A 69,000-nucleotide genomic window follows, 5' to 3' on the forward strand; every position below is an offset into this window, starting at 1 on the left:
GGTTCCAGTCGTGATGCCAGGGTCATGGGATTGAGTGCTCTCTGCTGAGTGTGGAGCCTGTTTAAGATTCTGTCTCTTCTTCTGCCCCCTCCCCTGCTTGTGCACTCTCTCCCTCTCTCTAAAATAAAAAAATAAAATTAAAATAAAAACAGTATGTTAAGTACAGCAACTTTTTATACAGATTTGCATAAAAGTACTGAGTCATTTATATCAAACAAAAGTCATGTATAGGTAAAGGACTGATAAGAACGACAGTAAGATGCTAACACTGCTTGTCTCAGGATAGACCATAGCTCGTTGATTTTCCTCTAACCTTTTTTAATGTTTTCCAACTTGTTGGGGCGCTGCCTGGGTGGCTCAGTTGGTTACGCATCTGACTTCGGCTCAGGTCACGATCTCGCGGTTTGTGAGTTTGAGCCCCACGTCGGGCTCTGTGCTGACAGCTGGGAGTCTGCTTCGGATCCTGTGTCACCCTCTCTTTCTACCCCTCCCCTGCTCGCACTCTGACTCTCTCAAAAATAAATAAACATTAAAAAGTAAAGTATTTTCCAACTTGTCTATAATGAGAAATTTTTAATCTTTCAATGTTTCAAAACAGTGTGCATTATTTTTGTAATAGAAAATATAAACCTTTAAAAATATAGTTCTGTTTTTTAATGTTTGAGAGAGAGAAGGCAGGGGAAGGGCAGAGAGAGAGGGAGAAAGAGGATTTGAAGCTGACAGAGCCCCATAGGGGACTCGAACTCATGATCTGTGAGATCATGAACTGAGCCAAAGTTGGACGCTTAACCGACTGAGACACCCAGATGCCCCTAAATATATAGATTTTTTTTAATGTTATTGTTGAGAGAGAGAGGCAAGAGAGAGACAGAATCTGAAGCAGCCTCCATGCTGACAGCAGAGACCCTGACATGGTGCTCAAACTCACAAACTGTGAGATCGTGACCTGAGCCACCCAGGTACCCCTAAAAATACAGTTTTTGAATCGGTAAAATCCAAATAAAATTTGGAGCTTAATTAATAGTAACAGACCATTGCTAATTTCTCCCCGGTGACGAATGTGACCCTTGGTGTGTAAGATGTTAATGTTGAATGAGTCTGGGTATAGGTATGCAGAAAGTCTCTGTACTGTCTTTGCAGTCAAGGGAAGACTACAGTTCTTGGGAGGTGAACGTTTTAAAGACCCCGTGTCCCATCGAGTCTGCGAGGACCCCAGCTTGGAGTGTGGGGGAAGGAACGGCCGTATCTTGGGCTGTCTCCTGCTCTTCTGCCTTTGCTTTGGGGCTTACGTCCACGTTGACTCTCTTCCCTGCCACTCAGGAGATGCAAATAATGACCATGACATGCAGTCCCCCTCTGTTTTTCACAGTGGCCTCTTTACTAAAAGGAAGAAAAGGCATTTACACAGAGAACGAGAGACGGATGGGAGCCGTGATCAAGATCCGATTTTTCAAAATAATGCTGGTTTTAATTATTTGGTAACCTTTCTTCTATTTTTTATTTTTTAATTGCCGCTGGGAAGGGATACGTAAACAACTTGCCATTTTGCTTTTCTAAGTGTGACCCGAGAGTTGCAAAGTAGAGTCTTTGGAAAGGAGATCTTTGAAACTGCACTAGGTGCCCTTTAGGAAATACACGCGAGACAGGAAGGCAGGCCCACAATCTGTGAACTCCTGGAAAGATACTCACATCTCCTCAGATTATATATAAAGCCCTCAGAACAAACAACTCCCGAGTTTAGTTTCCAGATACCGTGAACGTGCATCTGGTGTTTTGGCCCACTGCCAGGGCTAACTCTGAAATAAAACGCTGGACCACACTTTTAAAATGTACCCGTTTGTATCATTCTTGACCCCAGGATTCCTGGATCTGAGAAGATATAGGACAAGGGCACATTTTTTGGTGGGATGATTCATGGTTCCATCAAGACATATAGAGAGAGCCATTTTTCTCTAAACCTCAGTTGGCCCCCCACTTGGCATTCTGCCCAGTTTCAGGTGCATGCTTTGAAAATAGATCTGTAACCCATGCAAAACAGATGGGAACCAGAAAACCTTTTGCTGGGGTGAATCAATACTTTGCAAAACAGGGCGTGCCTTCGTGGTGTTAATAATTGATGTGATAGGAGGAGGTTTGTTTGGACGTTGTCCTAGGCGAGATGGAAATGATCTCCCTCTCAAAATACACTCAGCTCCTCATTTTATTTTTTTTTAATTTTTTTTAACGTTTATTTACTTTTGACACAGAGAGAGACAGAGCATGAATGGGGGAGGATCAGAGAGAGGGAGACACAGAATCTGAAACAGGCTCCAGGCTCTGAGCTGTCAGCACAGAGCCCGATGCGGGGCTCGAACTCACAGACCGTGAGATCGTGACCTGAGCTGAAGCCGGTGCTCAACCGACTGAGCCACCCAGGCGCCCCAACAGCTCCTCATTTTAAATGTCGTAGGCCTACCAACAATAACATCAAACAGTTCACACGTGAAATAGCAAGATTTGTGCAGCTCTCCCTCAAAACGTTACATTACTCTTCAAGTGAAAATTGAATTTTGAGTTATTAGCTATAACGTTAGAGCCTTACACCCGATGTGGTGTTGCGTGTTACCCTTGGAAGAAGTCGCTGATCTCTGCTTTACGCTTGAGAGAAAGAGTTAGGTCTCTTAAATTAAATCCTGGATGTGCTGGTTCCTCCATGTGCCCAAGTGGATTCCCCTCCAGGACTTGGTGGCCTTGGAGGACAGGTTTCCTGACCGCCGGCATTTAAAGATGAGTTGGGTTACATGTTCTCTTTACCCAGGGTTCTTTTCTTTCTGACAGCTGGTTGCCAAACATCATCAACGAAAGCCTCTTATTCTATCTTGAAATGCAACCAGATATCAACGGGAGCTTTTTGAGACCTGTGAGAAATGCAGCCAAGACCACGTGGTTTATAATGGTAGGTCAACCTTGATTTAAAATTTTTTTCTTGAAAAGTAAAGTTCAGAGAGAAAAAAACCCACTCCAAAGTATGATGTGTTGTGGGTTAAATATGTAACGGTATGTACCTGTATCTGCCTTTGATGTACCAGCTAGCTAGTCTCATTCATTGTTGGGACCGTTATTAAATGGGGACAACTCTGGTAAATCAGTTTGGCCCAGTTTTTCAGACCTTTCCAGCAGACCCAAAATATCAGAGAATTTCACTTGAAGAAATATTTCAGACTATGAAAAAGCCATAGGGACGAAGGTGTTCCTTGTAACATCATCCACGATTATTAAACTGATACGAACAGATACCACACTTGATCTTAGCCAAAAGGCCAAGAAGCGATCCCATCATCCGTGATTATAAAGTGTTATAGGCAACCCAAATGAAACAAATACAAGGAAATGGCTAAGTAAATTACACTTTTTCATCCTGGTGGAGTGTTATGTAGATGTTAAACGTGACAATTATGAAATCTCTAGTATTTTGAGAATATATTTAAAAAATTCTTTAAATGTTTATTTTTGAAAGAGGTAGAGATAGAGTGCTAGCAGGGGAGGGGCAGAGGGAGAGGGAGATACAGAATCTGAAGCAGGCTCCAGGCTCTGAGCTGTCTGCATAATCCGACTCAGGACCTGAACTCAAAAACTTCGAGATCATGACCTGAGCTGAGTTTGGACGCTCAACGGACTGAGCCACCTGGGTGCCCCTGAAATCTGTAGTTTTAAGTGAAAAACGCAGGATATAAAAATTACACTAGTTACAACCACATAATAACACGTGTGAAAAAAATACCGTATAGAAATACACAGAACGGTGAAGCAGCTGGGTGGCTCAGTCAGTTGAGCGTCCGACTTTGGCTCAGGTCATGGTCTCAATGGTTCATGAGTTCGAGTCCCACATCCGGCTGTCCGCTGTCAGCGTGGGGCCCGCTTCAGATCCTCTGTCCACCTCTTTCTTTGCCCCTCCCCCACTTGCTCTGTTTCTCTCAAAAATAAACATTAAAAAAATACATAAAATCGGGGCGCCTGGGTGGCTCAGTCGGTTGGGCGTCCGACTTCGGCTCAGGTCATGATCTCGCGGTCCGTGGGTTCGGGCCCCGTGTCAGACTCTGTGCTGACAGCTCAGAGCCTGGAGCCTGCTTCGGATTCTGTGTCTCCCTCTCTCTCTGCTCCTCCCCTGTTCATGCTCTGTCTCTGTCTGTCTCAAACATAAATAAAAACATTAAAAAAAATACACAAAATGGAAATAAGGTGGAAACACCATGAGTAGATTCCTCCCAGTGTTTTCACTGTGTTGCATTTGTAATGAAAAAACAAAACTGTTAGCGGAGAGGTACACGTTGTCTTGTACGGAATTGATATTTCTGCTGCTTCCGAACTGGGGAGAATCTGACCCATGAGAACTTTATAATAAGCCAGCATTCACTGCCTCCACCTCTTTGCTTCGGTTTGGAGTTTCTCTCGGTTCCTTTGGTTCACTTCATGGGTACTTAGCACACGGAAATAGAGGAACGTCCCCTAGACTCGTTTTTAGCCTCAGGTACCTTTGTTAAATCACATTCTGACTCAGAAGCACAAGATGGAGAGCATCTCTGTGTAGGAGAGCCTAGCTGCCTGGCAGGGGTGAAAATAGGATCGTTCGATTGCCCTGTGTCGCATGCATCCCCTCCCCCCACCCCCTCCAGCTCTCCCCTCCCCGCCTCCTCGTGAAGGTACAGCACCTAAAGCCAATCTTGGTCTTGCCCTGAAGCGGCCAACCGGGTCGCTTCCAAGTGAGGCAGCCCAATGAGCTTCCGAGTGGAGTTAATGCTCAAATTCCCGGTACACAGACTGGCCGACTCGTGTCTTTTTGTCCTTCCTCCTAGGCGATACTGAACCCAGCCCAGGGATTTCTCTTGTCTTTGGCCTTCTACGGCTGGACAGGATGCAGCCTGGAGTTTCAGTCTCCCGGGAAGGAGATTCAGTGGGAATCCATGGCAACGTCTGCCGCGGAGCAGCCCTACCTGTCCCCAGATGGCTCCAGCGCACCCGGTGAGAGCCTCACTTCCAGGAAGGTGCTGCGACTCGGCGGGCACGCGTCTGACGAGGCCCTGAGCCTGTTGTCTGAAGGTGAGCCTTATCTGCCAATGTCGGTAAATTGCGGAGCTCCAGGTACGGTTCGGTGTGCCCAGCTCACGTGGGACGTTTCAGATGAAGACCCAGTCTGCCAGCGCTGGCTCTTCCCATCTGTCCTTTTCACTGAAAGACTTGAGTGCTGGGGTCTGCAGACCTCTCTGTGGTCATCAGACTGCGTTCTGTGGAATCCTAGTGTGGACGTTTAGGCGTCTAGGAAATGATTCACTTCCAGAATTTGCGTGAAATCCCGTGGGGAGAACTGCGCATACTGAAATGCGTTGGTAACCAAATACTAACCCATCCAGGCCCACAGCCCATTAATCTGTCCTCCCGGGTTAGCTCAGAGAAACATTTGCCCGCCCTCTTGGTTTCAGTGAAAACTGGCCTCACATGGGAAGAAGTGCTACCTGAAACCATCACGTTTTCGGCTCCGTCGCTGTGGGGAACTGAATTTCCAGGTTACGGTGCTATTTATTTATCAGATCAAAAAAAGAAAAAGTTAGGGGCGCCTGGATGGCGCAGTCGGTTAAGCGTCCGACTTCAGCCAGGTCACGATCTCGCGGTCCGTTAGTTCAAGCCCCGCGTCAGGCTCTGGGCTGATGGCTCGGAGCCTGGAGCCTGTTTCCGATTCTGTGTCTCCCTCTCTCTCTGCCCCTCCCCCGTTCATGCTCTGTCTCTCTCTGTCCCAAAAATAAATAAAAAACGTTGAAAAAAAAAAAAAAAAAAAAAGAAAAAGAAAAAGTTAGATGTTCGAGTGTGATGGAGACTGTCTTCGAGACGTCAGTTTTTCGTCTCAGAGTTTTTTATGTTGACTAAAGCGGCCTCATGGATCTAATTGATTATATCTGGTTTTTTGTTTTTTTTTTTTTTTTTACAATCCAGACTGTAACTTATGAAATAACTTCTTGCTAATAGACTACTCTCCTCCCTGTTGAGGTTCCTAATAAAGTTTTGTTTTAGCCAAAATGTTGGTGAGGAGAGGTTTGAAAATCCCCACTCTGACATCCCCAAAGTTGTAACTCGCCTGATGGTTTGTAATGTACAAGCCGATTGATCCTTTAGGTTTTTGGTAGCTATAATTTTATGGTTGCCCTTGGGTTGTCTAAAAAGGAGCGCGAGAGAGATGCCTGGGGTGGCTCAGTTGGTTGAGTGTCTGATTGTTGATTTCAACTCAGGTCACGATCCGGGGGTCATAGGACCGAGCCCCATGAGTGTAGAGGCACTGAGCGTAGAGCCTACCTAAGATTTTCTCTCTGTCCCTCAGCCTCTCTCCCCGGATCATGCTCTCTCTCTCTCTCTTTAAAATAACAAATACATATTTTATTTCATTTTATGTTTTTTAAAGTTTATTTTGAGAGACAGAGCGAGCGAGCGAGCGTGCACACAAGTCGGGGAGAGGCAGAGAATCCCAAGTAGGGTCCGCACTGTCAGCACAGAGCCTGATGCGGGGCCCGAACCCACAAACTGTGAGATCGTGGCCTAAGCCGAAGTCGGATGCCCAACCGATTGAGCAACCCAGGTGCCCCCAAGACACATATGTATTATAAAAAAACAGCAAGAGAGAAGCTAAGAGAGAATGTTTAAGAATGTTGGCTGAAGGGTGCCTGGGTGGCTCAGTCGGTTGAGCATGTGACTCTTGGTTTTGGCTCAGGTCATGATCTCAAGGTTGTGACACAGAGCCTGACTTGGGAGTCGGGCTCCATGCTGAGGATGCTTTCAGTGTGTCCCCCACGCATGCGCACGTGTGCTTTCCCTCCCTCCCTCCCTCCATAAAGAAAAAAAAATAAAAAGAAATTAAGGGCAACTGAGCATGCTCTGGGACGTGGGTTCTGCTTTGCGTTCCATCAGCAGGCACCGGGGCCGGCGGGGTGGGCCGCCGCCTCTGTTCAGCCCACGTCCCGTCTGTGTGTCTGTCTTCAGAGCAGCCTCCTCAGCACTGTTGGCATTTGGGGCTGGGGGATGCCTTGTTCCGAGGGCCGACTCGGACACCGTGGGATGTGGCACGTCTGTGCCCACTCCATGCCCCTCGCGCCCTCCTGATTGTGGCAACCGAGACCTCAACAACTACCCCTTGGGGGCACAGTGACCCCAGTTCAGAACCAACGTCTTAGGGTAATTAGGCTTTCAGAAAGCTTAGATCCATACATTTGCTTTCCCCAATGTGTTGTCTGAGTGAACTGCGCGTGCACACACACACACACACATACACACACACACACACGCATATGCATGCACACGCGTGTGTGAAAGCAAAGGCAAACACACCAACCAGATGGCTTTGTACAGAAATAATGTTGACATTTGAGAGTGAAGAAAATACGCAGAAGGTTGTTTGGAAGTGACTTTAGAGGGTTTGTTTTGTTTTGTTTTGCATTCCTGCAATTCAGATACATTGAAGGAGGGTTTGTTTTCAGGTGGTGAGCTTGGTTTGTTCTCAGGGCCAAAAAACATAGTGATAAATTGATAGATGGCTTCCCGGAGATGGGTATCATCTGGTTGTAATTGCAAACCTCGAAGGAAAATGGTAGTTCTGGCTAAAGCTGCAAGATAGAGGCTGTGTGTTCATCGACTTTTATTTAGTGTGAATGATTCATCAAGGCTTAAAGAACCACGGGGGGTGGGGGGGCGAGAGAAGGGAGGGGGAATTGCTCTTAGCATAGTCCCACCTGGGGAATGAGCCAGAAATTTTTATCTTGATGCATTCAGTTTTGTTTGATTTCCGTCCTGGTGTTTTAAGTTTGTTTATCTATTTTGAGGGAGAGAGAGCGAGCAAAAGAGCAAAAGGAGGGGCAGAGAGAGAGAGGGAGAGAGAGAGAGAATCCCAAGCAGGCTCCACACGCTCAGTGCAGACCCCGATGCAGGGGCTTGATCTCACAACCCGAGTCGAAATCAAGAGTCAGATGTTTAACTGACTGAGCCACGCAGGCACCCGCCCCCCCTCCCCCGCCTGATGTTTTAAAGTGGTTGAGCCCATCTCTGGAAGTCAAGTCAAACATTAGAAATAATAATAAAAATAGTCCCAGTCTGCCCGAGCCCCAGTCACCAGCAAGGAACAGGGCCAGTCAGTAATCTTGCTCTCATTCTCTCAGTGAGCTGTCGAGCGGGCCTGCCCCTCTGAGGTCGGGAATATGCACACAGAGCTTTTAGAGGAAGCAGACAGATCCAGTAGAGAGGTGAGCAAACGGGGCATCGATTCCTTGTGGACACTCTTAAGGCTTCCTTCCTTCCTTCCCTTCCCCCCTCCCTAGCCAAAGCCCTCAGCAAGGCTGACGTCATGGGGTGACTCACAGCCAGGAAGGAAGAAGAGTTTGTCTTTGAAATTTGAACTCCATTTGGGCGATCAGTTTATTTTTGGGAAAATAGTAGGATAAGGAAATGTCTTAAAAGTCTTTGCATTTGGGGGCACCTGGGTGGCTCCGTCGGTTGAGACGTCGGCTCAGTTCGTGATCTTGCGGTTTATGGGTTCCAGCCCCTCATCGGGCTCTCTGCTGTCAGCCTGTTGGCACACAGCCCTCTTTGGATCCTCTGTCCGCCCCCCCCCCCCCCGCCCCCGACCCCGCTTGTGCTCGTTCAAAAAAATAAACATTAAAAAGCACTTTGAATTTGGAGAGTTATACAAGCACCAAAGTTGCTGTTCCCTGGTGGGGTTGCCTCAAACCTGTAGCTGCAGAGAAGACTGGTCTCAGTCATATGTAGCTTTTGCCTCTGTCCTCTGCTTTTTTTTTTTTTTTAAATTGAGATAAAGGGGCACCTGGGCAGATCAGTCAGTTAAACATCCAGCTCTTGATTTCGGCTCAGGTCATGATCTCATGGTTCATGAGTTCAAGCCCCGAGTCGGGTTCAGCACTGAGAACACAGAACCTGCTTGGGATTCTCTCTCCCTCTCTCTCGCTGCCCCTTTCCCGCTTATGTGTGTGCTTGCTCTGTGTCACTCAAGATGTATAAACTTAAAAGAATTTGAGGTATAATTCACATACCATGAATTCATCTTTTTAACATTAAACTTCAGTCGGTTTTAGTATATTCACAAAGTTGTGCAACTATCTAATTCCGGAACATTTTCATCACTCCAAGAAGAAACCCTGTACCCATTTTCAACCCCTTCCCATTCTCCGCCCCCCCCCCCCCCCCGCCCCCGCCCCCCAACTGCTAATCTACTTTCTTTCTGTATGGATTTACCTCTTCTGGGCATTTCTTCTAAATGGGCACCTACTTGTCCTTTTCTGTGTGGCTTCTTTCGCTTAGCATCATGTTTTCAGGGTTTACCCACATTGTAGCTGCAGTCTGAACTTCGTTGTTTTTATGGCTAAATAATAAATACTCCACTGTGTGGATGGAGAGGCACTTGCTTCTGGTAGTGGTGACCCATGACTGCCCACATTGCCACCAAGCCCTGTCCTGGGAGCTTTGTGGGGTGTGGGGAACAGAGACTGCAATCCTGGCCCTCAAGGATCTCACAGTCTATGGTACACAATAAAAAAGCTGGGAATGGAATAAGCAATGGAAATGCCAGTTTGAGAAAAATTTGGAGGAAAAAGAACGCCTATAATGAATGCCTTTTGAGAAAAACAAGGAATGCATCAGTGGTGTTTTTGTTTCGTTTTGTTTTGTTTTGAGAGAAAAAATGACCAGGGGAGGGGCTGAGGGAGAGGGAGAGAGAGAATCCCAAGCCGGCTCCACACTTGAAGCAGGGCTGAGTCTTATGAGATTGTGACCTGAACCAAAATTAGGAGTTGGATAGTCAACCAACGGAACCATCCAGGCGCCCCTGTCGTCGGCGTTTTTGATTATGGAAAGAACATACAAAAAGAGCGGCTGTGAGTTCAGAACTATAGTGACATGTTGCTAATTAACGTCTGTTGAGTCAGGCTTTTCGAGGAATTTCTGAAGCACAGAGTTAAGTTTGTAAAGTCCACTGACATTTGCAAAAGTGTATGGTAGAGATATAACGGAAGTGGCAGTGAGGGTTTTTGGTTCGTATCTGGTCACCCTTGGATCTTCTAACATTGCTCCTGAGATCCAGCCTAGTATTTTGTATGGTCGTCCTGTGCAGGACTTTGCATACGTTACAGTAAAAACAACAGTTTCATTCAGAAATTAAATCATTTAAAGGTCTTGCTGCCTAGGATGCTTCAGCACATTCATGAAGAGGTCTACATCAGACTGTTGGCTGTCCTTACCATTGACCCCTGGGGACAAGTTCAGGATTCCCTCTAACTCTTCCCTGGTCAGTGTGCCTCTGGGGCCGCTTGGCTGCCACCAGAGAAGTCACTTCAGTTCTCCATCAGTGGTAGAGGAACCTCAAAGGCCATTCACGTATTCTTTCTAGAGGCTTCTCCAACGTGCAGTATGTGGGCACAGGCTAACAGGTGGAAAGCTGGCCGGCAGGATCCCAGGGATGATGTCCTCCTCACCTGTTGTCCCCTGTCCTACCCACCCCACCCCTCACTAAACACGGCTGTGTTTGAGTAAGTTACATGTGCACATGATACCAGCTCTGTGCATAAAGTCAGGGAAAAGCCTTTGCAAGAACTGTTTTCGTATTGATAGAGCTTGAGCATTGGGACCTGAGCAGGTGTAGAGAAAACTCGGTACACATACAAGAACAGGAACGGTGACTCTTTTTTTCTTTTTTAATTTTTTAATTTACATCCAAGTTAGCATATAGTACAACAGTGATATCAGGACTTGATTCCTTAATGCTCCCCTTACCCATTTAGCCCATGCCTCCTCCCACAGCCCCTCTAGCAACCCTTCTGTTCTCTGTATTTAAGATTCTCTTAATATATATATATATATATACACACACACACACATATATACATACATACGTGCCACATCTTCTTTTTATCCATTCATCCATCGATGGACATTTGGGCTCTTTCCATACTTTGGTTGTTGTCAATAGTGCTGCTCTAAACATTGCGGTGCATGTGCCCCTTCAAATCAGCATTTTTGTATCCTTTGGATAAATACCTAGTAGTACAATTGCTGGGTCATAGGGTAGTTCTATTTTTAGTTTTTTGAGGAACCTCCATACTGTTTTCAGAGTGGCTGTACCAGTTTGCATTCCCACCAACAGTGCAAAAGAGATCCTCTTTCTCCGCAGCCTTGCCAACATCGGCTGTTGCCTGAGTTGTTCATTTTAGCCCTTCTGACAGGTGTGAGGTGGTATCTTATTGTGGTTTTGATTTCCCTGATGATGAGTGATGTTCAGCAGTTTTTCATGTGTCGGCCATCTGGATGTCTTCTTTGGAAAAGTCTATGTAGGTCTTTTGCCCATTTCTTCACGGGATTATTTGTTTTTTGGGTATTAAATTTGAGAAGTTCTTTATAGATTCTGGATACTAACCCTTTATCTGCTATGTCGTTTGCAAATATCTTCTCCCATTCTATCGGTTGCCTTTTAGTTTTGCTGATTGTTTCCTTAGCTGGAAAGAAGCTTTTTATCTTGATGAGGTCCCATAGTTCATCTTTGCTTTTGTTTCCCTTGCCTCCAGAGACGGGTTGAGTAAGAAGTTGCTGTGGCTGAGGTCAGTGAGGTTTTTGGCTGCTTTCTCCTCAAGGGTTTTGATGGCTTTCTGTCTTACCTTTAGGTCTTTCATCCATTTTGAGTTTATTTTTGTGTATGGGGTAAGAAAGTGGTCCAGGTTCATTTTTCTACATGTCGCTGTCCAGTTTTCCCAGCACCGTTTGCTGAAGAGACTGTCTTTATTCCATTGGATATTCTTTCCTGCTTTGTCAAAGATGAGTTGGCCATACATTTGTGGGTCCTTTTCTGGGTTCTCTATTCTGTTCCACTGATCTGAGTGTCTGTTCTTGTGCCAGTACCATACTGTCTTGATGATTACAGCTTTGTAGTATAGCTTGAAGTCTGGAAGTGTGATGCCTCCTGCTTTGGGTTTCTTTTTCAAGATCGCTTTGTCTATTCGGGGTCTTTTGTGGTTCAATACAAATTTTAGGATTGTTTGTTCTAGCTCTGTGAAGAATGCTGGTGGTATTTTGATAGGGATTGCATTGACTGTGTAGATTGCTTCAGGTAGTATCAACGAGCATCTTTTCATGTGTTGGTTGGCCATCTGCACGTCTTCTTTGGAGAAATGTCTGTTTATGTCTTCTGCCTATTTTTTAAAAATGTTTATTCTTGACAGAGTGATGAGACAGAGCATGAGTGGGGCAGGTGCAGACAGAGAGGGGGACACAGAGTTCGAAGCAGGCTCTAGGCTCTGAGCTGTCAGCACAGAGCCTGACACGGGGCTCGAACCCACAAATTGTGAGATCATGACCTGAGCTGAAGTCAGACGCTCAACCAACTGGGCCACCCAGGCGCCCATCTTCTGCCCATTTTTTTAACTGGGTTATTTGCGTTTTTGGTGTTGTTGTATAAGTTCTTTATATATTTTGGAAACTAACCCCTTATTGGATATGTCATTTGCAAATATCTTCTCTCATTCAGTAGGTTGTCTTTCAGATGTGTTAATTATTTCCTTTGCAGTGCAGAAGAAGACTTTTATTTTGATGAGGTCCCAATAGTTTATTTTTGCATTTGTTTCCCTTTCTTCTGGAGACCTATCTAGGAAAATGTTGCTATTGACTATGTCAGAGAAATTAATTCCTGTGCTCTCTTTGAGGATTTTTATGGTTTCAGGTCTCACATTTAGGTCTTTAATCCATTTTGAGTTTATTTTTGTGTATGCTGTAAAAAAGTGATCAAGTTTCATTCTTCTGCATGTAGCTGTCCAAATTTCCCAGCACCACTTGTTGAAGAGACTGTCTCTTGCTCATTGTATATTCTTGCCTCCTTTGCTGGAGATTAATTGACCATATAGTCATGGGTTTCTTTCTGGGCTCTCAATTCTGTTCTATTGCTCTATGTGTCTGTTTTCGTCAGTACCACACTGTTTTGATTGTTACAGCTTTGTAATATATCTTGGCATCTGGGATTGTGAAACCTCCAGTTGTGTTCCTCTTTTTCAAGATTGCTTGACTATTTGGGGTCTTTTGTGGGTCCACACAAATTTTAGAATTAGTCTAGTTCTGTGAAAAAAGCTGTTGGTATTTTGATGGGGATTGCATTTAATCTATAGATTGTTTTGGGTAGAGTGGACATCTTAATATTCTCCCAATCCATGAAAATGGAATATCTTTCCATTTGTTTATGTCATCTTTAATTTCTTTCATCAGTGTTTTATAGTTTTCACGATACAGGTCTTTTACCTCTTTGGTATTTTATTATTTTGGGTGCAATTGTAAATGGGATAATTTTCTTTTTAATTTTTTTAAGTGTTTATTTTTGAGAGAAGAGAGCGCGAGTGGGGGAGGGGCAGAGAGAGAGAGACACACACACAGAATCCGAAGCAGGCTCCAGGCTCCTAGCTGTCAGCACAGAGCCTGATGTGGGGCTCGAACCCATGAACTACAAGATCATGACCTGAGGTGAAGTCGGATGCTCAACTGACTGAGTCACTCAGGCGCCCCAAATGGGATCATTTTCTTAATTTCTTTCTGCTGCTTCGTTATTAGTGTATAGAAATGCAGTGGATTTCTGTATATTGATATTGTAGCCGCATTCATTGATCAGTTCAAGTAGTTTTATGGTGGAGTCTTTAGGGTTTTCTGTATATAGTATGTCATCTGCAAATCGTGGTAATTTTACTTTTTCTTTGCCGATGTGGATGCCTTTCATTTCTTATCTGATTGCTATAGCTAAGATTTCCGGTACTATGTTGAATAAAATCGGTGAGAGTGGAAATCTTGTCTTGTTCTTGGTCTTAGGGAAAAAGCTCTCAATTTGTCACCATGGAATATGATGTTAGCTATGGGTTGTTTTTTTATTATGTTGAGGTATATTCCCTCTAAACTTACTTTGTTGAGAGCTTTTATCATGAATGAATGTTATAGGGGCACCTGGGTGGCTCAGTCAGTTAACTGGCTGACTTTGACTCAGGTCATGAGCTCACAGTTGGGGAATTCGAGCCCCGCGTCGGGCTCTGTGCTGATAGCTCGGAGCCTGGAGCCTGCTTCGGATTCTGTGTCTCCCTCTCTCCCTGTTCCTCCCTGCTCACACTCTGTCTCTCTCTCAAAAATTAACATTAAAAAAAAAATGGATGTTGTACTTTGTCAGATGGTTTTTCTGTATATATTAAGATGATCATATATGTTGATGTGTGATGTATCACATTGATTTGCAGATCCCGGACAACTCTTGTGTCTGAGAATAAATCCCACTTGGAGTAAATGATTTTTCTAATATATTGTTGGATTCTGTTTGCCAGTATTTTTTGAGGATTTTTGAATCTATGTTAACCAGAGATACTGGTTTCTCATTCTCTTTTTTTGTAGTATCTTTATCTGGTTTTGGTACCAGGGTAATGCTGGCCTCAGAATGAATTTGGAAGCTATCCTTTCTCTTCTACATTGTCTTTGAGAATAGGTTTTAACTCTTCTTTAAAGTTTTCATAGAATTTACTTGTGAAGCTATCTCATGTTGGATTTTTGCTTATTGGGAGTTTTAATGATTTTTTTTAAAGCATTGCTTTTTAAAATTTTTATTTAAGATTTTTTTTAAGTTTATTTACTTATTTTGAGAGAGAGTATGAGAGGGGTAGGGTCAGAGAGAGGGAGAGAGAATTCCAAGCAGATTCTGTGCTGTCAGTACAGAGCCCAATGTGCAGCTCGAACCAATGAAGCAAGAGATCATGACCTGAGCCAAAATAAAGAGTTGGACACTTAACATAATAAGCCACCTGGGTGCCCATGGGAGGTAATGTTTCTAAGAATTTGTCCATTGCTTTTAGGTTGTCCAGTTTGTTGGCATGTAGTTTTTTATAATATTCTCTTCTGTTTTGTACTCAGTGTTGTTATTTCACCTCTTTCATTTCTGATTTTGTTTGAGTCCTTTTTTTTGAATGAGTCAGGCTAAAGGTTTATCAATTTGTTGATCTTTTTGAAGGATCATCCCCTGGTTTCATTGATGTATTCTTTTTTTTTTTTTTTTTGTCGTTGTTTCTGTCCTAATATTTATTATTTCCTTCCTTCTACTGACCTTGGGCTTTGTTTGTTCTTTTTTTTTTTTTAGCTTCTCTAGCTTTAAGGTTAGGTTGTTTTGTTTTTTTTTTTGTCAGGGAGTTTTCTTTTTTTTTTTTTTAAATTTTTTTTTTTCAACGTTTTTTATTTATTTTTGGGACAGAGAGAGACAGAGCATGAACGGGGGAGGGGCAGAGAGAGAGGGAGACACAGAATCGGAAACAGGCTCCAGGCTCCGAGCCATCAGCCCAGAGCCTGACGCGGGGCTCGAACTCACGGGCCGCGAGATCGTGACCTGGCTGAAGTCGGACGCTCAACCGACTGCGCCACCCAGGTGCCCCTTCTTTTTTTTTTTTTTTTTTTTTGGGAGTTTTCTTCTTGAGGTAGGCATGTATTGCTATAAACTTGCCTCTTAGGATAACTTTTGCTGCATCCCAAAGATTTGGGACTGTGTTTTCATTTTCACATGTTTCCATGTATTTGTGATTTCCTCTATGATTTCTTAGTTGACCCATTCGTTATTTACCAGCAGATTATCCAACCTCCATGTATCTGGAAAGAGAAAACTCTTTCCAGGTGTTTTCTTGTGGTTGATTTCTAGTTTCCTTGTGTTGTGGTTGCAAAAGATGCATGGTATGACCTCATTGTTTTTAAATTTGTCGAGACTTGTTTTGTGGTCTGACGTGATCTCTTCTGGAGAATGTCCCATGTGCGCTTGAAAAGAGTATTCTGCTGTGTTAGGATGGAATGTTCTGAATGTATCTGTTAGATCATCTAATCCAGTGTGTCATTCAAAACCACTGTTTCTTTATTGATTTTTCTGTTTGGGTTATCTGTGAGTCTTCGCTTTGTAAAAGTTGACTTTTTATCACAGTGTTTTGGCTGTTTAGAGCTCTGTTCTTATGAAGTTTTCTCCTCGTACCATCAACCTATCTTATCAATGTATACATCTTCTTTCCTTATGTTTCCCTTTTTAAACACCTATTCTTATTTGGGGTTATGTCCACTAACCCAACTGATAAGGAGGAAGAAAGTACCAGTTAAGGCTCAAATAATTGTTTCTCTAAAGATTGCCATTTACGAAACCTATCACATAAATTTTATAATTATATATATTCACATATATCTATTAATAAGTACATCATATATTTTTCATTAAACTATTACAACCTGATAATTTATCATTTGTTCTATATTCTGAATTTGCTATTACAATAAGCTCACTTATATTCTAATCAAGATGAGTAATGAGTAATGCCCGTTACTATTGTTACAATAACATTGATTTTATCCTCCCTCCTATACATAGATTTTAACCCCTCAGAAGATTCTTCTTGACTAAATATGTTGCTGTTAGCATTGAGTAACAAGATAGAAAATTCTTTACAAGGAGAGACCACATGTTTGGAGCACTTTCTTCTTCAGATCAGTGGGTCGATTCTCACAAATGCTCTTCGGGGAGGAGGCCACCTCACCTCTCCTCTTTCCACTGAGACCCTGAAGCTCCTTCCACTTCCCACTGTGTTACTTTGAGATTGTTTGAAAGCACGTTGAACTAATGCATGTTCACTACCAGTATCGCGATGCATTCCATTCTCCGTCTGGCATTCATACCCAAAGTTTGACCCTTCCATATGATAAGTGCTCAGTGGTTGCTTGTAATGATGATGTTACATTACAGATTTTTGATGCAAAATATGTAGGTCATGCAGGTCATGGCTAACTGAAGGCCTAACTGAAAAATAAGAGTCATTAGGTAAAAGATTGAAAGAATTCTTAATAATGTAAGTGTTGGGGTACTATGTCAATGACATCTCAGTAGAGCTGGGGAAAAAGAGTTGAGATCTTGAACATTTTGGGTGCTAAGAATGCGTAAGGAGTTATGTTCTCTGTCCTTGAATAATAGCAACGTTTATTAAGCTTATCAGAAGCTAGGTGACATATGAGGGAAGTATAAGGAATGGACTTGCCAGGCAAGACCTGTCATGGTAGCTTCAGGGAAGGGTTAGTGGCATCTGGGCAGAGGACTGTTCACTTGGCCCCGTCCAGGTGAGCTGACAAGAAGCCCTGCTGGCAAACCCCACTTAGGAATTGTTTGCCTCTAACAGGGTGCTGACGATGGTAATTTTTCATAAGATCAAATAGATCGTATGCTGTGTTCAGTGGTGCTGACATTCAGTAACTCTAACTCTAGTGATAAATAATCTTACGTATTCATAGTTTGAGGGGAAAATGGGGCAAATGTTGGTAAGGAGTGGAATTCAGAAGCAAAACAGTGCAGATTTCTAGGCTGCATCTAAACTACCAAGGCAGTTCAGTCTGGGCTAAAGAGGTGCTGGCACATGTAGGGAAACAGCCCAGGCAGAGTGGTTCCCCCACAACCGACTCTGGGTATTCTACCCTAGGCCACGTGCTGCTTGCTGTAAGCGGCAGCCATGTCTTCGAAAGAAGCCATCTTGGGGTTGAGATCCGGCTTAGTCTTGGGCATCTCCTTCCTCCTATTCCCCAACTGCTTTAATAAAGGTTTCTTCAGTAACAGGGAGCTATGTGTAATGCAGAAAATACTGTTATGTGTGTGAGAAAAGGCCCAGATATGTAATTCAAAGCAGTAAACACAGGTCTCTCCATTTGTACTGTTGTGATGAATGGACTTATTTGTCCTGCTCTGAAGCATCTACAACTTTGAGGTTCGCTCTAAGGCCAATAGGCTCACCTTGAACCTCCATTAGTACATATCTGACGTGGTGTCAGGTGCTTACTAGGCACTTAATGTAAGTTAATTTGATCTTCAACAAAGGGGTTTTGAGCATCTGCTGTATGGTCAACACCGTTTTGGTCAAGGAGGGTGAGTGTTCTTGAGAAGTATCATGTATGAAACTTAGACAGTGCTATTATTTTATTATTTATTATTTGTTTAGATTTTAAGTAATCTCTTCCCCCAACATGGGGCTTCAACTTAACACCCCGAGATCAAGAGTTGCATGGTCTACTGACTGAGCCAGCCAGGTGCCCCCACAGTGCTATTTTTTGTTGTGAAAAATGTGAGGTGTTAAACGCAGAAAATGCAGCTATGTATGCTGGTTTGGGGCGCATGGGTGAGAGTTTCTGGAGATGTTCAGACGTGGTGTTGCACAGGAGACCTGAATGGGAGAGGAGAAAGGCCAGAGACACAGCAGAATGTTTACATGTGGTTTGGGGTGGCCTCAGCACGACATGGTGTGATGGGTTTTCCGGATCCGGAGAGGCAGCCTGGGAACAGATGATGAAGGACTTTTGTAGATTCTGCTAAAGAGCTTGCATTTTATCTGTGTCCCCAAAGGCCTACATAAGGCTTTTAAGTACAGACTGTAGGTTTGCTTAGAGGACTACCTGGTGTGGGAGAATTGATTTGATGATCATGTTTTGTGACTGTAGCAAGTTTCCATTGAGGGGATCTGTGTGTAATTTCTTACGACAGTGGCATGTAAAATATCTTCACAAGGAATTGAAATTTGCCTCGGGACTAAAAGTTAAGAAAAATGGGACTTCTCACAAACCTAAACTTGGTTGGTTTCTGTCTTAGGAACCCCAGAAAATTTTTAAATGCGGTTATTCGTTCTTTCCATATGCATTAAGCCATCCATTACTTCTCCCACAACCCCTTGCTTCTCCCACAGTTCATTGCTTCTTGCCATCTTGGCCTTTCCCACAGTCCCTTGCTTCTCTGAGTCTACTGCTTCACCACCATTACCAACTTCTCCCACAATCCTTTGATTCTCCCCAAGTCCCTTGCTTCTCCGCCATTACTGACCCTTCCCGTAATCCGTTGCTTTTTCCACAGTTCATTGCCTAGCCGCCTTTAACGGACTTTACCAGAATCCTTTGCTTCTCCTCCATCTTGGCCCTTCCCACAATCCATTGCTTCTCCCACAGTTCATTACCTAGCTGCCTTTAATGGACTCTACCAGAACCCTTGGCTTCTCCCACGATCCTTTGCTTCTCCGCCATTTTGGCTTCTCCCACAACCCATCGCTTCTCCCACAGTCCATTACTTCTCCGCCATCTTGGGCCTTCCCAGAATACATTGCTGGTCCCACAGTGCTTTGCTTAACTGCCGTTAAGAATTTCCCAAATCCTTTGCTTCTCTGCTAGCTTGACTTCTCCCGCAGTTCATTGCTTCTCTGCCATCTTGACTTCTCCCACAACACATTGCTTCTCCCACAGTTCATTGGTTTTCTGCCATGTTGGCCCTTCCCAGAATACATTGCTTTTCCCACAGTGCTTTGCTTCTCTGCCATCTTGACTTCTCCCACAACACATTGCTTCTCCCACAGTTCATTGCTTTCCTGCCATGTTGGCCCTTCCCAGAATACATTGCTTTTCTCACAGTGCTTTGCTGAACAGCCGTTAACACTCTCCCACAATCCTTTGCTTCTCTGCTATTGGCCCTTCCCACAATCCATTGCTTTTCCCACAGTGCTTTGCTGAACCGCCGTTAACGGAGTGTCCCACAATCCTTTGCTTCTCCGCCATTGGCCCTTCCCACAGTTCATTGCTTCTCCGCCATCTTGACTTCTCCCACAATCCACTACTTTTCCCACAGTTTATTGCCTAGCTGCCGTTAACGGACTCTACCAGAATCCTTTGCTTCTCTGCCGTCTAGGCTTCTCCCACAGTCCATTGCGTCTCCGCCATCTTGGCCCTTCCCACAATACATTGCTTTTCCCACAGTGCTTTGCTGAACCGCCGTTAATGGAGTGTCCCACAATCCTTTGCTTCTCCGCCCTTGGCCCTTCCCACAATCCATTGCTTCTCCCACAGTTCATTGCTTCTCCGCCATCTTGACTTCTCCCACAAGCCACTGCTTTTCCCACAGTTCATTGCCTAGCTGCCGTTAACGGACTCTACCAGAATCCTTTGCTTCTCCGCCGTCTAGGCTTCTCCCGCAGTCCATTGCTTCTCTGCCATCTTGGCCCTTCCCACAATACATTGCTTTTCCCACAGTGCTTTGCTGAACCGCTGTTAACAGAGTGTCCCACAATCCTTTGCTTCTCCGCCCTTGGCCCTTCCCACAATCCATTGCTTCTCCCACAGTTCATTGCTTCTCCGCCATCTTGATTTCTCCCACAAGCCACTGCTTTTCCCACAGTTCATTGCCTAGCTGCCGTTAACGGACTCTACCAGAATCCTTTGCTTCTCCGCCGTCTAGGCTTCTCCCACAGTCCATTGCTTCTCCGCCATCTTGGCCCTTCCCACAATACATTGCTTTTCCCACAGTGCTTTGCTGAACCGCCATCTTGACTTCTCCCACAAGCCACTGGTTTTCCCACAGTTCATTGTCTAGCTGCCGTTAACGGACTCTACCAGAATCCTTTGCTTCTCTGCCGTCTAGGCTTCTCCCACAGTCCACTGCTTCCCGCCATCTTGGCCCTTCCCACAATCCATTGCTTCACCCACAGTTCATTGCTTCTCCGCCATCTTGACTTCTCCCACAATCCACTGCTTTTCCCACAGTTCATTGCCTAGCTGCCGTTAATGGACTCTACCAGAATCCTTTGCTTCTCTGCTGTCTAGGCTTCTCCCACAGTCCATTGCTTCTCTGCCATCTTGGCCCTTCCCACAATCCATTGCTTCTCCCACAGTGCTTTGCTGAACCGCCGTTAAGGGAGTGTCCCACAGTCCTTTGCTTCTCTGCCATTGGCCCTTCCCACAATCCATTGCTTTTCTGCCATCTTGGCCCTTCCCACAATCCATTGCTTTTCCCACAGTGCTTTGCTGAACTGCCATCTTGACTTCTCCCATAAGCCACTGCTTTTCCCACAGTTCATTGCCTAGCTGCCGTTAACGGACCCTACCAGAATCCTTTGCTTCTCCGCCGTCTAGGCTTCTCCCACAGTCCATTGCTTCTCCGCCATCTTGGCCCTTCCCACAATACATTGCTTTTCCCACAGTGCTTTGCTGAACCGCCGTTAACGGAGTGTCCCACAATCCTTTGCTTCACCGCCATTGGCCCTTCCCACAATCCATTGCTTCACCCACAGTTCATTGCTTCTCCGCCATCTTGACTTCTCCCACAATCCACTGCTTTTCCCACAGTTCATTGCCTAGCTGCCGTTAACGGACTCTACCAGAATCCTTTGCTTCTCCACCACTTTGGCCCTTCCCAGAATACATTGCTTGTCCCATAGTGCTTTGCTTAACTGCCGTTAACAGACTTTCCCACAATCCTTTGTTTCTCCGCCATTATGGCTTTTCCCACAAGCCATTGCTTCTCCCACAGTCCATTGCTTCTCTGCCATGTTGGCCCTTCCCAGAATACATTGCTTTTCCCACAGTGCTTTGCTGCACCATTAACGGGCTCTTCCACAGTCCTTTGCTTTTCCACCATCTTGGCCCCTCCCTCAATCCATTGCTTCTCCCACAGTTCATTGCTTCTCTGCCATCTTGGTTTCTCCCACAATCCTGTGTTTCTCCGCCATCTTGGCCCTTCCCAGAATACATAGCTTTTCCCACAGTGCTTTGCTGCACCATTAACGGACTCTCCCACAATCCTTTGCTTCTCTGTCATCTTGGCCCTTCCCACAATCCACTCCTTCTCCCACAGTTCATTGCTTCTCCGCCATCTTGGCCCTTCCCAGAATACATTGCTTGTCCCACAGTGCTTTGCTGAGCCGCCATTAACGGACTCTCCCACAATCCTTTGCTTCTCTGCCATGTTGGCCCTTCCCAGAATACATTGCTTTTCCCACAGTGCTTTGCTGCACCGTTAACGGGCTCTCCCACAGTCCTTTGCTTTTCCACCATCTTGGCCCCTCCCTCAATCCATTGCTTCTCCCACAGTTCATTGCTTCTCTGCCATCTTGGTTTCTCCCACAATCCTGTGTTTCTCCGCCATCTTGGCCCTTCCCAGAATACATAGCTTTTCCCACAGTGCTTTGCTGCACCATTAACGGACTCTCCCACAATCCTTTGCTTCTCTGTCATCTTGGCCCTTCCCACAATCCACTCCTTCTCCCACAGTTCATTGCTTCTCCGCCATCTTGGCCCTTCCCAGAATACATTGCTTGTCCCACAGTGCTTTGCTGAGCCGCCATTAACGGACTCTCCCACAATCCTTTGCTTCTCTGCCATGTTGGCCCTTCCCAGAATACATTGCTTTTCCCACAGTGCTTTGCTGCACCGTTAACGGACTCTCCCACAGTCCTTTGCTTTTCCACCATCTTGGCCCCTCCCTCAATCCATTGCTTCTCCCACAGTTCATTGCTTCTCTGCCATCTTGGTTTCTCCCACAATCCTGTGTTTCTCCGCCATCTTGGCCCTTCCCAGAATACATAGCTTTTCCCACAGTGCTTTGCTGCACCATTAACGGACTCTCCCACAATCCTTTGCTTCTCTGTCATCTTGGCCCTTCCCACAATCCATTCCTTCTCCCACAGTTCATTGCTTCTCCGCCATCTTGGCCCTTTGTACAATCCATTGCTTTTCCCACAGTTCACTGCCTAGCTGCTAACAGACTCTACCAGAAGCCTTTGCTTCTCCAACATCGTGGCTTCTCTCACAATCCTTTGTTTCTCTGCCATCTTGGTCTCTGCCACAACCCATTGCTTTTCCCAGTATTCATTGCCTAGCCACCGTTAACGGACTGTACCAGAATCTTTTGCTTCTCTGACGTATTGGCCCCTCCCACAATCCTTTGCTTCTCTACCATCTTGGACCTTCCCAGAATACATTGCTTTTCCCACAGTGCCTTGCTTAACCACTGTTAACGAACTCTACACAATCCTTTCCGATCTTGGCTTCTCCCACAATCCATTGCTCCTCTCCCATTCTTGGCCTGTCTCACATAATCCGTTGCTTCTCCCCCACTCTCTGCCCTTTTCCTTCTGACCTCTAGTCCTCACCTCCCTGAGAACCCATTGCTTTCCTTATAATCCAGTTATAATCCTTATAATTTCTGCAACAGTTCCCCACTTCTAGTACAGCCAATTCCTTCTCCCACCATTCCCTAGCTCCCGTGCAATCCAGTCCGTTTCCCACAGTTCTCTATCCTCCCACAATTTTTCCCAGTTTCTTTTTTTCTCTAACAATTCCTGTGATCCCTTGTCATTCCCACACAAATCACATTCTGCCTCGTCTCGATTGGCTCAACAGTTCTCTATTCTTCATAGTTTCATTGGTAGCACAGTTGTGTATTCCACGTTTTTCCATTCTCTCGCACAATGCTTTATTTTCCTAATTCCTTTCCCTACGATATTTTGTCACACGATTTCGTGTTTCTCCTAGAATTCCTTGTTCTCATAACTGTCTCCCCAAATTTACTTCTCTCCCCCGTGAGCCTATGTTTTTCTCACAATTCCCTGTCTCTCCCACAATACCCTTTTTTTTCCCCCAAAATTCCTTCTTTTCTTTCACAATCCTGAGGTCTTTTTTGTTTGGCACAAATCTCCATTTTCCTTGGTGATTGTTTTATACCGTGTTGCCTTTTGTTTCCTTGTTAATTTCTTTGGTCTCACGATTGCTTATCTCTCCCACAATCTAATTATTTTTCTCCTATAATCCGTTGTCACTCCCACATTCCCAATCTCTCCCACAAAACAGTTTTCCTAGAGTTTGTTTTGTCTCCCACAGTTGCCCTTTCTCTTCCATGATCTGCTGTCGTTCCCACAATACTTTATCGCTCTCACAAGTCCTTCTTTCCTTCCGTTGCCCATTTTCTCCCACAATTCGGGACTCTGTTGGCACTCACAAGTCTGTATTTTTCTCAATACTTGTGATTTTGACCACTTTTCATCTTTCTCGCAATCCTGTTTTTCCCACATTCTGTTCCTCTTTTCTCACATTAACTGTGTCTCCCATAATTCTCCGCCATGATCTCATTTTCCCGCTATTCCCATGTCTCATAATACTGGTTTTCCCACAGTTCCGTATTTTGTCCCCCAGTTCTTTGTCTCACATGAGCCCTCTTGTTCCTACAGTTCCTGCAGTTCCCAAAAACTCCCCTTTGATGCCCGTGATCCCTGGTCTTTCCCATGATGACCTCTCCCAAGATTCTCTGCTTTAACCCCATATTCCAGCAATTCCTTTTTTTCTTTTTTTTTTTTTGAGAGTATGTGGGGGTGGGGCAGAGGGAGAGGAAGAGAGAGAATCCCAGGCAGACTCCATGCTCAGCTTGGAGCCCAACATGGGGCTTGATCTCACAACCATGACATCATGACCTGAGCCAACATTAAGAGTTGGGGTGCCTGGGTGCCTCAGTAGGTACATATGCAACTCTTGATTTGGGCTTGGGCCATGATCTCACCGTCTGGGGGCTCAAGCCCCACATCAGGCTCTGCACTGACTGTGTGGAGCCTCCTTGGGATTCTCTCTGTCCCTTCCCCAGTTGCACGCCCACGCGGGCACACTTGCTCTCGCTCTCTCAAAATAAGTAAAAGAAGTTTTCTTTTTTTTTTTTTTTTTAATTTTTATTTTAATGTTTATTTTTGAGACAGAGAGAGACTGAACATGAATGGGGGAGGGTCAGAGAGAGGGAGACACAGAATCCGAAACAGGCTCCAGGCTCTGAGCTGTCAGCACAGAGCCCGACGCGGGGCTCGAACTCACGAGCCGTGAGATCATGACCTGAGCCAAAGTCGGACGCTTAACCGACTGAGCCACCCAGGCGCCCCAGAAGTTTTCTTTTTTTATAGTCAGAGGCTTAACCAACTGACTCACCCAGGCACCCACCCTCCCCCCCACCCCGCAATGCCATTTCTTAATGAAAATCGTTTCTTTCCAGTAATCCCTTGTCTTACGCACAGTGCCCTGTCTCCCCCATAATCCTCTTCTGTCCCACAGCTCTCTTCTCGCTCAATTTCTTGTCATTCTTGCACTGCTTGGCCTCCCACGGTTCTTCATTGATTCGCGCGACTCCCCTTTTCTCACACGGGTCTTGCTCTCCCATAACCCTTTGTCTTTTCACACTTTATTGTTCTCTCCCAGAGTTCGCTCTGTTTTGTTTTTGGTTGTTGATTTAATACTTTTATTATTTTTAAATTCCGGTGTAATTACAGTGTCAGCTTAAGGTGTACAGCATAGTAATCCAGCAATTCTGTACCTCAGTGCTCATCACCAGAAGTGCCCTCTTAATCTCCTTCACCTGTCACCCCTCCCCGGACCCACCTCCCCTCTGGTACCATCAGTTCTCTATATTTAAGAGTCTGATGTTTTTGTTCCCCGCCCCTCGTTGTTTGTTTTGTTTTTTAAATTCTATGATGAGTGAAATCATATGGTATTTTTTCTCTTTGTCCACTTAGCGTTATACCGTCTAGCTCCATCCATTTTGTTACAAATGGCAAGATTTCATTCTTTTAATGAAATTAAATATTTTATTGTATGTATATACCATCCCTTTATTCATCTGTTGATGGATACTTGGGTCGCTTCCCTGATTTAGTCATTGTAAATAATGCTGCAATGAACATCGAGTGCATCTTTGAAAATTCGTGGTGTTTAACTTTGTGTTTTTCGGTATGGAGTTTCCTCAAAAGTTAAAAAGAGAACGACCTTATGATCCATCAATCACACTACTAGGTATTGATGTTTATTGCAGTGTTGTCTACAATAGCCACGTTATGGGAACGGCCCAAGTGTCCACTGAAACTTTGCCATTTGCAACATCAAACACGGAGCTAGAGAAGTATTATGCTGAGCGAAAGACATGAGTCAGAGAAAGACCAATTCCAAAAAAAGCAGGGGGTGGGGCGCCAACCAGGAAACAGGGTCTTCACTATAGAGCACAAACGGATGGTCACCAGAGGGGAGGTGCTGGGTGGGTGGGTAAAATACGTGATGGGGATTAAAGAGTGCACCTGTCGTGAGGAGTACAGAGTGTTGTACGGACGTGTTGAATCACGATATCGTACACCTGAAACTAGTATCATAGTTATGTTAACTAACTGGGATTTAAATAAAAACTTTAAAAAATATCATTGGACAACCAAAAATAAAAAAAAAAAACACCAAAAACCATACTGCCCGTCCACCTTACAATTCATCATCCCCCAAGATTGTTCTTTCCCACTATTTCCTGTCTCTGCCATAATACATTTCTTCTACAGTTTCCTTCGTTCTTCCCAATACCCTTTCTCTCATAACCGTTTGTTGTTCCCACAGTTCCCCTTTCACTGCCCTGCTCTCGTCTTTTGCACGGTGCCCTATTTTTCTCACCATTCCCTTTTTCCCACAATGCCTGTCTTTCCCACAATTCCCCTTTCTCTATAATCCCTTTGTTCACATAATTGTTTTTTTAAGAGAGAGAGAGAGAGAGAGAATGCAAATGGGGGGAGGGGCAGAGGGAGGAGAGAGAGAATCCTAAGCAGTCTCCACACCCGGCAAGGAGCCTAATGCAGGAGTCGATCCCACGACCCTGGCTGGGATCGTGACCTGAACCAAAACCAAGAGTTGGACGCTCAACCGACTGAGCCACCCAGGCGCCCCTCTCGTAATTCTGTTTCTGTCCCACAATTCGACTTCCTTTCCCATAATTCCTTGTCTCACTCACAGTCCCTGGCCTCCTGCAATTCCTTCTCTCGCACAATTCTTTTCCCATAATCCCTTTTGTCCTACAATGCCTTGTCTGTCCCACAGTTCTCCGTATTCTCCATAGCCTAATTCTCTCCCAGTTCTCTTTCCCAGTGTCCCCACTTTCTTCCACAGTTCTGGGTTCTTCATGGTCTCTCACAAGTCTGTTTTCTTCTACAATGCTGTTTTCTTCCACATCCTGTCTCTTGTAAAATGTTGTCTCTGCTAAATACTCTGTTCTTCCCCATAATTCCTTCTCACAATTGCCTGTTTCCCACAATTGTTTCTCCCCCAATTCTCTCTCCCTTCTTTTTTTTTTTTTTTAAATTTTTTTTTTAACGTTTATTTATTTTTGAGACAGAGACAGAGCATGAACGGGGGAGGGGCAGAGAGAGAGGGAGACATAGAATCGGAAGCAGGCTCCAGGCTCTGAGCCATCGGCCCAGAGCCCGACGCGGGGCTCGAACTCACGGAGTGTGAGATCGTGACCTGAGCTGAAGTCGGACGCTTAACTGACTGAGCCACCCAGGCGCCCCAACTCTCTCCCTTAATTTCTTATTGTCCCTGACAACTCCGTCTCTCCCCAGATTCCACCTCTCTCCCATAGTTCCTCATTCTCTCCAGAATTCCCGTTCTTTCCCATAGTTCTGTTCCCTCCTGTATCCCCTGGGGCATCCACAGTTCTCGCTCCCACAATTCCTTGTCTTACCCTTGGTTCCCTGTTGTCACTTGCTCTTCTCCTGAATGTAACACCAGGTGGCCCTGTGGATGGTACTTGCTAGGGAAGCGTGGAAGAGAGTGGGCCCGGGGCTCTGACTCTCGTGCTCCCTGGATCCAATTCAGGACTTGAAGGAGATCCAGGCCCTAGTGCCCTGTGTTCTGTATGGCTCATGGGTGCCCGCTGATGGGGCTCTCTGACCGAGGGCTGCGGGCTTTCGGGGGATCCGGGAGCAACAGGTGAGGTGCCTTCCCGAATCTCAGGTCTACATGGGGCCGCGGCGTCCCCAAGCACCTGTCTGGGGCTTGCAAGGGTCATTCGAGAGTCACGAGGAAGGGGGCTGGCCCTTGGGCGCCACGAGCTTGTGGGCATCTGCCTCTCCTGCAGGGACAGCTGTCAGGTACTTGCCCTTTGCACCAATGGAATTCGTCCCAATCCCCCAATAGCCTCATTGGATTATCTTCTCAGAGACTTGCTCACTCAGCCAGCGTGTTCTCTGGAGACCTTCATGAGCAGAAGAGAAGATCCATGGAGGTCTCAGCCTGCTGGACCCGCTGAAGTCCGCGCAGGCAGGGCTGGACTCGGGGGCCGTGGCTTCAGCATCACTGGCATCTGACAAAGTTGTTGTGGTACAAATGGATTTCCTCTGCGGGGCCTCTGGGGGAGGATGAAAGAACCCGGAACTCTGAAAAAGCCACAGGATCCAGAGCAAGCCCCGGAGTGTGAGGTCACGGGGAAATGTCTAAAGCCCGGACCTTGATCACAAGCCACCGTGTGATATTCCCCTGCAGCCTTTGTAAGGACCGCAGAAGTCACACAGACAAGTTCCCATGAGCTCAGGGTGTCCTCATAAACAGCGGGTGACCCTGTGAAAATGCGGTCTTTTTGAAGTGCCACCGGCTTCTCCGGCAGGAATGCGGTTCTGGAAGTGTCTCTTCCCAGCTGTGCCTGGTTTCCTGGAATCCCAGGCTCACTGCCGCAAGCAGCGGGTCTCCCATCATCCTTGTCGGCACCCCAGACTCTCCTCAGGGTCCGCCTGCAGCCTCCATGGCCGGCGTGGGTCCTCCCACTGCCCGCTAAACTCACCTCTTCATGGGGCTCATGGAACTTGGTCCGACTTACCCAGACCCGTGTTCTCCCAGATTTCCTGTTCGCCCGGCACCGGGAGGAAGGTCGGAGTGCGGTGGGGGGAGGGCACTGCAGCACCGTGCTGGGTTTTTCTCGGTCACATCGGCCCGTCCTCCCGTAACCGAGGCCTTCCAAGGCGTTTCCGCAGACAGCTCTCCTGTTGCCTTGTCTTTTCCAGAGAACGCTAATGTTCTTTTCTTCGTTACGCGTTCCCCACAGCCGTGCACGTGTCTCTTTTTTAAGTTGTGCTGGTTCCCGCCGTTCTTTTTACTCATCGGTCCCGATTCCCCGGGACGCTGGTGCTGCACCCTGCTGATGGCAGGGCACACTTGCTGCCCTGTGTTTATCCATTCAGTATTTGTTTATCGAGCACATTCCATGTGCCAGGTGCTGTTTCAGGCACTACCACGGTGAGTACGACAGGTCCCTCATCTAACGGGACTTTCCACTGTAGCAGCAGAGACAGAATGAAAAATACAAATGATTGTATCATCTTTCGGGTAGTGAAATACCATGGAGAAAAACAGAGCCATACGGGGCAGCGGAGTGATTTCAGGTCGGGTGTCCTGGATTTCTCCCTGAGGATGAGGTTCTCCCAGGGCCATTTGAATTAAGATCTGAGTGAAGTGTAGAAGGGAGCCATGAGAAAATCTGGAAAAGAGCTTTACAGGCAGAAGCGATTGTGCAAAGGCCCTGTGGCAGGACTGAGTTGGGAGCGTGAGAGAGGCCAGTGTGCCTGAGCGTTGGGAGTGAACAGAGAGGGACGTGAGTGGAGACTACACTGACCGGCAAGGTCCACTGGTGGAGGGAGTTTGGGATTTGGAGATTTTTGTGAAGGTTACTTGCCCCATGTGCGGTTGAGAAGGCCACCCTTCTTTCTGTCTTCATCTCAATTGCCCACATCCAACCTGGGACCTGGCATGTAGGAGGCACGCCTGGATACTTGCAGAATGAAAAAAGAGTTCTGAGGTCTGTTCCAAAGGACGCCCCCAGGTTCTGAAGGAAGGTGTGTTACCAGAACGACTGAACAGATCTTCAAGATTCCTCTTCTGGCAGGAATAATTCTGCTGTCCTTCACCCGCCTCTTCTTCCTGGAACCACGTGGCAGCAAGCATGAAAAGACCACTTGGAGGTGTTTTCGTGTGACAGAGGCTGGCGGTCTCCTCCGTGTGGGCCCCGTGGGGCCCTGGTGACCTTTTCACCCCCCACCCCCGTGGCAGCTGTCCCCATGGTCACCCAAGCGCGCCGTGATCCCGTGCTCCCCGGTCCGACAGCACAGGGCCCCGAAGCCCCCGTGTCGGCCCACGGTTGGTTTCCGTTTGGTCTGTGGCATCCACGCGGTTCTGCTGAGACGCACACGTGGCTGCCCAGGGCAGACGCTTGGGAAAAGGGGCAGAAAATGGATGCAAGGTCCTGCATCAGTTGCTGACAAGAGACGCTCTTCTCCTCCCCAGGTTCCGACGCCAGCACGGTTGAAATCTATGTCACAAGCGGGTCCCGCAACGAAAATGAGGTGGAATCTGTTCCCGAACCCCAGGGAGACCTCTGAGGGGGACGTGACAGGGGTCCGGTCCCCACATCCTCAGGTTCTGCGTTTCTCACTCTTTAGAACTGCGTTCTCCCCACAAACCTTCCTGTCCTCGCCGTGTTGTAACGGTTCCTTCCCGAGGAGTAGCCGTGGTAAGAGACGCGATCTGCGAGCACGAGCTTGGGAACAGAGAGAGAATTCCTTCCAGACCAGACACAGCAGCTGCTCCCCACCCTTCTGAGGTTGCCTATAATGTAAATGCCAGACCCAGGTCCTTAGAAAAGTGAATAAAGTCGTTGTAACTGAGCTCTGGGCCTGGCTCGCATGCTGTCTGAACACCTCTAGCAAATGCTCTTGAGCAAGGCCTTGATGATGTAGCCCCTGGTCCCCATGCTGTGCTGAGCAGTGACCTGGTCTAAGGACTAAGGACTAAGGACTCCTTGGCCCTGATAGACACCATTTCCCAGGTTAGAATCTTTGCATCAGTTGAAATATAGGTCTATCCAGGTGGATCTATAGGTATGTATTTAAAGTTTTTAAATGTATTTATGGGCAAAATATTGTCGCATGCATTGGAGTTACAGGCCACGTGGGAAGATCCATAGAAAAAGCAAGGCAGTGTTTTCCCGGGACACCACAGACCGCCTGGCCATGGGACACCTCCCTTCTGGTCAAGGATGCCCTTTTGCTCTAGAAAAGCCGTCCAGGAAGCTTCTGGACTTGTACTCTTAGAGAGTCGCCTGGCTGCAGCAGCATTTGGGGCACACCTGCACTGTGGCCACGGTGCCCTGGGCATGCGCATTCCTGAGGATGGGCCCAAGCTACGTCACTCCCCCGCCTTGATCCAAAGTGTCAGGGGCGTGCGAAGGAAGCTTAGCTTTTCGGAGCGGTATGTGCCTTCTTTATCTGCCTCCGTGTGGACTCTTCAGTCCCCAGCAGCACCAGAAGCCCCTCTTCTGCTTGAGGATCCCCCCTCAACAGCATGAGGCCAGCCCTCCCCCCCCACCTCTGCCTGTAGGCACAGGTACTAGCTTTCACACCTCCCTGGCCGAGCCAGTCTAGTTAGCAGCTAGCGCCCAAGGGAAAGGGCCGCAGAGAAGCAGGTCTGGAGAGGGGCTGAGGGGCCACTCCGGTGTCGTGTCCACATGTGGGCAGTGCCCGGGGCTGTGTCTGTGCGCACCTCCCCTGCATGGGCCTGGTCCTCCAGGATTCCTCAGAGGGCCCGGTATCCTTGTTTGTTGTTTTTGCCTTACACCAGCGAGTCAGGTTCAGAGGCTTGCAAGGAAGAACCCTTTCCGATCTGATGATCCAATGACAACCCCTCCGAGATGGGGTGGCCAAGTCCCCAGCTGGCGCAGCGGTTATGCCCGAGGAGGTTGTTGGGGGTGGGGGGGCCTGAAAGCCAGAAGATGCGTGAATATCCCCTCACGCCTACTTGCCGGGCAGCAAGCGGGCCCGTGCCGTGGAGAACTTGCAAATGAACATCACCGACGGGCATCGAGTCCATCTAGTGAAGAGAAGGGACAACGGAGCAAACCCGGGGATAAGCCAGAAAATGACGGGCCGCTCGGTTGTAAGCAGTCTCCCTGTCAGGCTGGTTGCTACGGGGGCATCTGATTACGCTTTTGTAGATGGTGGGTGCGAAAGCAATGATCCAGTGGAGAGAAAGCAACACTGATGGGAGAGAAGTTTTCAAAAAGGTGAGGACACCGGGCCCCAGCAGTCTGGGCTGGGACACGACAGACGGGTGGCCGGGAGTGTAGTTTGGGTGGAAAAGAGGAGGCTGTTCCCATCAGGTGGCTTTCATAGGACTTCGGTTTATCAGCCGGTCGGCTTATCATAGCACAAAAACCCTCGTGAGGAGTCCACTCGCTCCCCCCGCTCCCAAAATGCCCTCGCGCTCCTTTCCCACTGTGCAGTTTGAGGACGTACCCCACCCGGCTGCTTTCCTGTGGTTTCTCCTGGTGACGTGTGCTCAAGGAACACTGTGCTCCCAGTCAGAGCCCCTGTCCTCGGAGTGCGGACGCCGTGCGTGGGTCCTTGCGCTCCCCCCGTGGTGCCCCACGCCCTGTCCACCCCCTTGCACGGCTTACCTTGTCATGGAGGAGACAAGATGTGGACGATGAGAAGTTCTCTGCTGAGTGACTGGAAGCTTGAGATGCCCCCAATTACGTAAGTTTCCTTTATAGTAGGAAAAATCCCCCTGAGAGCTATAGGTGACCCAGCATTGTTGCTGAAGCCACCAAAGCCACACATCACACGTGCCTTTATGTTGGGGACTCCCATCTTTCCAGGACCTTCCTACGGCTTGAGTGTGCTTCACCCCATTTCCTGAAACGTGGGAACATGCTTGGTCAACTTGGCAGGTATTATAAAAAGAAAAGGCAGCAGGCTGAGCCCCCAGACAACACGGGGACCCCAGCCCTCTGCTTTGTTGTAGCGCAGGGTCGGGCTGGACTTGGAGGGAACGATACCATGACCTTGTCTGTGACTCCTACGGCAAAAGTACCCATATAGCACTCCCTGCCTCTCCTCGTCAACTGCCCCCTCCCTAATCCTGGGACGGCAGTGCCCAGTCATGTAGCCCCCCCATCCCCCACCAATTGATCAAAGTGACAGGAAGCCCCTGCCAGATGTGCTACATTCGAGACACTGGTAGACGTCTGAACAGTAGCCTGTGTCCTAAACTCACCCGTGTCCTAGGACTCGGGTTCTCCAAGTTAAAGCTAATCCTTGAATGCAGAGCCCCAGCAAAGCAAGCTGCTGATAGGAGAACACTCACTTGCTTTGAGTTTTGACCACAACCAGCCTGCAAGAAAGTAATGAAGAAACACACGAACACATGCTTCGTTTATACAACACGTTACGGTAACTGGGGGCCGCCGCTCCTCCCACATCGTGCGGTTCCGTTCCCTTGGCCCTACTTGAGCCCAGCAATCCTGCGAAGAGGCCCTCAAGTTACGGTCTTGCTGAGAAAATGCAGTTTGCTCTTCGTTCATCCATGTCACCGCGGGCCCAACCAAGAGTTAACCAAGCGAGACCCAAGAAAGCACACCCACCAAGTTCTCTAATATCAAAATAGAGCAATTTATTCAAGACACTGAGTATGATCTGTTGATTTTCTCTTGAAACAAATGAGCTACGACACACAAAGTGATTCTTCTTCTCAGAGAGCGTGAAGGTGGGTGGGGGGGTGGAGGACGACGAAACGAGGGGTGACGTGAACAGAACCGAATCTAGAAAATGCAGACAGGGGACCACATCTGGCTGTACGTCTGACACAGACAATAAAAACTGCAGAAGCCAGAATTCAAAACTGCAGTGAGTGGCGGAAGGAACATTTCTCCATTTGACAAGAAACAGGATAAAAGAAGGAAAAAACAAGATGGAACAGAAGGTTAAAAAACAGAGTAAAATAACAAGGAATAAAGCAGACCCTGACATTTGACAAAGTGCACTTCACTGGGCTCCGCGATCTAGTTTCAGAAAGACAAGACGGAGGTCAAGTTCCGGGTGTCGTGTGGGGTCAGAGGGTTTAGACCCTGTGGTGCAGGACATGCTCTTGGTCACTTCAAACCCCAGGACACGCTCTTGGTCATTTCAAGCCCAAGCGAAGATTCCAGGAAGGATGACTGTGTTACTCTGCTTTCAGAATCAAGGTTCAATTTGGTCACTAAGACTTCAGCGTTTACCCACCATTGTTTAAGAGCCGTAAACAATGGCAAACAGGAACTTCCCACGAGGGCCGCCCCTCGATGGTGAAGGGGAACCTCCCGGCTTGCTGGAAGTCGCCGACGTGAGAGGCTCAGCGGACAGCTGTCGTGCCGAGGGTGGGGGTGGGCCGGAGGCCTGCCCTGCGTGCTCAGGCTCCGTCCCTCTTCAGGCCCGGGAGCTCCTCTCCTGCGGCTGCTGGGGGTGGGGTGGGGGGGGAGGCAGGGTTGGGGACCATCTGCCTCTGTCACCCCAGCTCCATTCTGTGCCTTGCAGCCCGTGGCTCCCAGCGGATCATTCCCACGTGATTCAGACTTATGAATCACGAGGCTAAAGCCCACATCTCCACAGGACCCCGGCCACTGACGTCCACGGGAAGCTTATCTAGTGAACCCGACAGGACATCCCACCATGACCGCCCGACGTCGACTGGCTTGTGAGACACGAGCCACGTGCTGACCGTGGCCCAACCCTCAACAACTTCTCTGCAGAGGTGACGTTTTTACTTGGGGTAGGGGTCAAGACGGTGTTGGTCTGGATCCCCAGCAAACAGCGTCCCAAACCTAATGACTTCTTAGGGCAGGCGGTCGTCGTCTGCGACCTTCAAAAACGGGAATGTGACGCCACAGAACTCAGACCTTCCGGGCTAAACGCTTAGGGAACGGAGCCTGAATCAAATACCCAGCTTGTACACAGAGCCCTTTCTGGTCTTCTACAGACGGGGCTTGTATAACTCGGGTATCCAAGCGAAGGGCAATGAACGATCTAGAAGGAAGAATGCACCCTGGCTGTTGCCGCCGGTCCCTGCACATTCCATGTCCTGCGGGAGGCCGCTGTCCTGCCGGCTGGATTTTGGCTTCACGGACAGACGCCACCCTCCAAACGACACCCTGTCTCACTGCTGGGACGCGCACCCAGCCGAAGCCTGCCCCCGACCGGCAGGCACCCCTGCCCCCGGGCCTGACCAGCTTCCTCGCCCCTTCGTATGCCCGCTGGGAAACAGGAGAGAAGAGGCCCAATCTTTCGCTCCTTCCCCGATGCTAATGTAAAAAACAGGTCAGTGTCGGGTTAGGACGAGAGTACAAAGGGCACCTGATCCAATGAAAGGAAACTCCTCTAGGAACACAAAGCCATGTTTAATTTTTTAAAAACAGTAAAAAGATTCATTATTAAAAAAAAAAATTCTTTCTCCTGGTCTCTTGTGAGAGAAAGAAATGATGAAGACGGCAGAAATTATTAGTGATGTTCTACCTACGTAATTCACCTTCAGGACTGAGAGTCTCCCTTTCCCGTTCGTTTCTGTCACTATCACACCGGGTGAGATCCCGGAGGCTTTTAGGTGAGCTGTGCCAGGACCGGTCAACCGCTCTCGGTGAAGCGGCCGTGGGTACTCAGAGCGCCGTGAACAAGAGGTCGCTAACAGGTGACAGGGAGCCCAGCTGTCAGTGTGGATGGCTTCTTCAATTCCATTTGGTTTGGGAAATGCTTCCTGGGGTCAGAGGGCACTGTTCTCGACTCCTCTCGTGCCGGCTACGAGGGTGAACACCCCGAAACGATGCGACACCTCTTCTTTGAACCAAAAAGCGCCGGGATTTGCGTCTCTCGCTGCAGAAGCATCCCCCCCGCCGACCCCCAGGACCCACCCAGACTTTTCCACCCAGATTCCTAACCGCCTTTCACGATGCTGCAGGGAACGGAAAGGCCACCTCAGACCCTGCCTGTGTCCTCCTAAGATTTGCTTAAAATATGAATCACACAAAGCTCTCTGTGTCTGATGGCCATTTTAGGATTTTAAAATTGTTTTAACATAAAAATATTTTTTTTTTTCCAAAAATACTCCGGGCTCTTTCTCTTATAAGTATTTTTTTTTTTTCTCCCGTAAAAAGTCCCCGTGCCCTGCCTTCTTACATAAAGCACTTATTATGCGCCGAAAGTGCCCTTGAGACCGAAGATCCGAAGCAACTATGAGAAAGGGACAGCGAGTGAGCGAGGGGCGGTGAGGGAGAGGGAGGAAGGGCGGAGGGGAGGACGAAGGGACGGGAAAGCCGACCGTCAGAGATTCTGGCATGGTGTCCACGAGGCTGCGTCTACGGAAGGCATACTCAAACCGACACCACACCACACGAAGGAGAGGTGGAGGGGGCACACAGTGGGAAGGAAGCAACAAACCAAAACCAGTTTCCATCTCAGACCGAAGGCCCCCGGACGACAGGATTCCAGCCAATAGAAAAACCACCGGACAAAGAAGATTCTAGAAAATAGAAAGTGTTGGGATTACAAAGTTGCGCGTTTCATCGGTACAAACTGGTCTTTGAACATCCTTTGTGAGAGCAAGTGCAGTGTCCAAATTGTTAGGGGGAAAAAACGAACCCACCACGTGGAGGAGAGTCCCCTCCCCCACTCTTGGTTTTATCACAGCATTTTTCTTTGTTCTTTTCTTTTTTGGCACAGCTTTTTTTGTTTGTTTTCTTTTTTCTCCTCTTCGTCTTTTCTCCTCTCAACTATCAGAGCCTGTTCTGGATGGAAAGCAAACCGTGCCCCCGCCTAGCCGGTGGCTCCATGCTTCCCAGGCTGAATGTTCTGGGTGGAAACCATTCCTTCCCCCTTTGATATGACTGTGTATGTTTCTGTTTTAAACTTCTTGATGAAGATTACGAGAAAGTAGAGACTCCTGTGGCCAGGATGAACTGATTTCCAAGTACACTCTAATGCAAGTCAAGTTCGTACAGTTTTGGAGCGGAAAGAACGGTGTCTGAGCATTGCTGCTTCACACATTCACTGCTGGTCCGTTAGAATTCTCTTCTAGAATAGTTTGTGTTTACTTTCGGAGATCTAAAACACACACCTGGAAGGAAACAGAAGGTGCCTCTTATCTTCACAGATGACAGCAAGATGCCTTTTGAGCCCCTGGACCAACTCCGGCCCGCCACCCATGTTCTGTAAATAAAGTTTTATTGGCAGCTTTAATGAAAGGCTAGTGTGTGAGCATGTGACCCAGCAACGCCAAGCAAACAGCACTACGTGGAAGCTCCAGGTCGAGGGCGATGCCAGGAACCAGTGGGGGAGGGGCGGGCTGCGTGACGGAGAGGACGACTCCAGCCCGAGCGCACAGACGATGGGAACATTTTCGGCCCTTGCGGACAGTCACCGAGCCAGCCCCACTGCTGCCCCCCGCCTTGGGGCTCACGGCAAGGCCAAGTGCGGGAACGAACCAAGAGGCTAGACAGCTCACGGGAGCAGAACGAGACCAGGAGGCCATGCCTTTATCACAAGAGGTCAGGGTCACAAACACGGGACTAAGCTAGGAGCAAGTTTCTCAGCCTCGGCACCGGTGACACCTAGAGCCAGATCCTTCCCTGCTCCGGGGGCCATTCTGCGCATTGTGGGAGGACTGGCGGCCTCCCTGCCCTCCACGCACCAGATGCCAGTAGCGACCCTGTCAAAGTAGTGGCAGCCGAGTGCCTCCTGACATTGTGAGAGGGCAGGATCACCCCTGTGGCATCCTCACGGGGCAGAATGTCCCTAAGAAAATGCTGGCCAGAATGACAACCTGGGAGGGAGGAAGAGGTGGCCATTCACAGATGGTGCCAACCCAGGGGGTCAGCCCAGAAGTTTCCTTCACCAGAAGCACGTCTGTGCAGCGCCTGCGTGCAAAGCTGGTCAGAGACCAGGGTCCGTCACACCCCCTGCAGCTGCACTCGGCTGTCAGCTGCCCAGCGTTTCGTCTTTGTGCCCCGCCCCCCGCCCCTCCCCTCCCTTCCCCACCCGCCCCTCCCCGGCAAACCACAGGTGCTGCTTACAGAGCCATCGGACGCGCTGGCACCCACTTTGTCGCCTCGGGCATTCCAGCACACCTCGAAGATGCCGCCAGTGCCTCGGTAGCTGTGCACAAGACTTCCACTCTGCAAAGCAAAGCAAAGCAGTCATCACTGACGACGCAAAAGGACACTCGAAACACGGACGCGGTAGCCGGCGCGCCTGGGTGGCTCTGTCGGTTAAGCGTCCGACTCCTGGTTTTGGCTCAAGTCATGATCTCGCGGTCGTGAGATTCGGCTCTGCGCTAGGCAGGAAGCCTGCTTGAGAGGTTCTCTCTCTCTCTCACCCTTTGCCTCTCCCTAACTCACGCACCCGCCTCGATCTCACACTCTCAAAGCAATTACACATGAAACAAAACATGGATGTGGTGCAACGGGCACTCCTTTGGACGTTACCCTGAAGTGTCATCACGGATACATTATCTGAGGTATTTTTGACACCTAGAAAGGAAAACGACTTGCAGTAAGGTCTCCAGCGGCCGTAGACACAGGCCTCTCAGACTTCCTACAAGATGGGAACGGGGGAAGGAGCTAGTCAACAACGTTACGTATGTTTTTTTATATTTACACGGTACCCTCTCAGGATTAGAGAGAGCTTTAAAATGTCTCAAAGAGGGGCGCCAGGGTGGCTCTGTCTGTTAGGTGTCGGACTCTTGGCTTTGGCTCAGGTCATGATCTCATGGTTCATGGGTTTGAGCCCTGGGTCAGGCTCTGCATGGACAGTGCGGAGCCTGCTTGGGATCCTCTCTCTCCTTCTCTGTCTGCCCCTCCCCTGCTCATGCTCTCTGTCTCAAAAATTAACAAACAAACGTTAACAAAATAATAACACAACAAATAAAATGTCTCAAAGAGGGGGCACCTGGCTGGCCCAGTTGAGCTTGTGACTCTTGATCGTGGATGGGGTTGTAAGTTCGAGCCCCACATTGGGTAGAGAGTTTACTTAAAGACTTTAAAAACATAAATAAGGGGCGCCTGGGTGGCTCATCGGTTAAGTATCTGACTTTGGCTCAGGTCACGGTCTCCTGTTCGCAAGTTCGAGCCCCGTGTCGGGCTCTGTGCCAACAGCTCCGAGCCTGGACCCTGCTTCCGATTCTGTGTCTCCCTCTCTCTCTGCCCCTCCCCCGCTCGCTCTCTGTCTCTCAAAAATAAATAAAAATGTTAAAAAAAAAAGCAAATAAAATGTCTCTGAGTTTTGTGATTTCTAAAACGGGGGTGACAGGCTTTGACTTTTTGACAGCAGGCAGCACTTAATGAATGAGGTCATGTTGCAGACCCGCCCATCACGCTTTCTAGTGTTTCACTGACAGCCTCTGGCACGTTGTTCCTGGCGTGGGGCTGGGGGGTTTCTGGGAGGCCTGTCTGGGGCCGCGCAACTCGCCTTGGTGTCAGCCTGCCTGCACGTAGGGCCCACCATCGCCTCTCCTTCTGCGAGAGAACCGGTTTATGTACGGCACTTCCCGGGGAGCCTGAGGTCTCCGGGACGCCCGCACCCCCATGCCAGTGAACTTGGCTCATCTACCCCCTTTCCCTGCCACAAGGGGCCATGGGCTGGAGAATGCAAATCCATCTGAAGGTCAACCCAGCCAAAGGGGATCAAGAAGGTGGGTCAGATTAAAAGGACAGAAGCGGGGCACATAATCCACCCTGAGATCCAACAGGCTGTTTTCAACACCTCCTACCGTAACAGCATTTGTCTTCCGTCAGGAGAGCCGAGAGCTGACTGCCCGATACAGTACTCTGTACTGGGGGTGCCTGGTGGCTCAGTTAAGTGTCTCACTCCCGACTTTGGCTCAGGTCACGATCGCAGGGCTCGGGAGTTCGAGCCTCACCTCGGGCTCTGCGCTGACAACGCAAAGCCCGCTTCGGATTCTCGGTTTCCCTCTCTCTCTGCCTCTTTCAAAAATAAGTTAAAAAATCGTCTGTACTATACCAGCTCCTGTCATTCTACTCTCTATATTCAGAATGCTATTTACCCTCAGTTATGGCTGCAGGTACTTCCAGTGGCAACACTGAACCAAACATTCTCTTTTCTGATAACACGACGACCCATCATTGACATATTCTTTGCTACCCGAACACCGTTTCAGTCAAAAACCATTAAATGGCATGAGCACAGCAAACACACTCCTTTGTGCTCCTTGGTTTGCTGCACGGAGAAGGTACTGGTGTTTGTGGGGAGCGTAGGAGGTCAGGGCCGGCCTGGCACCCCTGCCCGGTAAGCTCGGACAGAAGGACGCCTCTCCCCGTCGAACCCGTGTGACCGACAGCGTTATCTCTGGAAAGGGCTGGGCGACACTTTGCTGAGATGACCGCAGGTCATCTGCAGGTGGAAGGTTTCATGCCAGGGGCTTAGAGAAAGTCGAAGACGGGGAGATCCCTTGATGAGGGGGCGGGGAGGGGGGGGAGGCCCACAGCCCCGCGGCGCTGAGCCCGAGGTCCGCCTGGGCAAGGCAGGGTTTGCTTCCAGGCTCCATGTGAGGCCGCTCGTTCCTAAGCACAGACTTCCCAGTCGCCGCTCCTGGCCTGGGTCCCCACAAACGCTGTTTGGGCGTTACTTCTGGAAAGGATTCGGTCGCGGCAATCGGGGGATTACCTGAGTATTCCAGATATGCACGCACTTATCGAAGGAGCCACTGGCCAAATATTTCCCGTCAGGGCTAAAAGCTACGCTGTAGACAGGCTCCTGATGCTTGGTTAGCGTGTGGACGCAGACGCCTCGCTCCACATCCCACAGTCGGACCGTAGAATCGAACGAAGCGCTGGAAAGACGGGAGAGAAAACATCATCAGAGAAACACGCTGGCTTCTTCCTATTTCCCTAAGACACTCAACGGATCTCACGTGCTGTTTGTCCTTCCTGGCCCTGAGGTTTCGAGAGACAGTGACCGGGCATATGCCTTTTCTAAAATGTGACTTGGGCATATTGAAAAAAAGCCCATAGTTAGAAAACAAATCTTTTCTTCCTTTCTTCCAGGGCTGTTATTAAGGAAACCAGGTGACATCCACATTCATTGCTTTCTGCATGTTCTACGGAGATGAATGATATGTGCTCTTGTATAATATTTACTCGATTTCTAAAATGCTCCCTACAGTCTGGGGTGCCTGGGTGGCTCAGTCGGTTAAGCCCCCAACTTCGGCTCAGGTCGTGATCTTGAGTTCGTGAGTTCGAGCCCCACGTCAGGCTTTGTGCTGACAGCTCAGAGCCTGGGGCCTGCTTCGGATTCTGTGTCTCCCTCTCTCTGCCCCTCTCCCGCTCACGCTGTCTCTCTCTCAAAAAATAAACATTAAAAAAAAAAAAAAGCTAAAAAATAAATACTCCTGCAATTTAAAACATCTATTGGGGCGCCTGGGTGGCTCAGTCAGTTGAGCGTCTGACTTCGGCTCAGGTCATGATCTCACGGTCTGTGAGTTCGAGCCCCGCGTCGGGCTCTGGGCTGATGGCTCAGAGCCTGGAGCCTGCTTCCGATTCTGTGTCTCCCTCTTTCTGCCCCTCCCCTGCTCATGCTCTGTCTCGGTCTCAAAAATAAAAACATTAAAAAAAACCAAAAACCAACATCTACTGTTAGCAACAAAGATGATACCAACAGTCTGGAAACAGAGCAACCTGAGTGACTAAAACTCTTAATCCAACAGGAATTAAAATACAGTCACATCCAAATATGCAACCACACTGTCTCGAGCTCGAATTGGACTTATTTTCAAGTTTAAAAGAACAGCATGTATCACAGAGCGGTAATCGGCTGTGCTCTCACCAGGGACTCAGGCACTGCTATGTTCCCTTTATACCTGTTCGCCGAAAGGATAATTTATGCTCGTGACACAAGAGTCCCTTTTGGGCTATCAAAAACCGATTCTCACTGTGTTCTCGTAGTAATTTAAGTGGATTTTAGGAGAATTGCTTGAAATAAGACAATTATGGTCTCCACGTTCTTCTGGTTTCAGTCTCTCAGCAGGTGTAGGAATTCCTTCCAGTACTTTCTAAGAGACGGCCTGTGGTCGAGCACTCGCGGCAACAAGAGTCCTTGCCGCTCAGCGAGGCCGCCACCCCCCATCCCGCTCCGTTGCAAAGAAGGAGCATTCTTCCTGATCGACACCTGTCACCTGTGCCCACATATCCATTCTGTGCAAGCCAAGAGCCAGCCCCCGGTTGTTCTGGTAACCAAACATCCCGCCCAAGTCTCATCCCTTCCCGGTGAAGCAAACACACCCACGTGGCTTTGGACTGTGGCTCCCAGATCCCTAGGTCTCCTGGCTCAGTCTCAGAGTCTTTTGGTTTGTTTTCTGAATGTTCTTTTTAAAACACAATACCCGGGGCGCCTGGGTGGCGCAGTCGGTTAAGCGTCCGACTTCAGCCAGGTCACGATCTCGCGGTCCGTGAGTTCGAGCCCCGCGTCAGGCTCTGGGCTGATGGCTCGGAGCCTGGAGCCTGTTTCCGATTCTGTGTCTCCCTCTCTCTCTGCCCCTCCCCCATTCATGCTCTGTCTCTCTCTGTCCCAAAAATAAATTAAAAAACGTTGAAAAAAAAAATTAAAAAAAAAAAAATAAAACACAATACCCAGAGTAGAACATTACGTCCTGAAAGGGGTCTAACGAGCATCATGACCAACCAGTTCCGCGGACAGCGGCCTAAAGTAACGTGGCTCTGGGGAGGCCACCTCTGCATCACTTATAACCACTCTGGCCAATTGTGGCCTGACTGGTCATTCCTCTCCGCCCGATGCTGGTGTCACAACAGAAATGGTCGGGTCGGGTCTGGTGTCACAACATAAATTGTTGGGTCGGGTCCGGCGTCCCAACTGAATTCCGTTTCCTTTCTGTGTCTTCACAAAAACCTTCACCAAAGCAAGGGCTCAAAGCCCGGCCCCACGACCAGCCCCTCCCACCAACCTCATGGTTCAAATGACCCTCACCCTCCAGTTACGAGTCACCTGAGAGTCTCGCGGTGCATTCAAAGCGGGCTAGCCACCTCGTTTCCTTTGGAAGGGCGTGAGCAAACTCGCAACACCCCTCAGCAAAACTTCCTGTTCCGTTTGGATACAAAAAACTCTTACTGGCCATGTGGCGAGCTGAGACAGCGAGCAAAGGCTGCTTTCAGGAACCGTGCCTGGGCTGTGGGCCGTGTGCCCTTTACCTTGCTAGCATGATGTTGGAATTTGGGTTGCTGGTGGCTGGCCCGGTGGGACTCCACTTTATGGTGTAGATCTCTTTGCTGTGGGCCTGAAGGTCATGGACACACGTATCCTGCTTCATACTCCAGATCTAGAGAACACAGCGGGAACAATGTGAGCAGACGCCGCCTCTGCAGCCAGGAATGGTTCAACATCACCTATTCCGTGAACCTAAGTCACGTGTCTGGCTCCCGGGAAGCTCGCTGCCCGGTCGGCAGGTGGCCGGCCACGCAGTGCCCAGAACAGGGGCGGACAGAGGGCTAGGGCGCCACGGGGAAGGGAAGGACTCTCAGCAGGATCCGTGACGGACACACGGGAGTTAAGTGGGTGACAGCGACATCTAGTTAGCGACGGGGACAAAGTACAGAGGCAGGAAGAGTGTGGGGAACAACCAGGCAGAGAGGAACAGTGAGTGGAAGCTACGCACAGAGTACGCGGGTTGTGTCTGGGAGGAGACAGCACGTCCTTGCAGACAGCCGTACCTTTAATGTCATGTCATCAGAGCAGGACGCTAGCAGCATTCCAGAAGGATCCCATTTGATGGCGTTCACCTCGTTCTGAAAGAGCAAAGGGTTTCAGAAAGAACGGCTTGCGAGCAGATACCACAGCCCGCCACCAGGTGGCAGCAGCGCTCTGTCGTCTCCACCAGGAACCTATTTGCCTCTCGCCCGGATGGCAAAGATGGAGACGCCGTGGCATTTCCTCTCATTTCCCTCTTTTCCTTACTCCGCCTTTCACATTTGCATAAAAGCACAACCATGTGCCACACGGAACCAGCCGCCTCATCTGCATTTCTCTAAGGAAAAACACAGTCTCAACTAGGAAGGGAGCCAAGTGAATTTACTCATGATTCAGGGCAGCACATAAAACCAGGAAGACCACGGTTGTTTACAAACTGACTCTGAAAATCGTTTTCCTAAGTCCTTTCACTACGGCTGTTTTCTGTCTAGATTCGTTCCAGAAACTTCTCTTCTGGGGGAGGGGGTGGGGGTGGGGGCGGTGGAAGGAGATTTAAGCCAGGGCTTTAACGCAGGTTGAAGGCCACGTGACCTAAACGCACCAGCAGACGAACGCGGCCGTACAAGTGGTAACCGTTAGAGATACACCCACAGACAAAATCCTCGAGGAGGGCAAAGAGCTCAAAATCCAGAGCAAACAGCACGGAGACAAAATGCCGCAACACAGCACAGGTGCAAAGTTGTAGCGGGCGGCCGCAGGGTGCTGTGGGGGCAGAAAGGAGTGTGGCTGCAGACGGCCTTCTGGATGGGCCGGGAGGCGGGATGACCCCGAGGCCCGACCCCGAGGCGGAATCCTGGAGGATGCAGGTAGACGCAGCCCCGAGGGACACCTGACCCTGGGCTGGGGAGGGGGCGCTGGGCCTGGCGAGCTGGGGAGCAAGCCTTCCCAGCAGGATGACTGGAGCCCCATTTGCCCAGGAGAGTCCCACCCACGCCTGCCGTCCCGGCCTGACAACTGATTTCAAACTAACAATTAACTTTCCAATCAATCTCACACTCCTAAGCCCTCTGGTTTGGGTGATAACTTTTATGGTCACGCTACTTGTAAAGGACACTGAGTTTTGAAGGGTGTGAGGCGGAGACGTGACAGGCCACATCTGTGTTCCGCGCACTATCAAGATAGCCTGGAAAAAAAGGGAGGAAGGAAGCTTGGGAGTCCCAGGGGCAGGCCACTGGCTGGGCGAAGGGAGGACAGAGGGGCCGGGCCGCAGACGGTGTTCGTGCGTGTGCACGTGTATGCGAGAAAGCGGGTCCGGGATGCCAGCAGAACCTGGTGCCCAGTGACAGGTGCTGCTCCGGGGACAGACTCAGCAGCACAGGGCAGCTAGGCTGGCTTGATCTACCCTACGGGCAGATGGCTCAGGGCCCAGGAGCGTGGAGCCGGACCCACGGACTACCCCCAGCGAGAGCCATCTGTAAATCCTCTAGGGTATGGCAAACCCCTTCCCCGGAGTGGAGTTTTCTCTCCCTACCTCCGCAACCCAAGACATAATCACCAGAAGGCAACCAGGGTTGGCTCAGAGTCTCGGGAAGAAACAGGCTCGACTACCTTTGAAAACGTGTGATGGTGACAGAGCTCGAAGTGGGACAGCGGGAAGTCGCAAAAACTTCTATTAAAAGCTGGGGGGGGGGGGTCTGGGATTAGAGAAGAGACAGAAGAGATGAGCAAGATAAAGAGCAGGGTCAGTTGACTGACACAATGAGATGTTAACAGCACAGTCGATGCCTCTGCTTTTAGAAGCAAGGACCCGTAGGGACAGAGGCTGGCAAAGGTGAGGAACGTGGAAATGACCAAGTGCTGGGGACAACGGCATCTGTGACCCTGGCAGGTCTTCCAACAGGGCTGAAGTGAACGGGGTTGCGAGGCTATAGAGATTCATCTGGAAAGGCAACGAAAAGCCTCATGTGCCCCACTAAGGAATCTGATCACACATCAGCTGGCAGTGGAGCTTCCTGGATCGAACGTTCCTTATTTTCCACGAACTTGAGGAAAATGTTGGCCATTGCCGTTTCCAGTATTTTTTCTGTTCCATTCTCTTTTTATCTCTCTCTCTCTCTCTCCATGTCACAAATATGCTAGAGTACTTCATACTGTTCATAGGTCATTAAGCCTCTGTTGGAAAGTTTGTTCGAGGCGTCCGAGTTCAGCTCAGGTCATGATCTCGTGGTCCGTGGGTTCGAGCCCTGTGTCAGACTCTGTGCTGACAGCTCAGAACCTGGAGCCTGCTTCAGATTCTGTGTCTCCCTCTCTCTCTGCCCCTCCCCCACTTGTGCTCTGTCTCTCAAAAATAAATAAATGTTAAAAAAAAAGTTTGTTTGATCTTTTATCACTTCTTTAAATTGGCTTATTTCTACAATGTCACTTGAGGCTCACTAACCTTTCTGAAAACTCCCATCTCCTGGTTGAACCCCCCCCCCCCCCCCCCCCCCGCATTAAGATTTCCATTTCAGGGGCCAGTGGGTGGCTCAGTTGGTTAAGTGTCCAACTTCAGCTCAGGTCATGATCTCATGGTTCGTGGGTTCAAACCCCCTGTTGGGCTCTGTGCCGACAGCTTGGAGCCTGGAGCTTGCTTTGGATTCTGTGTCTTCCTCTCTCTCTGTTCCTCCCCCACTCTCACTCTGTCTCTCTCTCAAAAATAAATTTAAAAAAATTTTCCATTTCAGACATTATACCAGTCAGTTCTCAGATTTCCACTGGGCTATTGTTTTTAGAATATAGTTTTCCTTCCCCTGCCGATATTCCCCATCTATTCGTTCATTACAAGCATCCTGTCCTTTATGTCTTTGCACATTTTTGTAACTATTTTAAAGTCTTTCCTGCAGAATCTGACGTCTGACTCCTCTGACAGCCAGTCTTTTCTCCACTGCCTGCCCCCAAGTGGGTTAAATCCAACCACCAGAGATGCTACAAGAGCCCAAGCAGCAAAGGGCTGCAGGAGAACGGACCGAGTATCTCTCTCCGTATCTTTCGATCCCAGGCACTGAGGAGACGCTCACCACCTCCCAGCACGTTCTCCGGAACCAGAGCCCATACTTACCGTGTGTCCTTGGAAGGTTTTGACGGGGCGGTCGCAGCCAAGTCTGCAGACGTGAATACACATGTCTGTGCTACAGGAGGCAAAGGTAGTGTTGTTCTGCCAGTCTACGTCGAGAGCAGGGGCTGGACAGCAGGGGACAGCGGGAGGACATTGAAATTTACCAGGTGTGCACAGAGCTCAGTTGATTTAAAACAATTAAAAGCAGAGTCTCAAGAAGCCTGATCTAGTAACACAGTAAAAAAAAAAAACCTTCCCAGTGTGAACACAGCCTCTTTTCCTCATAGACCTTAAAGACACCCCCGCCTCCCCCCCCCCCCCCCCGCCCTGCACATCTGCGGAGCAGACACTCTGGAGAGACCCCCGTGACGGTTCACGTGCCCCGTGGCACGAGAGTCTGGCTCCCCTGACACAGTGAGAAAGCGGAGGGGAGAATCTGCACCTTGCTGCTTCCAGGAACATCACTGGTGCATGGGCTGATGTGACATATTTTAGAGAGGAAAAAGAGAAAAGCAGACGGAGAAGATTTCCTACCCTACGTTCAAGATGGCTCGATTTTTAAAAATGTCCCGCAACACATCAATGCACCCCCCAACTGCAGGGTACTGATCCCTTTGGGGACACAACTGGACGCTGGCTCAGGACTTGTGATGAACACCCCTTCTGACTCCTGGGCATTTCCTTAGGGGCTCTGAGAGCCCTGTGGAGGGTTTGGGGGATGGCGATGGCCTTCCCTACACCTCACAGCTCTCTCCCTGCACCAGACCTCTCCATCGCACTACTCGGCATCCCTGCTGTCTCCTGACGCCTCCTTCTTTCTAGGAGAAAGCGGGTTAGCTTCCTCCAAACCTCTGATCACAAAGTTTTCATCAACTGATCAATACCATAACCATGTCTCGTGTGTTTCTTTGAAAGGCAAGTTAGCAGCGGGTCGGGAGAAGAATGCAGAGGACTCAGGCTAGGCTGACAATCGGACTGCCCCTTCTCTTCTTCAGTGTTTAAGTGAGACAGGCAGGCCTCTGCAGGGGTCCACGTTCCACAGTGGGTAACCGCACGAGGCATCCCATCAGCCTCTGCGTGCGGCTCCGTCCCGGAGTGGCTGTTGTGGCTGTGTACTTGGTCAAGAACGAGCACGGCCTTCTTCAAAAGCCAAGACCGTCCCTTTTGGTCACATCCCCGGCAGTGTTTCAGGACAGCCCCGCGGTCCCTGGGGCGCATTTCCCACGTGTACAACACAGAACGAAGGAACCGATCCCATGTGGTCGGAGTGACGCTCCCGTGAGCCTGAGAGGCAAGACCCCAGCTGCTCTCGCCTACAACACCGCCCCAGCTACATCCCGAATTCCCGGGCCACCCTCTGCACTGTGAGGGCCACGTGATTCATATACCTGGAAATAGGACGCTCAGGTGGGCACTTCAGGGGACAGTGTTTACCGCCTGCTCATAAAAATTAACATCCACCAGCCCTTGCCGTCCAAAGAGGGGACCCTCTGTACTTAGGTGGCTGGCCCCACCGTGAGTCGGCCGCTGTCCGGGACCCTCAGAAGCCCCAGTGTGATCTCACCATTCAGTGCGGGTGAGCGGCAGGTACCAAGGCCCAGCCATTGTGGGTGTCTGCACGGCCTCCCTGCCCACAGAGGGGCCGGCGAGGTTCAACGACCAGCATTCGAGGCTCAGCCTGGCTTTCTCTGCTGTTTGTTTTTTTTTTAAGTGTAATTTTGAAATATTACTGTTCCCCCAGGCTCCCCCAGTGGTTGTGTTTTATAGCCCTACAGGATCAAGACCAGAAAGATGATGGTACGTGTGTGTCAGCCCATGCCGTTTCATCACACAGGCGGCTCTGTGCGACTGCCCCCCGCAGTCAAGATCCAGAGCCCTCCCTGCGGCATCCCAAAACTCTGCCTCCACTGATCTGTTCTCCAATCTAAAATCTCATCATCTCGGGGCACCTGGGGGGCTCGAGTCGGTTAAGCGCCCGACTTCGGCTCATGTCATGATCACACGGTCTGTGAGATCCAGCCCCGCGTCGGGCTCTGTGCCGACAGCTCGGAGCCTGGGGCCTGCTTCGGATTCTGTGTCGCCCTCTCTCTCTGCCCCTCCCTTGCTCACGCGTGTGCGCTCTCTCAAAAGTAAACATTTAAAAAAATAATGAAGATTAAAAATTATAAACCTCAGGCATCGAAGGGCACCTGGATGGATCAGTTGGTTGAGCGTCTGACTCTTGACTTCGGCTCAGGTTATCATCCCGGGGTCACGGGATCAAGCCCTGTGTTGGGCTCTGTGCTGAGTGTGGAGCCTGCTTGGGATTCTCCCCCCACGCCCACTTCTCTCTCTCCCCTCTACAACCCCGTCCCTCTCCCTTGCTCATGCACTCTAAAATAAAAAAATAACAACAATAAATAAAAACCTCGGGTACTGAGACTTAATGAGTTTTCTTGACAGATGGCTGTTCACACATGTTATCACACTGGTTTTGGGGGGGGGGGGGCATGTCAGACGTGCCGTGTGATTCTGCTGGGAGAGGACCCTTGGAAAGGTCTGGATTTCACTTCGTTCACCTTCTGATTTTGCTTTGTATCTCTTCACTGTAATACATCTGACCCCTTAGGACATCTACCTGCTGAGTCCGGGGAGTTCTCACAGGGAACTTCGGAGTCTGGGCGTGGTCTCAGGGAACCCCAACACAGCGTCGCCTTGGGAACGGCAGGGCAAAGACGCCCACGCCAGTTCTGCGGTCGGTGACATGCATTCCCCTGCTACCAGCTAGATTTCGTGGCCTCCTTTCTGCAATCCTTCGTGATTACTTTAAGGGACATTGAGCTGCCGTGGATTACCATTTCTGAATTCCAAAAAACAAAAAAACAAACTCACCGGAATGAAACGGAAACTGTTGTTTGGCTTCTCCTGTGTGGGCGTCCCAAATAATTGTTGTCTGTGCTCCGCAAAACAAAAAGAAAAAGTTAGCAACTCTTCTTCACCGAAAGATTTCCCTAGAAAAATTTCACACACGACCAAAGACCGAGAACACCCCTTCCTTCTAAACTGGCACGGTCTGAAAGAGACAGAATGTGAGTCACACAGGTCATTTTTAATTATCTGGGGACTACATTTAAAAAAAAATAGGTGGGGCGCCTGGGTGGCTTAGTCGGTTAAGCGGCCGACTTCAGCTCAGGTCACGATCTCGCGGTCCATGAGTTCGAGCCCTGTGTCTGGCTCTGTGCTGACAGCTCGGAGCCTGGAGCCTGTTTCGGATTCTGTGTCTCCCTCTCTCTGACCCTCCCCCATTCATGCTCTGTCTCTGTCTCAAAAATAAATAAACGTTAAAAAAAATTAAAAAAAAAAAAAAGAAAATCTTTCTTCTAAAAAAAAAAAAAAAAGGAAAAAAGATAAAAAAAAATAGGAAAAAGAAATGGGTAAAATTAATTTTAGCAATATATTTTATTTAACTCCAACGTGGCCAAAATATTATTGTTTCAACATGCAATCAACAGAGAAACATCAATTAGATAATTTGGCATTCTGTCTTTCATCTAGATACTCTGCCTCGACTGGGGGCTATATGCTCCCTCACCCTCGACAGGGAGACGGGTTGAAAAGTGTGCAATTAAGCACCTTTCTGGCACTTTTCCAAATAAAGAGCTACAGACGCTGCCAGTCCTGACACTTCCAAGACCATCACCCCAAGAATCGGGGATCTTCGATACAGCCGAGAGTAGTCGTGACCCTGGGATCAGGCCCCAGTTCACGGGTCGAGAAACAGGGAGACAAAATGATCTCCCTCCACCCCTTGAAAAGCAAAGTAAATCCTGGATTCTTAGGAACTTACTGATCTTGGGAAGATACGCAGGGAAGGAACCAGAGGCCGCTCAATGAACACCACCGGAATTAAGTCTTAATCAACTGGAACTTTCACCTTAATTGAAACCTTTCCACCTCCCTGTCCATGGCACTTAAGAAAGATTTTGCTTTGGGGCGCCCGCGTGGCTCAGTTGATTAAGCATCTGACTTCAGCTCAGGTTATGATCTCGCAGTCTGTGAGTTCAAGCCCCGTGTCAGACTCTGTGCTGACAGCTCAGAGCCTGGACTGCTTCAGATTCTGTGTCTCCTTCTTTCTGCCCCTCCCCCGCTTGCACTATCTCTCTCTCAAAAATAGACATTAAAAAAAAGATTTAAAATAAAAACATAATAAAAAGAAATATTTTGTTTTAAGGGGCGCTTGGGTGGCTGAGTTGGTTAAGTGTCTGACTTTAGCTCAGGTTGTGACCTAGCGGTTCATGGGTTCGAGCCCCGCGTCGGGCTCTGTGCTGACAGCTCAGAGTCTGGATCCTGCCTCAGATTCTGTGTCTCCCTTTCTCTCTGTCCCTCCCCCTCTCCTGCTCTGTTTCTCTCTCTCTCTCTCTCTCTCAAAAATAAACATTTCAAAAATTTTTTTAAAAAATGAAAGCTTTTGTTTTAAGAAGAACTGCTTATATTTTCTATCAGCTGCAGAAATTTCCAGAGGAAACAGAGAAGTATCTTTGAAACTCGGTTCTCTAAGTTTGGGGCCAGCTCTCGACCAATTAACTTTTCTTTTTAAGATTTTATTTTTAAGTAGTCTCTACACCCAAGGTAGGGCTCGAACTCAAAACCTGGAGATCAAGAGTCATATCCTCCCCTGACTCAGCCAGGCACCCTTAGACCGATAAATGTTTTTTGTTTGTTGTTTGGTGGAATACAGCTCTTTTCCTAACGTAGCCAGTCACAAACAAGCGAGTGTAGGACCCGAAGACTAACTAAATTCATAATGTGAATTTTCATTGGCCATACAGCTCATCACCTCCTACAGTCACAACTTCAAGTAAGGTCGAAAACCAGAAATGAATATAAAGGGGAGTCCCCGAGCAGGGACGCAAGTAAGGACACAAAAATCTTAAAAAAAATTTTTTTAATGTTTATTTTTTGATAGATACAGAGTGCGAGCCGGGGAGGGGTAGAGAGAAAGGGAGACACAGAATCCGAAGCAGGCTCCAGGCTCCGAACTGTCAGCACAGAGCCCGAAGCAGGGCTTTAATTCACGCCCACGAACTGTGAGATCATGACCTGAGCCGAAGTCGACGCTTAACCGACTAAGCCACCCGGGCGCCCCTGAAAAAACTTTTTAGAAGCGTGTGGAGGTCGAAGGGCAGAAGTTACTGGCAATCCAGGGCCCGTACCCTGTACCGGTGGGTCCCTAGGCAAGTCAGCGCGGGTCTCTGTGACACAGGGTGATACCACAGTGCCCGCCTCCTACCCTGGGAGCACTGAATTGGCCAACACACGTAATAGTTAACGTGCTTGTCAAAGGTGAGCGGTCATTTGTACAAGTCATTTTCACAATCCAATCAGCAGTACGGATGGCCAGCCACGTCCCAAAGTTCCGTGTGTGTATGTGTGTGTGTGAGCATCTGTAATATGTGAATTAGAACACCTCGGAGAAAACGTGATGTCGTTCCAGGAGAATATTTAGAGAGTCAACCATAGCACTCAGCTTGTTCAACATTAGCTACTGGGCTGCTGGGTCCAAATGAGGGGTCTACTGGCTTAGAGAGAGAGAGAGACTAACTCAGAGCATTACATCCCAGTGTGGGGGTCAGCACACATTTTCTGTCAAGGGCCACATAGTAAATATTTTAGACCAACACCACGGCAGGGTTTGTAAGTCATAGCCATTATTTTATATTAATTCTAGAACCTGAATGAACATGAAGCGGTAACTTAACAAGGTTCTCAAATCATCCTGACGTCAGTATGAAAGAAAGCCTTGTAGAGGGGCGCCGGGGTGGCTCAGTCGGTTAAGCGTCTGACTTTGGCTCAAGTCATGATCTCATGGTTCATGGGTTTGAGCCCCGCGTCGGGCTCTGTGCTGACAGCTCAGAGCCTGGAACCTGCTTCGGATTCTGTGTCTCCCTTTCTCTCTGCCCCTCTCCTGCTTGTGGTCTGTCTCTCAAAAATAAAGAAATGTTAAAAAAAAAAAAAATGTTAAAAAAAAAAAAAGCAAGCAAGCAAGCCCGCCCTCTGGAAACCAAACCAAAGTAGAGTATTCACACCCAGTTGACAGGTGTACAAACACAAAGTGCCGTGAGGACATGCTTTTCTTCCCCTTCTGTTTCCATTTCTTGATAATATTTCCCCACAGCAAGGACTTCAAATTCCCGCCAAGTGTTAGGAATGACATGACCATCCGATCCCTGTTTTTTGGGGGTCAGGACTCCTGGCTGTTGGCGACTGAGGACACAAATCCAGGACGGGTTCAGACTCAGAGCCAGATGGCACCTACACCGCCTCATTCCTTGCCCACCCATGGCTTCTAGATGCACTTGGGTGCTCGTGGCCGCCCGGCCTTGACCCCATCACATCCACCGGCAGCCCCGTCCAGCGGCTCCGTGGCCGTCAGGGGTGCGCCCGCTCGTGCGCGGCTCCGCTCTACTGCCGTGCTCGGAGAGGCCCGCAGCCCTTCCACAGGAAGTAACGATGTATCGAATCAGGGAAACAGAAGCCTGGCCTCTCGAGAGAAGACAGTCCGTGTTTCCAAAATGGCCCAGTGGTGAAGGGTTTCCGTCCAGTGCGTCCCACACCCCTTTGCTTGTTCAAGCGTTGCATATTTAAATGCAATTTGGGGCCTTCCTGTGTCACTGAATAATGCACCTCAAAAACAGGGGTGGAAGTTTGGCACAAAGGTCTGTGGAACGGTAGACTATATTGAAAGCATACGTATTATAAATGAACAGTCAGATCAAACCCACAAAAACAAAACCGAATAAACCTCTTCTGCTATCTTAAGAAGCAGAAATTCTCAGCATTAAAAAACCAAAAAACAAACAAACAAAACCCAGGATGTGATCCAGAGATTAAAAATAAATAAGCATCTGCAGATGAGAGACACCTACGTCAAGCTAATACTCACTTTGTCTACACCAGCACTCAAAATGTAATTCCCCTTTTTGTTCCATTTCAAGGCAAAGATGGGGCCTTTGTGTTGCCCTAAGGTGCTGGCCAGGTTGCCTGTTACGTAGGGAAACAACAAACAGGTTGACTTCAAAGCCATGGTCGGCTCACTGGGTGATTCCACACTGGGGCACGCCTGCTCCCACCCCACACGAGGCAGGCCGGGCTCACCATCTTCCGTCCATATTCTCGCAAAACCATCATAGGAGCCTGTGGCCAACAGCGTCCCGTCGCTCTGCGGGCCAGAAAGAAACAGACAGCACCACCAACAGCTCAGTGGGGGCAGCGTCGAAAACAGAAGACGGCCCGTCAGCTGATCCCAGAGCGAGGCCACTCTCCCAGCAGGAGCTGGCTCCCAGGGAAGGGACAGACCGACCCTGTGCGCCTCCTGGAGCCCACACTGCTCCGAACCCACAACGTGAGGCACCGTGAGGACAGGCGCAGGAACAGGGGAAATACTGCCACCGCTCACCCCGGTGGCACAGTTACAACCACCGTATGAGACGTGACGGTAGTGAGGCTTAAGGAAGCTTTGAAAACCGTGCCTGCACATACGGAAGCGAAAGAGTACAGAAGTCACGAAGGACAGCGGGCTTCCCACGTCCAAATGCACGTGACGCCTGCTGTCGAGACAGCGAGGGGACACGTCCCCTTCCCCCGGTCGCGCCTCACATCCCGCCAGCGGAACGGCCCCCACCCCCGGAAAACCACCGGGCTCATCTTGCTTAATGATGGGAAGACGAGCCTCTGAACCCCCAGCCAGGGGTCTGCCCGACACGGCCTTGTGAGAAGCTCTCAGGAACAGAGAGCACCCGTACCACCGGCCCCCGGGCTGGGGGTGCTCGCCAACGGGACCGCCCGCTCCCCTGTGTTTTGCAGGGGCGCCCCCCGCGGCGCTGGAGGGTCTCCGGGGGCTTAAGCGTCTGGGTGGCGGCAGGGGCTTACGTTCCAGTCCAGGGAGGTCACGTCTTTATTACTGGGGACGTCATGGCCCCCTTCTCGTATACAGTGCCTCAACACGAGCTGCGTGGAGCCCCCGTTGCTGTTTTCGTTAAGGTTCCATATCCTTGCCGTTGAGTCTCCGGATCTGCAGAATGAACACGCACATGCACTCAGCGTCCGGGTCCAGTGGAAACAAAGCCCATCAGACTTCCGGGCGGCCTACGTCAGCTATCTCTGGCCCACGGCCTGTGTCTTCTTAATCACGCTCACGGGCCGTGTTTTCCTGCTCGCCATTTTTGCCGCTCTTAGTAATTGAACGTGTCTTTGCGCTGCTCTCCACCCCACTGAGAACACAGCGTGGAAGGAGGACTCCCTCACAGCCCGGGGAAGAGAGCGGCACAGAGAGCCCCAGGCCGTGCTCCGCACACAGAAGAGGGCAGCACTTACTCCATGAGGCACAGTTCCGGAAAGCATCTCGGACCCCACGGGCCCTGCAGCACCCACCACCTGGCATCCTTACCCTGAAGCTAGGAGATCGCTGACGGGGTTCCAGGCACAAATGAACACCTCGGACTCGTGGCCCCGAAGGACTGTGGCTTTGTTGGGTGGAATCTCAACGTCCCCGTCTATTTCCATTGGTTTCGAATGATTATCTGTCACAAGAGATAGGAAAAGACATGTGGCTGACCAGTATAAAAGAAACGCATTCTTGGGGGCACTTGAGTCTTAGAAACACCTTCTTTTCGTGTACTTAGTTCTATATTCTCTGACGATTGTAACTGAATCCTGGCTTTTGTGTAATGTAGTAAATATATGGCATTTTCTTAGTTCAACACTCTCCAAATTTGATAGAGAAATACAAATTTATTTATTCTTCCTAATTAGGGCCAGGCTAATGTCTAACCACCACCACGACACTGGGGAACAATGACGACAGCCAGCTAGAGCCTGAAGGTTGCTCTTTTCCAGATGGGGTGACACGTGTTATCTACGAGCACCTTTTGGAGGTAACACCTTTTTTTTTTTTTAAAGTTTATTTATTTTGAGGGAGAAAGCAAGCACAAGTTGGGGGTAAGGGGGCAGAGACAAAGGAAAGAGTGAGAACTCTAAGCAGGCTCCGCACTATCAGCACGTAGCCCAATGCAGGGCTTGAACCCATGAACCGTGAGCTCGTGACCTGAGACGAAGTTGGACGCTTAACCGACGGAGCCATCCAGGCGCTCCTGAGTATCACGCCTTTGTCTGTGAAGCTCCTACCGAAAGACGCCACCATTGTTGCAGAATGCCCGCCACCCCGCACCCCTGCCTGCAAACACCCTTGTACTCGTGGGGGTCCGGTGCCGTTAGCGTCCTGAAGTCACCTTTGTATCGGAGTTCTCGAGCTGAGCAGAACCGCCATGCTTTCTAAGCGGACAGGCCTCCCTGGATGAGCCACGGGATCCAGGTTCTGAATGCCCAAGGAAGCCTGGTGACCGTGGACACTGGCCGTGCTAAATGCCACCTGGAATCCATCCCGGAGGGCGGCTGTTTTCCTCCCAAGCGGCAGGAGAGGAAAGACTCTTGAAGGTCAGCATAAAATACCGCCTCAGACACCACGGTCTGGTTTCAACCTGCGCTGCAGCAACATGACGCAAACTGCAGGTGGCAGCAGGCCTCACGGAATAAAGGGAACGCGGAAGGCGGAGGACAACGTGGCAGGGGGGAGGTGGCCGCGAGCTGTCAGGGATGCTCCCCGGAACGAGGAAGTCAACCCAGAGGCACCCTTGGATCGAAGGCTCCGTGTGTGTGTGGCCAGTGTGCTTTAAGAAGCGTGCGTGTCTGCACGCAGCCGTGCTCCATTACATTTTCTTAAGATTTAAAAGGAATTCTGTGGCGCCCGGGGGGTTTCGATCAGTTAAGCATCTCACTTCGGCTCAGGTTGCGATCTCAAAGCTCCTGAGTTCGAGCCCCGCGTCGGGGTCTGCGCTGACAGCTCAGAGCCTGGAGCCTGCTTCGGATTCTGCGGCTCCCTCTCTCTCTGCCCCTCCCCCACTTGTGCTCTGTCTCTCCCCCAAAAATAAATAAAATGTGAAAATAAATCAATAAATAAAGAAACATAAAAAAATGAAAATAAATAAAAGAAATCCGTGCAATTTACAAGTTGGGAAAATTTCTGTCTTGGCAGACGTACGGATTTCTTAAAGTTCACCAATGCCAAATTGCTTTCCTTGACAGAAGATTAAGAAACACACACACAAAAGCACACTTCGAACTTAGACCCTGAAGCGGTCTTTGAGTCCATGAGCCGCAGATCAGAGCAGAGTCAGGTTCTCTGGATAGGACCTCGGGCTGATCTGTGAGCTGAACCCTCCCAGCGGATCTCGGCCGAACTCACTCAGCACGGGAGGCCGAATGACAGGACCCGTGGCCTCCACAAATGAAACCCTCTTATGTCGAACGGTAGTCACACAGTGCTTCTCGCTGCTGTACGAAAGGAGCTCTCAGAGGAGCCCAGTGCCCCAAAATCAGGGCTATGTGCGTCCAGACCGTCGCATCCAAGGACCTCCCGAAAACGGTGTGAAGCCCTCGCGGGCAAACAGCACGCGGACAGCACAGCGCCTAAGCACGCACGGCGGGCAGATCGCGAAGAGTCTAGCCGACTCACACACACGGAGCAGAGAAACCGCCAGAAGCTCGCCCACCCCCAGAGCCCCGCACGTACTTATCGCGTGGGCTCCGTTCTCCTCCCCGTTCACCGTGGCCTCTCCGTTCTTTGGTGGATGTTGCTGAGCAACGGCTGTCGGGGCCGCCGTGGCCGTCGTGGCCGCCGCGGCCGCAGCTGCCGCGGCCGCGGCCGCCGCACTGGCCTGCTGCTGAGCGAGCTTCTCCCGGAAGGCCTGCTGCCGCGTCTGCACCACGTCGGGCATCACCGCGTCGATCAGGGACAGGGACTCTATGGGGCGGCCGTCGAACACCGTGCCATCCTGGGGAGAGAGCATGGGGACGGCTGTTGGTGCCCGGAGGGGAGCCAGTGGGGACTGGGCGTCCACAGCAACACCCGTGGAGTCCGCAGTGGGCTGGGGACAGGTGGGCACAGTGGCGTGTAGGGGATGGCTGGGAGGGGCGGGTGGGCACAGTGGGTGTGGGGGACGGCTGGGAGGGGCGGGTGGGCACAGTGGGGTGCGGGGGACGGCTGGGAGGGGCGGGTGGGCACAGTGGGGTGCGGGGGACGGCTGGGAGGGGCGGGTGGGCACAGTGGGGTGCGGGGGACGGCTGGGAGGGGCGGGTGGGCACAGTGGGGTGCGGGGGACGGCTGGGAGGGGCGGGTGGGCACAGTGGTGTGGGGGACGGCTGGGAGGGGTGGGTGGGCACAGTAGGGTGTGGGGGGGCATGGCCGGGAGGGTCGGGTGGGCACAGTGGGGTGTGGGGGGCGGCCGGGAGGGACATGTGGGCACAGTGGGGTGTGGGGGGGACACGGCCAGGAGGGTCGGGTGGGCACAGTGGGGTGTGGTGGGGTCAGCTGGGAGGGGAAGGGGGCACAGTGGGATGTTGTGGGGGGGCGCACATGGAGATTCTGGGGTCATGACCGACTCCGTATTGGGTAAACACCAGACTGAATTGGGGCATTAGTGCCATCTGAACCTTGCTATTTCACGACAAAAAGTGCTATGCTGGATGCAGGGGTTCCCAGCGGGGAGCGACTGTTCCCTCTGAGGGGACATCCGGCAATGTCTGAAGACATCGTGGGCTGTCCCCACTAGACAGATGTAACTGGCATCTAGTGGGTGCAGGCCGGGGACGCTGCTCAACACGCTGGACCGTGTACAGGATGCCCCAGCACAGTCACCTGCCCCCACAAGGCGGCAGTGCTGAGGCTGACAAGCTGTGTGCAGGTGCTATGGCTGGTGGGCAGACCTGTGACCAACTACCCTTTTACACGGAAGAGGCAGCTCTTCAGAAACCCAAGGCCAATTTAGAGATACTAGCACAGTTCAGGATTTGATTCCTTGTGCACCCGTCTGTCCGAATTAACACCATGTGAACCTGCTGCCATTGAAATGACGTTCTGGGTTCAGGGTGTGGACTAAATCTAGCCGTGACATACGGACGACAGCACTGTTCAATTCCTACTCGTTTTAATTTAATTCCTCTTCTTCCCACAGCTTTTGATGCGCTGGCTTCTACTTGCAATGAAAAAGTTTCCACGCACACTTAAAAACACAGAAGAATGTTCTTTCCTTCCAAATCACTCCAGGAGCGCCTGGGTGGCTCAGTCGGTTAAGCGTCCGACTTCAGCTCAGGTCATGATCTCTTGGTTCGTGAGTTCACGCCCCGGGTCAGGCTCTGCGCTGACAGCTCAGAGCCTGGAGCTGCTTTAGACTGTGTGTCTCCCTCTGTCTCTGCTCCAAATATTAGTCATACAAAACTCAGTGCTTCTGGGTCGTGTCTGCTTAATGTGCAAACACGTTTCTGTACGTTCCGACCTTGAATTACCTCAGAAATCAGGAAGGCCGGAAAGACGTGAGTTTCAGCTGGACATGAGCTAAACGAAACGTGACACCAGCCGAGTTCTGGTCACGATACTATATTCAAAAACAAGCAAACGATACGAAACCCTACAAAACGTGTGAACAAGCAGCCGGTCACCTCGTCAACCATCTTCACCCTTCGGTCCCCACCACGGCGTGCCCGCTGTCGGCCAACGGGCCAGCGTGCTTCCGTATCGCCTGCCTTCTTCACATATTCATTCACACCTCAAGGAGATGACTACTCGGCCAAAAGTATCACGTGCCCAGAGTAACGAAAACACCTCCTAGTTTAAACTCTAAATGCACGTGGCCCCCCTATTTAATGACCGCAAGCCTAAGTCACCAATGAGACGACCTCTACGTTCTCCTGTACACACGTTGGAGCCGGCACTGCTGAGGAAGAGAAGCAGCCGTGAACCGTGAGGTCATGACCTGAGCCATCCAGGCACCCCAGTTCAGGTCTTCTGCCTCTGGGGTCATGCGCCCCTATCCCCACAGTTCACTGTTATGCAGGAAAAGAGACTAGACGGGACCTCGCGGGGCTGGTGGAAAACCGCCTCGGGCATCCAATCTAAGATGACAGAGGAGGGGCGCCTGGGTGGCTCGGTCCATGAAGCATCCGACTGTAGCTCACGTCATGATCTCATAGTCCATGAGTTCAAGCCCCACATCCGGCTCTCTGCCGTCAGTGCGGAGTCTGTTTGGGATCCTCTATCTCCCTTTCTCGCTCTCTGTCCCTCCCCCACTCGTGCTGTCTCTCCCTCCTTCTCAAAAGTAAATTAAAAAAAAAAAAGAGGCAAGAGGAGATGACCACTGCCGGCAGAATGCACACAGGACAGGCAGAAATTTGGGTGTTTTCAAAGATGGGGTTTTTGCAAAATGGTGGGGGAACGGAAATGATAGAACACAGGATAGATTACTTCTGTACTTTTTTTAGATCTCTTTTTCATTCTGTTGTTTCAAGTTTATCGGTTTATTTTGAGAAAGAGTGAGCCCGAGCAGGGGAGGGGCAGAGAGAGAGAGAGAGGATCCCAAGCAGGCTCTGCACTGTCAGCGCAGAGCCCGAAGCGGGGCTCGAACTCACAAACCACGAGATCACGACCTGAGATGAAACCAAGAGTCGGATGCGTCACCCACTGAGTCGCTCAGGTGCCCCTCAAAGAGCTTTACAAAAGCTAGAGAGAAAGCTGAATCCGACAGGCTTGTGAGGATGAAGTCAGTTCAAAGCGAGAGACGGGACGGAGGCGATCCCGGCAGGATCCCGGGAGACGGGGAGGGCACCCACCTCATTGATGCTGATCTCGGCCTCCACATACTGAAGTCCCTTCTGCAGGATGGAGATGAGGGCAGCTGGCGGCACTAGCGTCCCATTGATGTTGGACTGGCTGATGTGGCTCTCAATACCGAACGTGAACGCCGAGTGGGAAAAACCTGCCGCGACAGAGAGGGAAGCCGGGGTTTCGCGAGGCCCGAAGGCGGCACCACCACCGAAGTCGAATGTGCCTCGTTAGCGGGGCACACGTGGCCGTGGGACGCCCAGCTTCGGGTCTGGGGAGAAGCGGAGGGACGGGCAGGGTGGAAGGGATACAACAGGGTCAGACCTGCTCGCAGGGGACGGAGACACAGCTTGAGAGGTAGAGCCATTTCGGCGTTAAGAGCCAAACAGAGCCCAGCGTGCCCTGGCTAAACGTTGTGCCAGTGCACCTCTGGGCTTCCTCTCCGCCTTCCATCAGTCCCTCCGGAGCTCCCCGTCCCCGAGTGGCCCCCGACCCCGCTACAGTGCACACAGGGCACCTGTCTTTAGTCGGGCTCCGAGCGCTCAAGGCGGCTGGGGGTAAAGGAACCACACAAGCAAACATCCGAAGAAAAGGAGGCTGTTCTGGACCCACTGGGGTGGCTTGAGCTGTTTCATCTGATAACTGGTCGTTATTAGAGATGCCAGCTCCCCCCACCCTTCCCTCAACACTCATCGGTCAGGGTGGTGGTTCCGGAACGCAGCAGACAACGCCGGTTCCAGGAGGGGCGGCAACAACGCAGGGCAGGGGGCAGGAGCACTCATGACCCACGTGGGGTCCTAGGGCGATGGGGAACCCGCAGTGGCCCTTCCTCAAGGACAGTAAGGGGGCATCTTACTGCCGGAGTCCGCGGCTGATGCAGCCCTTCTCCACGAGGGGGCAGCCCAGTCTGCTGGGGGTACCGCGTTCACCTTGCTCAGTGTGGGGAGGCCGGGGTGCCGGGGAGCTGGGAAGCCTTGTGGGGTGGAGGCTGTGTGATTAACAGGGACCCCTATGCTCGGCTCCCAGGCTGGGGGTGCGGTGGGGCCAAAGGCACTTGTGACTCTGAACTCTCTCACCATTTATACTGTGGGAAGAGAAGGGAGCAGTTCTGAGGTGAAGCGTCTACCTGCCGGCTGCCCTGCCCACTGTTCACACACGGCAATGCTGGAGTGTCCCCGGCGTCTGTGTGTCCCACAAGGCTGGACCCTTCGGACCTGTCTCAGAGTTACCCCCTTGGTGTGGCTTCTCCTGGGCTGGGCCAGCCCCCCCGCTGCTTGTGGGGGTCCTGCAAACCCTGCTCCCAGGGGGGTCTCCCCAGGCAGCACGACCCATCCCCGCTGGCTCGTCCTACATCCTACGTGTGGCCCTCCAGCACGGGACTCCTCGGGGTCCCTGCCGCCCTCCCTCCCGCGGCTACAACGCCACCTTCACCCGCCACACTGACGACGGTGGCAGGGAGCAGGCCCGGCCTCCGTCGGATTCCACACGGCAGGCCCTGTGCCTCGCGCGGGCAGGACCCAAACAGCCGAGGCAATAACCACAGTGCTCAGCAGATGGGAATGTTCCTCCGTGAAAGGAGGCTTCCTGTGTGTGCGGCCTCCTCTCCTTTCTCTACTCTCCACTCCTCCTCAACCCAGGCCTGTCGGCTCCCCAGTGCCTGATTATAAAGAATATATAAAAACGTGGACTTTATTTCACAGAGTCGTATGGTAGCCGCTGTTGGTTTTACAATCCGCTGCACAGAGGCTGCGAACTGCCTCGCACAACTGTAAGCACCTAACTGAGGCCGCACGGGACTGCCCCTCCGAGGCCCTCCCTGCGGGCTGCCCCCCCCGGCCTGCTCTTCTCCCTCCTCCTATGTGTCCCCCACCCCTGTGGCCATAACGCATCCCCCACCCCTCCCCCACCACACCCCTGTGGCCATAACACAACCCCCACCCCTCCCCCACCCCACCCCTGTGGCCATAACACAACCCCCACCCCTCCCCCACCTCACCCCTGTGGCCATAACACATCCCCCCCTCCCCCACCCCTGTGGCCATAACACAACCCCACCCACTCCAGTGGCCATAACATAACCCCCACCCCCTCTGGTGGCCATAATACAACCCCCACCCCCTCCAGTGGCCATAACACAACCCCCACCCCCTCCGGTGGCCATAATACAACCCCCACCCCCTCCAGTGGCCATACACAACCCCCACCCCTTCCAGTGTTAACCAGTGACTATATCCTGAGTCTCAGCCCTGGTCTCAGCCCTGCTCTCGGCCCTGCTAGAAATCTTATCTCCAAGCTTTCATCTGTCAGGTTGCCAGCAGTGCAGATGGAAAACCCCAGGTGAGTGCACAGAGCAGGAGCAAGTAGGTTCCTGGCCCGACTCGCTCTTGCCTGGGGTCTTCACCATATACCCGGGGCCACAGTGATCTGTCCGTCTTACAAACTCCTGACTCTCCCTGCCTGCTGACCCACTCACCCGGCTCCTGCCTTCTCCTCCATCTGCGGTCTCGACCAGCTAAGGGCACGGGACACCGGATTTCGAGGGCCGTTTCTTATTCTCCTGGTTGGTATCTTTAAAGGGCCTTGTGCAAGGAATTGCACGAACAATAAACATGATAGGCAGGCCTTGTGTGGTGCGTCCTCTCCACCAGGCACCGCTCCAACAACTCGCCACGACTTCCCTTAAAGCCTCTTGGTAACGCTCTGCCTCGCTACCCCAAGTGCAACTTTCCCTTTTACAGGCCAGGTCTTGAGATCCCTCCAGGAACCCACAGGCCCCAGACACTTGGCTGGGGCTGAGATCCAAACCCGGGCAGTGGGAAACCACTCTTAGCTTCCTTGGTGACTCGACCTGAAAACATCTACTGATGCCGTAATCAGAGCACAGCACGGAGAGCAGACAAGGTTCCTAAGAAGAGGTTGATCTCAATGACTCAGGGGCAACAGCAGAAGAGAGGTCAAGCTTCTGGTGTATGTCTTAGTTTCTACAGTCGGCAGCTGTAACAAAATCCCACAGACTGAGGGACTTACAAACAACAGACACTTATTCCTCACGCTTCTGGGGGGTGGGAAGTCCAAGATCAAGGTGCCAGACAGACCTGGTGTCTGGTGAGGGCTGTTCTCCGGTTCATAGACGGCCGTCTTTTCCGTGTCCTCACGTGGCAGAAGGGGTGCGCTAGCTCTGGGTGGGGGCGGGGGTGGGGGGTGGGGGTCTCCTTTAAAAGGACACGAATCCCATGCGTGAGGATTCCGTCCTCACAACCTAACCACCTCCCACAGGCCCCACCCGCTAACACAATTGACAGCGGGGGGGGGGGGGGGGGGGGGGGGGGGGGGGGGTCAGGATTTCAACATAGGAATTCGGGAGGGGACGCGAAATGCAGAGTATTTCCTTCCTCTGTCCCTTCTTTCTTCTCTTCCCAACACCAGCCACAGAACTGCCACTTAAGGCACACAAAATCGCAGGTTCCAACCGCATTACTTCCTTTAACCAAACCTGGGCACTCTGTCCACTATCTCTACAGGGCAGCTGCTCAGTTGCTGTGGTTATTGCCTTACACACGAGAAGAGTAAACATTGGAGAAATCAGGTAAGTGGTTCAAGGCTCACGCACACAATGAGCGACGCTGCAGTAAATGTCACCTCCAGACTGCATGACTCCAGGCTTCGCCGTTTCACCCGCCCCCTCCGCCGCCCCCCGTGACACCCACAAGCACAGGAACCAGAATTCTCAGCTCCTCTGGGTGGATGCCACCTCCGTTCCCAGGCGGGACACGCTGGTGGTTCCCGGTGCCGCACGGGCAACGTGTGAAGGACGAGGTGCAAGCTCACGTCTAACTCAACGCCCGTCCTTGATGTCCTTCTGCATCCGGGGGCTTAAATGCTGCCACTGAGGTTTCGTTGCCCGAGTTTCTGATCTCTCTCCGTGATAATGCTTTGCAATGTATATTGCACTTCTAGAAGGTGGCGAGGACAATGTTCAGTGAAGACGTGTTGCAAGACAGGGATGAAGCAGTGAAGATTAACCCAAGCGGCGGGAACCTAAGACTGCAAAGAGTGTGGGCGAGGGATCGTGACAATGAACTTCCCCTGCTGAAGCAAAGTGACTGAGCAGATAAAGGTATACGGGAGTGCCATGACCTTGAACACGTGTCATTGAAACTTGTGTCCCCTACTAGAGGGCACAGGAAATCATGACTGGAAACCAGATATCTTCAGAAACACATGCGGTATTGTTCCACGTCACTGCTGACACGAGTCCCTCCTATTTGCTTAGATTTACATTAGCTGCCGGGACGCCCGGATGGCTCCCTCGGTAGAACATGCAACTCGTGATCTCAGGGTACTGAGTTCAAGCCCCACGTTGGGCATGGAGACTACTCAAAAATAAATAAGTACATAAGTAAATACATAAATAAAATCACCTTAGCTTCATTTCTTTGGGCAAATCTATGCACGACCTCTCAATGTTTTTGGTTTCTTTTTGGTTTGGGGCTTTTTTTTTTCTTTAATCCATCTGTTTTTAAGACTTCCTTCTTGCAGGAGGGCCAGGTGGAGAAAATGTCAGCAACAGGCGGACCACTGGGTCTGCCCTCGATCCCCCATGAGTGGCTGGGCCAGGTCGCTTCATTTGGCTGGGCCTCTGTTTCCTGTTCTTCGGTATGGGGTTAGCAAGGACCTCAAGGAGCTGATGAGAGAAGCAGCTGTGACAGTGACACGGCCGACACACGGTTTTGAGTCTAGAGAAGACCACGAACCCGCAGACGGGTTCTTTCTCCACCTCTCCTCATTTGTGCAGTGAGGACACTGGACGAAGCAGTCACTCGCACACTTTGCAGTCCTGACGCTCTTTCGTGGTGGAACAGAGAGATGTTCACAGACTACGCAAGCAAGGCCTGCTTGAGCACCTGGTCTCAGGCCACGGCGCCCACGGCGCCTGTGAGAGGCGCCATCTTGGAAGACTGGCGTCTCCACACTGGATGCCTCTCCCCCGGGGGGGGCCCACACTCTACCGTGCCAGCGCTGCTCTCTCCCCAGCCGGGCTGCAAGGCTAATGAGCGCATTCACCTCCAGTCTGCCTGAGACGTAGGACTTCTGGGCTTTTCTGCCTCTTCGGCTTTCCTGCAGCTTTTGACGTACGTCTTCTTCCGCCCAAGGGGACACGCATACCAACAAAGCAGTGATATCAATGACAGAGACGGAAACACTCAGGACTGGCTCAATGGCAGGTGTGGAAGTTGTTACAAACAACTTCCGAAGAACAGGAAACAGAGGCCCAGCCAAATGAAGGGGAACAGAGAGCTTGGTGGCACCTCGACGGAAGAGCTGCGTGAGTGAGGGCAAAGCATTAGTGCCCCCGCTGCCTAACCCTCAGCCAGCCGGGAGTCGTTACTGAAGCCAGCAGGCCTGCTGCCTAGGAAGAGGCATCCCCACTACCTCTCTCGACAGCAGGACTTCTCAGCCGTGGCATGACTGACATCGGAGCCACGTCATTCCTTGTCGTGGGGACCGCTGTCCTGTGCCCCACAGGGCGTTGAGTAGCACCCCTGGGCTCCCCCCCACCGGATGCCAGTGGCGCCCCCCTCCCAGTCTTGACAGCCCACAGTGTCTCCAGGTACTGCCTGGTTGACCCTGCCATGCTTGAAAACCAGTGACCTGAGGAAGTAACCCTCAAGAGACACTATCCGTGGTCCACTCCCATTTCCACTCGATTTCGAAACCCAACAGGTACAGAGCTGCCGGTGAAAATCAAGCCACCCTCTCTCTCTATGCGAAGGGGTCACAGAATTCAGATAACACACAACGATGCGGACCAGCCATTGAGCTGAAAATATTTCCAAGGAGCAAAAAAGGGTGTGATCATGATAAACTGGGAAAGCTTTAAAATAAGCACTACGTTTTAGATGAAGCACGCAAGACCTTCAAGAGTAAAGTCCTTTCCATCTTCCTCGTGAGAGAGGGAAACAGCGTGAGCACGAATTGGTCTCGCCCAACTAGGCAATAAAACGAGATTTAAAACAAACAGAGCGCTCGTTTTCTGTTTCTTGCCCTCCCCACACCGCTAGACCATACCTCTCTCACAAATGGCTTCCCACACCACTTGAGTTAGCCGTACAGTGAACCATTCTGCCTGCTTAATATCGGCCTGACACATCAGCAAAGCCTGCTGGATTATCACTCGCCGGCCCTTAAAAATCCTGCTGATTTGGCAGGGAGACGCAGACACGGAACGCCAGGCAGACGTGGGGTTGGTTTTCCGTCTTTAGCTGCAACAGATACCAAGGGCCCCAATCTGAGGCATCTTTGAAAGCAGAGTCTTTATTAAATACTTAATGAGCCTGGAATACAGACATCCACCCAAAGCCCACGCACGGCATGTTTATTTCGAACTGTCTCGATCGAGGGAAGGCCAAGCCTGGCCCACTGCTTGTATCTGCAAATAAAGTTTTATCGGAATAAGGCTACGCCCACGAGTTGATACATTGTGTGTCACTGCTTGCGTGCGACGACGGCACAGCCAGCCGAGTATCTGCGACGGACAGGCTGGCCCACGAGGCTGAACATAGTTACAACCTGCAGCTTTATGGGAAAAGGAAGCCAACTTGTGTGTGCGTGTGCGCACGTGCGGAAAAAGAAACGTCACGGCCTCCTAGATGTTTTTCATTCCTTCCTGCTGTGGACTCGATGTCTGTCTCCCCTCAATCCCTACGTTGAAACCCACTCCGTGAGGCAATGGTGTTAGGAGGCGGGGCCTCTGGGTGGCGATTAGGTGATGAGGGTGAAGTCTTCATGAAAGGGATTAGTGCCCTTCTATCAAAGAGGCCCCCAGAGCTCCTGTGCCCGCTTCCCGTCCGTGTGGGGTCCGTGTGGGATCCGGTCATCCCACGGAGACCATCCGCGAAGCAGGCGGCGGGCCCTCAGCAGACACCACACCTGCTGGTCCGCCGGTGTAGGACGTCCCGTCTACGAACTGTGAGAAAGCAGCCTCTGTGTAGAAGCCACTCGGTCCGCGGGATCCTGCGACCGCAGCCCAAAGGCACGGAGACCCGCTTCCACTGTGCCTGACCGCGTGGAGGTCGACAGCAGCAGACGGGGCCTCCTTCTCGCTAGGCAGTGGCAGACAAAACTGTCACCCTAACGGCACCCATTCGCCACGGGGACTCCGGCTTTCCTGCTCGAAGCGGCTAGAGCCCGCAGGCTGGGCAAGCCCCGCGCCTCAGCAGGCGCCTCGAAGCCCCTCAGACGGTGCCGCGGGGCCGGGGCCATGTCTCCGAGCTTCCCCTGGAAGGCACAGACAGGAAGCGGAGGGGGCGCCTGGGCCGGAAACACGTGCCTGCTCGGCTAGAGGATGACCCTGCTTATTCCGGTCTCTTGGTCCAGAATACTGGTTGGTGGGTCTCGAGTGAGGGCGATTCTGTCCCCCAGAGGAAGACCTTGGCAATGTCTGCAGATACGTTCGGTTGTCACAGGTGTGTGTGGGGGGCGGGGAGGGTGCTGCTGGCATCTGGCAGGTAGAGACTAGGGACGCTCAGCATCACACAAGGCACAGGACGGCTCCCATGACAGAGTGACGGAGGCCAAATTTCAACAGCCGGAGGTTGAGAAACCCTGCTCCCGAGTACCCCCTGTGCACCGCTCCTGACACCTGCTTATTAGTCACCACGGCTGTGGCCAGGCGTCCTTGCTGCCCAGAGGCCTATCTCGTCCCCTCAGGAGGAAACGGCTGCTGTCTCTCCTGAGATGCCGCGGCCCCTGCACGAAGCACTCTCTGCGTTCGTGCGTCTCCCAGCTGCCAAGAAGACGCCTCCTGCCTCCAGGAAGCCCATCTGGATTCCCTCCATCACGCACAGAGCAGCCTCCTCGGGGACAGCCCCCCGCGGCTCACGACGGGTTTGTGTCAAGGAAGCTGAAGGAAAGCTAAAAGAAACCACTGGGGTGGATGTAGACGAAGGGTGGTAAGAAACTGAACAAAACGGAGTCCTTGCTATTTTCAGAGTGGAGCTTGACGGAGAAGGACAAGAATTAAGGGCGTAGGTACAACAGCAAAACAGAAGGAAAACGGGTTTTAAACAAAGAGGACAGTGCCGTACGAGGGGCAGTTCAAACAACCACCAAAGAGCACTGCTGGGCATACACACACCTGAAGAGAAAAACTATGACGTTATTTGAGAACAAGAATAAAGGTGATGATATTCGGTGCTTATTATGTGGATTGGCCCTCTCCAAGAATTAGCTCAGAGAGCTGGCAGCAGCCTATGAGTTCGTCATATTGACTCCGTGTAAGCGATGGGGGAAACTGAGTCACAGAGCAGGTAAGCGATTCCCCCAAGGGCACGCAGCCAGCAAGTGGCCATCTGACCGACTCCACGCTCTTCACTCACAACACCACACACTCCCGAAACCTCGAAATGATTCAGGCAGACTTTAGAAAAGAGGAAGAAGGTCGTCTAGTTCAGCCATACGATTTCTAGTCCATCTTTTAGCCAAGTAAGTTGCAAACAAGTTCTATGTTGCAAAAACTAGGCCGAATGCTTTCTGTATTACAAAAAGCAAACAAGGATGAATTGTATCTTTCAGACACACTCCCCTGATGAGAGCTGCCTCTGGAATAAGAGTGACGGCGAACAAGCCAAATCAGACGCAGCGAGGGAGGAACGTGGTACTGTTTCTTTGCGGGTGTGAAGTCGGCACTCTTCAGCAGGTGCTATGAGGCCTGGGTCTGCCCTCCGCGGCTCTCTGGCTTCCTTTTCTGGCGACCAAACAGGCACAATTAAACGATCTCCGAGGTCTCTTTCAAACCTAAGATTCCGGGTAGAGGGAAAAAGGGACCTCACCGTCCCATCAAACCCACAGGGCTTTAATTTAAAGAGGTGACTGAGCAGCCACCCAGAGGGGTTCAGGCCATAGAAAGAATGGATCGCTTGTAAGTCCCAAAAGAAGGGGTCTCACCACACCACACGGGGCCACGTGCAGGGACCGGGAAGCCGCAGAAGACAGAAGACAGGACATTCCTGGGACTACACTTTCACCAGTATAACAGAGAG

General features: G+C 50.5%; 2 protein-coding genes and 1 pseudogene across 2 annotated transcripts; 1 reads left to right on the forward strand and 2 right to left on the reverse strand.

The window, feature by feature from the left end:
- Nucleotides 1-1,320: 1,320 nt before the first annotated feature.
- Nucleotides 1,321-30,329, forward strand: LOC128774437 (G-protein coupled receptor 143-like; the record flags this gene model as incomplete). The annotated part of the gene is made up of 4 exons (XM_053893520.1): nucleotides 1,321-1,478; nucleotides 2,818-2,935; nucleotides 4,833-5,076; nucleotides 29,950-30,329. Coding segments are annotated over 4 exons (615 nt in total), but the record flags the coding sequence as incomplete, so codon positions are not given.
- Nucleotides 3,145-3,311, reverse strand: LOC128774438 (U2 spliceosomal RNA; annotated as a pseudogene).
- A 4,522-nt stretch (nucleotides 30,330-34,851) lies between the features above and the next one.
- Nucleotides 34,852-57,137, reverse strand: LOC109248273 (transducin beta like 1 X-linked). The gene is made up of 12 exons (XM_053893521.1): nucleotides 56,876-57,137; nucleotides 54,695-54,827; nucleotides 54,178-54,319; nucleotides 53,404-53,467; nucleotides 53,192-53,289; nucleotides 49,141-49,201; nucleotides 46,273-46,394; nucleotides 43,199-43,273; nucleotides 42,680-42,807; nucleotides 40,143-40,308; nucleotides 37,535-37,636; nucleotides 34,852-36,579 (listed from the first exon to the last, which is right to left on the reverse strand). The coding sequence occupies exons 1-12, from the start codon at nucleotides 57,078-57,080 to the stop codon at nucleotides 36,553-36,555; spliced, it is 1,323 nt and encodes a 440-aa protein (XP_053749496.1). The 5' UTR covers nucleotides 57,081-57,137; the 3' UTR covers nucleotides 34,852-36,552.
- Nucleotides 57,138-69,000: the final 11,863 nt, after the last annotated feature.

This window comes from Panthera pardus, unplaced genomic scaffold (genome assembly GCF_024362965.1).
Source record: "Panthera pardus isolate Hobbes unplaced genomic scaffold, ASM2436296v1 HiC_scaffold_307, whole genome shotgun sequence".
Lineage (NCBI taxonomy): Eukaryota > Metazoa > Chordata > Mammalia > Carnivora > Felidae > Panthera > Panthera pardus.

Excerpts from the sequence above, each read along its gene's own strand:
- LOC109248273 (XM_053893521.1), bottom strand. The coding sequence starts at position 57,080 with ATGCCCGACGTGGTGCAGACGCGGCAGCAGGCCTTCCGGGAGAAGCTC. Across the intron at positions 53,290-53,403 it reads GAGAATATGGACGGAAGATG|GCAACCTGGCCAGCACCTTA; the intron begins GTGAGCCCGGCC and ends CCTACGTAACAG. Across the intron at positions 43,274-46,272 it reads AAACCTTCCAAGGACACACG|AACGAGGTGAACGCCATCAA; the intron begins GTAAGTATGGGC and ends TTGCTCTTTCAG.